The 61064-nt window shown below is 44.3% G+C and overlaps 2 protein-coding genes and 1 long non-coding RNA gene across 5 annotated transcripts in view; 2 read left to right on the top strand and 1 right to left on the bottom strand.

Annotated features, from left to right (window-relative positions):
• Nucleotides 1–1146: 1146 nt before the first annotated feature.
• CBLL1 (Cbl proto-oncogene like 1) lies at nt 1147–9156 on the top strand. 3 transcript variants are annotated; one of them, XM_064142490.1, is made up of 6 exons: nt 1147–1388; nt 4127–4294; nt 4588–4685; nt 4910–4993; nt 5805–5878; nt 6367–9156. In XM_064142490.1, exons 1-6 carry the CDS (start codon nt 1376–1378, stop codon nt 7406–7408), a joined length of 1479 nt encoding a protein of 492 aa, XP_063998560.1. In that variant the 5' UTR covers nt 1147–1375; the 3' UTR covers nt 7409–9156. The 3 variants fall into 3 exon arrangements, with proteins under 3 accessions (XP_063998560.1, XP_063998559.1, XP_063998561.1); XM_064142489.1 differs by having other exon boundaries at nt 4585–4685; XM_064142491.1 differs by lacking the exon at nt 1147–1388 and adding an exon at nt 1405–1553 and having other exon boundaries at nt 4585–4685.
• Nucleotides 9157–15567: 6411 nt separating this feature from the next.
• SLC26A3 (solute carrier family 26 member 3) lies at nt 15568–32713 on the bottom strand. The gene is made up of 20 exons (XM_064142488.1): nt 32583–32713; nt 31129–31268; nt 30923–31033; nt 30675–30832; nt 29444–29608; nt 27828–27980; nt 26990–27072; nt 25520–25667; nt 25286–25399; nt 25094–25171; nt 24211–24306; nt 23145–23251; nt 22156–22225; nt 21978–22070; nt 20554–20649; nt 19680–19913; nt 17887–17941; nt 17249–17394; nt 16419–16484; nt 15568–15778 (listed from the first exon to the last, which is right to left on the bottom strand). The coding sequence occupies exons 1-20, from the start codon at nt 32711–32713 to the stop codon at nt 15755–15757; spliced, it is 2268 nt and encodes a 755-aa protein (XP_063998558.1). The 3' UTR covers nt 15568–15754.
• An 18643-nt stretch (nt 32714–51356) lies between these two features.
• LOC135175132 (uncharacterized) overlaps nt 51357–61064 on the top strand; it is a 13480-nt gene continuing 3772 nt past the window's right edge. Inside the window, exons 1-4 of the long non-coding RNA XR_010302259.1 lie at nt 51357–51435; nt 52188–52286; nt 54173–54346; nt 55504–55619. This is a non-coding gene — a long non-coding RNA (uncharacterized LOC135175132). The remainder of the gene's footprint in view (nt 51436–52187; nt 52287–54172; nt 54347–55503; nt 55620–61064) is intronic.

Raw genomic sequence — 61064 nt, 5'->3', positions numbered from 1 at the left:
AAGTATTATTATAATGATAGTATCCCTCTGAATTACATAGAATTTAGAAAATACTAAGTTTATGGAAACTAAGAAAAGTAGCTTGGGGTTCTATTGCTTCAGCTTCTGTTGCTGTGAAGATTCAGGGTGCACTGGCGTTTCACTCCACGGTTCCATGCAAGCACTGGCAGTTTCATAGCCCAAATCGTCAGCAGTGTGCCGCTGCTCTTCCCTGAAGCACTTCCAAGGCCTTCCGAATCCCAGCACTGCCCCAGCCACCCAGGCGACAACGCCTGTAAATCCCGCATACAGGCGCTGGAAGCGGTTCCCAATGGGGAGAAGTTCCCGGAGTCCGGGACGGGCCCCAGGAGGAACGCACAAACCAGCTGCCGGCGCCGGCGAGAGCTGCAGGGCCTGAATGGAGCGCACGGCGGCTCCGCACCGCCTTGGGCCGCCGGGCAGTGCTCAGGAAGACCCGGACACGCCGGAGCTCCCCGCACGACAGTACCCATACCGCCCCCGCCATCTCCGCAGGCGGCGTGGTGCGCAGCGACAGTACCGCTACCGCCCCCGCCATCTCCGCAGGCGACAGCACCCATACCGCCCTCGCCATCTCCGCAGGCGGTCCGGTGCGCAGGCGACAGCACCCATACCGCCCCGCCATCGCTGCAGGCGGTCCGGTACGCAGGCGACAGTACCCCTACCACCCCCGCCACCTCCGCAGGCGGCCCGGTGCGCAGGCGACAGCACCCACACCGCTCCGCCATCGCTGCAGGCGGCCCCGTGCGCAGGCGACAGCACCCATACCGCCCCGCCATCTCCGCAGGTGGCCAGGTGCGCAGGCGACAGCACCCATACCGCCCCGCCATCTCCGCAGGCGGTCCGGTGCGCAGGCGACAGCACCCATACCGCCCCGCCATCTCCGCAGGCGGTCCGGTGCGCAGGCGACAGCACCCATACCGCCCCGCCATCTCCGCAGGCGGTCCGGTGCGCAGGCGACAGCACCCATACGCCATACCGCCCCCGCCCTCGCTGCAGGCGGCCCCGTGCGCAGGCGCGGGGCATGTGGCACTACAGCCCCCAGGGGGCACCGCTCGCCAGCCGCCATCCCGGCAGGCACTGCGGAGCGGCCACGCCTTCCGCCCCCACCTCGCCGCAGAGCCTGTCGGGAGTGGGGTCCTGTTGCGGAGCAGAGCCGCACAGCTCTTCCGAGCTCCCCCGCGGGCTCTGCCATGCCCTCGCTGTGCTGCGGCGGAGTGGCCGCTCCACAGGGCACGGCAAGCGCAGCACCGCAATCACTTCCCCGCTGCGCAGTTTTTTAGCCCCCCCGCCCGTCTCCCTTCGGTTTCCGCTTTCGGCCGCACCCTTCCGCTCCCGCCGTGCCCCGCGCCAAATCATGGACCACAATGGTGAGGAGGGGAGCGGCAGGGAGACCCATTTGTACCCTTCTGCACCCGGGCCCGCGCCGCGCTACCGAGCGCGGAGGGCCCACGCCAGGGGCTGCTGAGTGAGGGGCGGCGCCAGGGCAGCAGCGGGATGCGGCCCGACGCCCGGTAGCGTCAGCGGGGACCCAGGTTCGCCGCGGTTTACCCAGGCCCTCGCGGTGGGGCCTTGTCTCCCCCCGCAGCGCCGGGCTCGCGGTCCGCTGTTCCCCACCCCCGGCCGCTGTCCGCTCTCCAACGGCCGCGCCTGGCGGCCCTGCCTCCCCTCCCCGGAACGTCTGCGCTTGGCCCCTGCCTCCCACCCGAGCAGGGCCGAGCCGCTGGCGCAGGGGCTGTTCCGGCACTGGAATCCCTTCTCCGTCCCGAAGCTGCGGAGCGGGAAGGAGAGCTGACGCAGCGCCAGGCGCGGCCGCTGCCGGCTCTGGTTGCGCGCTCCTGGGGTGGACGGGCGGCCTGCTATAAGCAGTCCGGTGTGCGCCCGTTGGCCTGCAGCAGGTGGAGGCAGCCTGTCACATTTCAGAGGTGGTAGCGAGGCGAATGTTTGCCCGCTGCGTTTCCCTTGATCGGTATCGATGATGTCTTTGCTTCGGTAGTTGTTTTGCAGAGGAAACTTCATCACGTACTTAATTTTGCCTTTGTAGCTTTGCTGGTTAGCTTGCTGGTGCAGTCTGAAAAATAGCTGAATTGACGTGTATTTGGTTTGGTTGGTGTGGGTTTGTTGTTTGTTTGGGCTTTTTTTTCTCCCCTGGGATTTTTTGGTGTTCTTTGCCTGTTAGTAAAGATTACGGGTTTATATATATATAAAAATAAATAGTATGGCATTTGAGCTATAGTTATGAATTTAAAAGTCCCAACATGCAAAATAAAACTGAAGTTGTTGAAAGTGATAGTTCAGGATCATGTAGAACCTTTAGTTAGAGCTTTCTAAATACTCTTAACAGTTTTAGTATGTTTTTCATATTTCTTTCTGGACTTCATCCTGCTAGTTCTGACTACAGACTAGAATTCATTATCCTTCCATGATGCATGAAGGACTAATAAAGTTGCTATTTTGGATTACTTGAGCAGCTGATTCCTAGCTTGCAAAACTGTGGAAGAAAAGTTGTAGTTATGTGTTTGTTTCCTATGGGGAGGTCCGTCGGCTAAATAATACCCAAGTTGAGATTTTTTAATTTGCTATCCCTGTTTTCAAATAGACTTTTTTCTGGTCTCTATTGTGAAGTTGTTGTATGTTCTGGTAGAAAACAGATTTTCCCAAGAAATAGAAAATAGACATCTTTAGTGTTACTACCTCCAGTGTTCTGATCCAGTAGTCTCTGGGAAGCCCTGGTGTGATGTTTGTGTGTTTGCTGGGTTATCTCTTTGGACAAAAGGACAGCCTACCAAAAGCAACAAATGAATGACAGTAAAACCAGGCTTTATTGATAACTATCTTCTAGAGTGAAACATGTCAAGTGCAATGCTATGTGAATTAAATATGTTTGGTCTGTCAGAGGAATTTTAGGGCTTTTGTTTTTGAGTACAGTAACTGTCAAGGCATGGGCACAGTCACAATTTGAAACTTGGTCGCAGTCCCTAGTTTTGTTAGTAGCTGTTGAATAAATTAGAGCAATCTCTTTTTCCCTTTTCTTCTTTGTTTTTCTTCCTGCTTGTGTTGTGTGAGGTTTTTGTAGACTGGATGTCAGGCGTTTTTTTGAGGCATTGTACAGAATTGCACTAATGGAGCCCTAATTTTAGTGTCCAGATACTGTAATACCCTGCGGCTGCAGCGATTGTTCCAGGGCAGTACCTTGTCAGGTGGAATGGTAGAACTTGCACTGTAACAACTTGTGGCAGGCACATCTTTTTGAGGCTGAGCTTGTCCCGTTTGAAATGACTGTCAAAGGTGGTTTAATTTTCAGGGACAGTGAGCTGGGTAGATCTGTGTTGGACGTAACTGTAATTTTCTATGAGATGCTATGCAGTGGTATAAGGTAGACTCCTGGAAGTTTAGGGAGCTATACTGCCTTCATTGGTGTTGCTTGTTGCACTGCCCCCTCTAGAATATCTCCTGGAGCCTGAATCTACTGATGCATGTGTTTGGCTATTTCTTGCTTTCTTAATCCTGGTACTCAGATTTAAGAGTTAAATTCTGTATATAGTGAGGAACAACAGTTTTCAGTTTAGCAAGGATCTTACTATGTGCTCTTAAGTACTGATATTTTTGTGATACTTCATACTAAATTTCCAAGTGATTTGTCTAGATACTGAGTTAACATAGAAACTAATATCCATCTAAGTTTACTAATCAACTTACATAAATTGCAATGATCTTGTCCTGTAAGAAATGCTGTGTTTTCAAAGTTGTATGAAGACTGAACTCTTTGATACTATCCACAATGTCAGTGGAGCTAGACAAATTTTTAACCTGTTTTGGAGAAATGACAGACTAGCTAACTTTTTAATATGACCCTTTCTATTGCTATTTTTTCCCAGAAGTAGAGTTCCTAAAATCATAGTTGTTCCAAATACAGTTTCGTGACTTGACTTCTAGAAGAAATTGATTGTGAAAATATTTTATGTTCTAGTGATTGAACTTTGGTACATTGCATGAGTCTTAAATAAGATTTAAAAGGCATTTTTCTTAAAACACTTCTGTTAGTATTTTGCCTCTTTAGAAGCTATTAGATAACTGAAAAATGTGTAAACCTATTTTTCTTTCATAGACAATGATTTGCAAGGAACAAATAGTTCAGGATCTTTGGGTGGTCTTGATGTTCGTAGAAGAATCCCTATAAAACTTATCTCAAAACAGACCAATAAAACCAAACCTGCACCTCGAACTCCAAGAAATATGAACAGGATGCCCTCAAAGTCACAAGCCGGTGATGAAGGTAAGTTTAATCTAAATACTAGCCCTGTAGTGGGGAAGTAAGTTATTCTGTTCCAGATCCCAAATTTCTGGGTGCTGCTGTGAAGATTAAATGGTGCACATTCTAAAATCAGACCTGTTTTACTATTTTGACTGTACCTTTCTGAACAGTGGGCCCAGCAGTTTGGAAACGCTGTGGCATCTCTTGACAATTTCATTACAAAATGGCACATACTCTCAATAGCAGCTGGTGTTGGTAAGGGAGGCTGTTGTGGCTGGCTTGTGTCTTTCTTCTCTTTCTTTTTTCCGCAGAAGAATTTGATTATAACAAAGAGGAGCGATATGAATGCAAAGGAGGTGAAATATTTGGCAATCAGAGGAGATTCCCCGGACCCATTTTTTGGGATTATAAGGTAAAGTCACAGATGGGAAGTTGTGAACTGTAGGTAGTCCTGGTAGATACCATCTTAAATGAAAGTGTTTCCATTATTTTTGTCTGACTGAAGATAACATTCTGTGCTTTTTCACATTTGTGGTACTCTTCCTTCTCAACTAACTCAGTATTGATGACAATTAAAATGAGAAGCTTTTAGTGGTGTTTGGTTTTGTTCTCCCACCCTCTTCTCTATCCTATCAGATAAACTTGCTGGGGGAAAAGGATGACACACCGGTTCATTTCTGTGATAAGTGTGGATTGCCCATCAAAATGTATGGACGCATGGTGAGTAAAATTGTTAGTGAAAAATGCTACCATGGTCTCTCTCTAGGTAAAATTAGGCTTTACTATGTCTCTATGAGGCCTTTGGATGTTACTGTTTTCAGCAGGCTTCTGAGTAAACAGCAGAAGAATTTCAAGATGGAACTAGAGGCCTTCAATGCTAAAGTGTTTGTTTCATCTGTCTTACTCATTTCAGTTTACCTCCTTGTTTAATAAAGCTTGAAAATCTTAAGCAAAAGATAACACTTGTCATCAGCAAAAAATCATTCAGATTCAGTAGGTTTTGACCTTATTCCTCTTTAACTTTAAAAATAAGCCCTTTATTTCAATTGAAGACCTGACATTAGAAAATACTAACTTTAATATCCTTCTAAAATTAGTGTAACAAAATCTCTGAGATTTGTTTAATTTTCTAAGTGTGATGTAGCAGGCTTCAGTATCTAACTTAATGACAGTTAATGCTTTTCTTCCTTGCCAGCAAGACAAGTCTAATTAGAATGTGTGTGCAGCTTCTGTAAATATCCAGTGTTGGTGTTACTGCAATGACTTAAACTTTTGCCTACACATTTTTGCCAACACTTAAAATAACCCAAACAAACCTACCTCAGAGAACCCCAAATTCAACACAAACTATTTAGAAAGCTATGCAAGGCTGCTGTAAACTGCTAACTACCAGTATGCCTGTTAACCTCCTAGGTAACTTAGTACTTTTATTGTCATGAAACTATGTGCTGGAGGGAAAAACTGTGTTGTACAGCATGACAAAGATACTTACATGTGATGTCTTAACAGAGCAATTTTTTTTGGTCTTTAGATACCTTGCAAGCATGTTTTCTGCTATGACTGTGCTATACTGCATGAGAAAAAGGGAGACAAGATGTGTCCAGGGTAAGTTATCTCAAGGACATGTAGGAAAATAATTTAAATAACTTAAATATCCTATTTCAGTTATTATATTAACATGAGTCTTATTTAAATACATTTAGCAGAGGTAGTACGGTACTATACTGCACCATTTGATTATAGTTTCATAGCCCTGGAAGAGATCAGTGTTCACTTTGATATTTAATTATTTGGGTAGATAAACATGTTCTTCCTATATTTTGAAAGGGAGTAAATGGCAGTTTAATTTACTTAGTGAGAGTGACTCTTGGTAAGTCTTACTATACAGAGACAGTGATGCTATTTGTATATCTCCACCTCATGAAATTTGTAAGTTCTTGGAGACTTACAAACCAGCAAAACTTAAAAGCCAATAAAATGTTTTTTTTTCCTGTTATGGTGAAGAAAAAAATGTCAGTTCTAGTTTCACTAAATACAGTAAACTGTTTGACTTCTAACAACAGCAAGTAAACAAATATTCTCTTTTGATTTAGCTGTAATGAACCTGTGCAGCGAATCGAGCAGTGTGTACGAGGGTCTCTCTTCATGTGTAGCATTGTTCAGGGGTGTAAGAGAACTTACCTGTCCCAGAGGGACTTACAAGCTCACATCAACCATCGTCATATGAGAGCTGGAAAGCCTGTTACTCGTCCTCCAATTGAACCTGTACATCCTCCCATTGCACCACCACCTGCTGAAATTCCTGAGCGTTTCATAATGCCACCTGAGAAACATCATATGAGCCACATTCCACCAAAGCAGCATATCCTGATGCCACCACCTCCTTTACAGCATGTGCCACATGAGCACTACAACCAGCCACACGAAGATATTCGTGCACCTCCTGCAGAGATGTCTATGGCACCACCACCACCTCGCCCAGTCAGTCAGGACACCTTCCGCATTTCAACAAGAAAACACAGCAACTTAATAACGGTCCCTATTCAGGATGATTCAAATTCAGGTGCTCGAGAACCACCTCCACCAGCCCCTGCACCTGCTCATCATCATCCCGAATACCAGGGTCAACCAGTGGTATCACACCCTCATCATATTATGCCTCCACAGCAACATTATGCACCACCACCCCCACCACCTCCACCAATAAGTCATCCTCTGCAGCATCCTCCCCAGGCAGCAGGTACTCCTCACATGGTATATAGCCAAGCTCCTCCACCACCAATGACCTCTGCTCCTCCTCCAATAACCCCACCACCTGGACATATTATTGCCCAGATGCCACCATATATGAATCATCCTCCTCCAGGACCTCCTCCTCCTCAGCATGGAGGCCCTCCTGTAAATGTAAATGCACCCCCTCCCCATCACTATAACCCTAACTCGTTGCCACAGTTCAGTGAGGATCAAGGAACTCTTAGCCCCCCTTTCACACAGCCTGGGGGAATGAGTCCAGGGATATGGCCAGCTCCAAGGGGGCCACCTCCACCTCCAAGGATGCAAGGGCCTCCTGCTCAGGCCCCACTTCCTGGACCACACCACCCTGATCAAGCCAGATACAGACCCTATTACCAATGATATGTGCAGTTGTGTGAATAGAGAGTGCTATGAAGAGGATAGAACTATGTACAACATCCTTTTAATTGAATGGGGCTTCTTTTGTTGTGCTTTTTAAAAAAATACTGTCATTTTGACTGTAAGACCATTGGGGGTTTGAATCTTTTAAGCCTTGGTCATAAGACTCTGTCTTCAAATATTCAGTAGTGCTAAAATGAGTGGTGTAGTATACCACAGTTGCATTTTAACAGAGCTGTCTCTAGTGTGGCTAAATTGTCCTAAGATGAACACTTGTAATATTATTTCCTGGAAAAAATGAACATGTGTTGTACCATTCTGAATATTGTTTTTGTTAAATCCAGTGTTTAGTTTCACTTGTGCTATGTTTTTGTTAACCTGTGTACAATAATTAAATTGAAATATGGTTGTAAAAGTGATGGGTTTTTATACGAAGTTAACACAGACATGATTCTGAGACTATTTCAACGCTAATAATTTCTGGAGGGGCAGTGTAATGAAAATTTAAAGGAAATCTAATATTTCTCCTACTAATAGTTGCTGTTGCTTATAACAAATTCAGGCTGTGGTGAACTCATGCCACTAAAAATCAGATATGCAGAATACTGCATTTCAGTTTAGTTTTTTTTTTTTTTAATTTATGCAGCAGGATAAAGTTTCAGAAAATAAAACCCATGTAATAACGTATTGCGGGATCTGGTGAGGCATTTTTGTTTGAGTTTTGGGGATTGTGGGTTTGTTATATAAACCTGGTTTTAATTCAGAAAGTTCTGCTTACATGTACAGTGCTCACTGAAGTTGAGTTCATACTGTTTACCTCTGGCTGTGTTTGTGTGGAAATGGCTGTGAACTGGTTTTGCCAAGCCTGAGAAGCCGCTGATACTAGGTAGGAAAGTGGTGTTTGCCTCTGTCACTATATATAGTATGTACAGTCGGAAAGCTTCCCATCTGGACAACCTGAAAGAGGTGATCTGAAATCCCATATCTAGGTACAAAGAAATAAAAAGCTACACATCCTTTATCTGTTTTGATTTTGTGATACAGATTTAGATGAGCAGTCAATAGTTAGGTGGTTTGCTTTGTTTTTCAAAAAGGTGGGTCCTCAAGTCTCTTCTGGCCTGGAGTTTATGTTTTATAAGCATACTTTTAAAATACAACTATAAAACGTTTTTTAGTGCAGCTGCCGGCAGAACCAGACAATAATAGTAATGGAGTGATTATCTTTCCATTTCTAAGCAATGTTATTGCTGAACTTCTGGGTTTTTGTTCAAAATGCCACTTTCCTTGCAGTGGTACATTTAGATGGAGAAATCCTGTGTTTTTTTTTCCTAAGGTTTGTAATTTCCTACTGTTCTTGAGTGATCTGAAGCATCTTAAAGCCTCTGTGTTACGATTTATTTTGTAAAGCTTTCTTCCTGGCTCTTAGGTGTTGAATTTGTGGAAGAGCTTTGGCAGTGCATCATTCCAAAATTTATAAACTGTATCCTTTAAATTACTGCAGCAAGGGCTCTTCAGACTTAGTCTCTGTCCTTGACTGCCATTGATGCCTTCATGGCCACAAGCGAATGTAGACTACTTTTCAAACAAATAGTGACATACAGATGAATTCTGAGTCAAATTCTAGGCTGTACAAATGGCCAGTGTCAAGTAGTTAAAAGTCTGCTTAGCTGTAATATGATTCTTTCTAAGAGATCTTTGTTTTGGTTTATCTGAAAAGTAATTTAAAATAAAACACTGGTGCAGAAAAAGGAGGCTGGTTGTGATAGTGTGCTGTGATATGGGGTTGGATGAAAATTTCTTGTTTCATTATGTATGAAGGTGAAAATGGTTGCCAGCATTACTGTTTCAGGAACTTGAGTTAAACACATGATGAAATTTAAGGAACGTTTTCTGTTGCTTAAGTTGCTTGATAGGAAGTAGACTTAGGCACAGTTGTATTGCAGCATAACACTTCATCGGGAGGCAGTCTGCATATGTGGTGGAAGTTCTTTCAGTTCTGCAAAGCTGGACTTATGTGGGATGTACCTCATCTAAACAGCCTTAGGTTTCTAGTACTAGTTTCGTTTTGTTTAGGCTGAGAAAGTGACATACAGATTTACAAGGACTTTTGTGCAGGGACATGCATCAACCTCATCAGTACACTGTTTTGGAAAAATACACATTCTAAAGTCAGCTGCCTGTCAATTAGAGGTGATAAAGAAACATGACAACTCTTCATAATGATAGTTTTTAGAAATCAGCAAAGTTGCATACTTGTGTTACCAAGTCTCTTGTGAAGCAGATAAAAGGTTCTAACTTAATTCTGGGTTCACAGCTGAAGTTACTGACAAAAGTGCTTTTCTGAGGATGCTGAGGCAGTTGAACTGAAAGGGGAAACAGCATCTCTGCTCTATGGGAAAGCACAAAAGATAGATGCCATCATTGAGAATGGTGTGGTTTTTTTTTTTAATGTTTGGGGCAATGGTAGTGTCCTATGAGCAATGACATACTGCCTCAAAAGAATCAGTGGGACACCTTGAATTGTTCAGTGATGATGGATCAAAAATCTTGGTGAAAAGTTACCTTACATAGGCAGTACTTGGGTCAAAATTCTGTGTCTTGCTTGTATAGGAACACCTAAACCCTAATTTATATATTAGGTCTTAAGCATACCTGTGCAACTACAGGTAGTGTTGATGTTTTTGTATTTACAAAGTTAAAAAACATCTACATTGCTTCAAACCTTATGGTAACACTTTGCTGAATTTGTTTAGGGAGGTTTGGGGTGTATTTGTGTTGTTTTGAGTTTTTTTCAGCCACAGTTAGTTTACAAAATACTTGCTTCAGTGTGAAGTTGAGATGTACTTGAAAATTCTTTGAACTCCTACTTATGTCTGTAAAGAGATTTGAATTTGCTTAATGATGTTTAATTCAAATAAATATCCCTTTCTGTGGCAGTGATCTTGAGGCATTGCTGAGCAGATCCAAGGTTTAAAGAACTCTGATGACGTTTTGTCAGCCATTGTAGGTTCATCTAGTAATGCCACATAAAAGAATGGAGAAGTATTTGATGGTAGCTTGTATCCACAATAGAATGAATGAAAGGACACTAGCAGATGGGCTCAAAACATCCATGTTTTAGATTCTCGTCTCCTAACAACATCTTAGATTTCATCTAAAACTTTGCTTAGAAGACTACCTGTAACCACATGTACTTTACAACAAGCAAGCTAGTTGGGACGGACATGTACTTTGTTTTTGGTGGAGTTTTTAAGAGAGAAGTAACATAGAGATTTGTTATCTACCTGTGTTATGTGGTACTTTTCATGCCTTTTAAAAAAGAAAAATGTAAACAGTTTTTAAAAAATCTGATCAAGTGAATTAGAAAACCTTCCTGGATGAAGTTTCTACTTTTTTTTGTCCCACTTACTGCTGTCAATGGAAAGTGAAATTCTGTTTGTTAAAAAGTGAAGTGGAAGTAAGTTGCATTCGTTTCGTGTTACAGAGCTACACATACAGGAAGGGAGAAAAACTGTGTTATGCAGTCACAGTTTTCTCAAAAGCATATCTGTGGATACTTTGTGGATCAAGTCTGAATACATCTTTCTGTTCTTAAGGTGTAAAGCTCTGATTTGTGTCACATTGCTGCCAAAACCATGCACAGCTTTACATCAGAAGGTACTGTCAAGCCTTGGAAACTGGAGAAGCACAGAGGAGTGCAGTTGCAATGTAAAATTGAATACATGGATAATACATTTGAATTTTTCCTACTTCTATGGTACTACAGCAACCAATGCCTCAGTGAAATGTGCAAGATTTGTATTAGTTTTCATCCTGACTCAATCTCTAAAAGCAAATGTCAAAGTTAAGCAAGTTGTATTTGCCCTGTTTTTTATTTTGTGATGTTAAAAACAATTTGAAGCAAATGTTAAATGATCTTTGTATAGTAGTGGTGCCTTCACAACTGAGATTCTGGGCTCTGTTCAGGTATGTTACATTCATGCTAACAATTCTTACTGAACAGTTTGTAAACTGAACTAGCTGCATTTGTTTAGGTAGTATGAGCGAGAATAATGAAATTTAAATTTCCTTTTAGTCTTAACTGTAAGACAGAGGGGAATTTAAAAACTTGCAACTCTAAATTGTTTCTCGTTCTCTAAATATGGAGCATTAATTTATTGTGTTTTGTTTTTCAGTTTTGACTCAGTTTATGAGTTCAAGATAATAAAATACTAAAAAATCCAACATAGGAACATAGATCTGGAAAGATGTCAGTGAAATAGCAGCAGGAAGCTGGTAAATTAGCTCAGTCTCCTTTAAACTTCACCTAGAAAATTGCAAGTGGTTTTTGAGTGCCAGAAGGACTGATTGTAATACATTTCCATTAATGGAAAGAGTGATAACGTATGCAAGTGGTCAGGAATGATTCAGTTTTTATGTCATAACATTTTGCCAGAGAATTGCAGGTTAACTGCTTCAAAAAATGAAAATAAGTAATCTTAAAGAGATGTGAATGTGTTGGTCAACAAGTGTTTCCTACAGTTTTATATGTGAAAACCAGTGTTTGAACACAGCTTCAAGGAAGTTGATGGTGAATTATCTCCTACACCAAATGCAGTTGTGTAAGTACCAATGAAGAGTTCCAGCGCTTGTTATCTGCCATTTCTGGGTCAGGTAAACTTTCAGACATTTTCTTAGGAAGCAGAATGGAGCAGATACATGAAGAAGAGTGAGAAAAGAAAGGTGTCCACACTCAGCACAGGCAAGAAGAATAGAGAACTGAGTGGCATTTCTTTTTGTTCAAGTGCTTGAAGATTATTTTCCGTAATAGAAATTTAGATTGAAATAGGTAAGAACAAAGATTTGCATGCTAAAATGCTTCATGGAGCCCAAGACCTTGAGTAACTGAGTAACTTGGAATTTTTTGTCTCTACATTTCACACAGGCAATCTCTTCTTCTCTGCAAAGTGAAAACCAAGGTTCAGAGTAGGCTTGAGCATTGCAGGCTCCATGGCTTCTGTGTTTTCCACCCATCTGGCTGGCTTAAAAATGCTTTAGTTCCAAAGTATCTGCAGTGTGCTATGCTCAGAATATGTGATGATGAGTTAATGTGTGAAATGTCAGCTCTCTGAAAAGACACAGGTATGAAATTTGCCTTTTAGCTTACTCTTGAGTAAGATGCTAACGAGTGGTGTGTGATAATGTTCTCACTCAGCAGTAACAGTATCCGGTGTAGGAGCAATAAATGTCTAGGTTTCCAAAGGTTCCTGCTTCAAGAATGAGTCAGTAAATCCACATCACCACCACACTCCACAACATAGCAAGATGTGCTACGATCTGCATGAGGGTAAACTGTCCAGAGAAAACAGGATTAGAGTAACAGATTGTTGAATCCAGAAACAGCCAGTACCTGGAGGGGGGAATCACAAAGAGCATCAGAAAAACAGTGCTGCTGTTGTCAACATTAAAAAATAAGGTGTAGGGTGATTTAAGGGGAAGTAGCTAGTAAGGACATGTGACATGGGAGTGCAAGGCTTTCTGGTTAAGGTTGCCTAGGTTATCATGTCCATTTAAGAAATGATGAACAGTTTTGGAAGGAGGATGTGTATTCTGGGGCACTGCTATGTCAAAAGAGTCATTAGCATTGAAATCAATTGTTCAGAGTAGTGCAGTTTAGAAAAGAATATTGTTTTCTTAATCCAATGTCTGTCAGCAAATCCAGTATGATTTTGAATTGCAATATGTGGTATTCCACCAGACTGACTTGCTTTTGCTAGGGATGCTTGCATGGGTCTATGTTATAAGTGCACCTGAGCAAAGGACTGGAAAGAACAGTCTGAGTCTGATTTTCCTAAGTATATTAAACATCATCTTGAAAGTAGTTTAGGTTTGTTGCTCCACTTATTCTAACTGGAAAGAATGTTCCAGATTCTTAATGCTGTAAAAATCAGAAAAAGTCTGCTAGTATTTAGCTTGTGTTTATGTCTGGCCAGTTTGTTGTGTTTGGTTTGGTTGGTTGCAGTTTTGTTTGTTGGTTTAGGTTTGGGTTGTAGGTTGGTTGGTTTTTTTTTCACTCATAGAGCATTATAGAGGTTTTACTCACCATTATAGAGATTATTCTTTATTTTCCACAGCTTTTCTTCTCTTGGGTTCAATCCTGCATTAGATGTATCTACATCTCCTTTTGCAACTCCTCAGATACATGCTCTCCATTCCACAAAGATCCTTACAGCAATTTTCCTCATTAATTGCAGTTTTACTTCATGTTTCTTGACACAGAGGGTTCTGAAGATTATTTAAAGTGAAATCTCCCCTGTGCACTGCACAGTAGCACTGATGTCTTCATTCTGCCAGAGAAATCTATTTTAATGTAATCTATACCTTTTTTTGGAAGGCTGTGTTAGAAAGGCTTGGAGTATGTCTTGATTGTACTTGCTTTCAGGTATAGTCATGGTGGTTGTCTGACACATGAACTGTACTTGACTTAGTTAATGAATCTGCTGTGGCATGCTAAGAAGAGCAGTGGGCTAGTGCACCTTTCCTCCAACGTCTGTAGAAAGCAGCCTGTAACATCATGCTGTGATCTCAACCAAAGGTCATGCCTTGCATACCATCCAGGGAGGTCACCCACCACAGAACCACAGCTTGTTACTCACCTGCACACACATGAATGTGTTTTCTGAATGCTGAAATTCTCTTCCCTAAGTCTTGAAACTCAAATTATTCTTTCTGTATTCAAAGCCTCCTCACTTTAATACAGTCTTCCATCTTGACCTCGTCAGATTTTATCACATAACTCCATTTGAAAAAAGAAAATATTTAACAGATCAGTGCTCCTTCCATCCTGGTATTTCCCCTTCAAACCTCCAAGTTGTCATTTCTTCTTTAGTATAATCCATCTTCCCCTTTCACTACCTTTTGTCATCACATCTCCAATGGCATTAACAATTGCCCACGTGGCACAGAACGGAAGACTTTGTGCCGGTCCAGAGAGATGACATCTGACCTTTCCTCTTGGAAGTTCCATCTTCTGAATGAAGGTACCAGCTGAACATGGCATACGTCCGAGTGTCTTCTATAAAACAAAGTGGCATTTTCTCCCAATTCTGTCTGGTTGGTTTTCCTTCACAGTTTGTTTTGAAGTCTTGCATGCTACAGAGATAAAGATCGTGGTTCTTTTTTATCCAGAATACTTTGTCCTTCCATTCAGGCCTTCTTTGCTAGAAGTTCACATGGACAATTCTGGTCACCCCAGCTTGGTCAAAAGTCAAAACCAGGCTTGAAAACTAAAAGCTCTTGTGATTTCAGACTATTCTTTCTTTCACGTGGTTTCATTGTCCTTTAGGCTGAAGATATTTATACCTATGTTAAATTAAAAGTTCTGTCACTTTGGAGTTTGTTTCTTTTTTTTTCCCCTTCCTGAAAGATGTGAAGCAGTTAATCTTCAAACTTTAGACTTCCGTCAGGAGTTAATCGATGGCAGACCTGGTTGTGTATTGGAGTGAACTCTTTAAAGTACCCTGGGCATCTGTCCAAGAGACTTGGGTAATTCAGCTTGCCCACCTGGCAGCTCCACACCTGTAATTCCTCCTGAGCCAAGTTCTGGAGCCAGCATATCTGTCTGCTCACTGGGGAACACATGCTGGGTTTAACTGATTATGAGCTACCTTGATGGTGCATTGACAGAAGCAGCAAGCAATGAAAAGCTACCAAAATCATTATTTATTAGTCTCTATAAATATATCCTCTCTAGTACACTTTATACCAGCCCAAACCAAAAAGTGATGTTTGGATCTGAAAATCCTATGTCTTTCCTGAATGAGTTTCATGTTGTACTGTAGATACCTTATTCACTATGTACACTATGCTCATGGTAGTGAGCTGAAAACAAGTTCAATAAGTCAGTCTACTAGGTATCTTACAAACCATCATGGAAACTTCATACAAGTTATATACAAGCTGAAGATAAATTACTACTCCTGACTATTAGTCTGTTATAAATCACAAGATTTTGAATACTTATGTGTTCTCTAGTAACTGTACATGTTGTCTACAGATTGTCAAAGCAATAAAAGTATATGTACAAGTATATGCAAATGGAGTTAACATCACCTGCTTCTTCAGCTCTGGTATGAAATAAGGAAATCGGTGTGATTTTAGCCTTCATATATATATATATATATATATATAAAGATGTTTCTACATATAAAGACTTAACAAGGTCATCCCAAAACGTGGAACATAAGTACATGTAGTAAATCCTTCTTACGGTATTTAAAAACATCCTTCTGTCTTTGTGCTCATTGCTGTATCTGTATTTGTCTTCTGTAAGTGACATTGTTGCTGGAAGATATATTTAGCAAATTAAATCTAAAATCTTGTTTCTGATGGAATCTGTAGGAAATAAGAGGAAATAAATGTCACTCTATGTAAGGAGTAGTTAGCATAGGTGCTCTCTGGAGAGTGGTGTGTAACAATTTGCTCCTTTAAAGCATATGTGTGGGAAGACAGTGATTGGACATTTTCTCCTTATGGGTTTGGCATGTGCTGGATACTCCCCTTCTCTTTAAGTCCCTGACAAAAGGCTCTGTGTGTCCCTTTTTCATCCCTGTCTCCAGACTCCCCTTCTGGTTGATTCTATGATTCTGCCTGAGACATTTAGATAAGTGGGACTAATGATGAAGTCTCTTCCACATGAAAATTCTATTTGTGAGCTGATCATGGGGGAACTGTGGTGGACAGGTGTGATCAGGTGACAGCCTGATGTGATGGCCTTTGCCTGCCTTTCCTTGCAGACTCTCCATGCTCAAAGCAAGGCTTCTGAGCAGACCCCTAAGCCTTGCAGTCCTGTGAGACTTTTCCTTAAGCCAAATCACATCACTAAGCTGTCTGTATGCTTCTGCCTTAAGCTGACACAAGTGCTTAGGGACAAAAATGCTTTTGCTTTCGTTATCTGACCCAGCAGTTCTTGCGATCAGCTTTTGGGACTGTTTCCTGTGGTTGGAAGTGCTCCTACTGGAAACATGAGTCTTACCATGCTCTCATGGCTGTGCAGTCCCTTGCTGGGGATGATGGTGTGGTTGTTGCTGCTACTCTTCTCCTGCAGTGAGCACAAGAAGTTGTGGGTTAGGAAATTAATTGCTTCTTTTTTTTTTCACAGTAAAAAAAAAAACTTGCTTTTTAAATCTCTGGAACATGCCTGGGAAGTTGACCTGGATGAAAGAAAGCTCTCACTTGTCAGCTCGTTATGCCCCTGGCCAGGTCTTTGGGTTAGTACAGAATTGCTGGGCCAGTTTAGCTAAGCAAGATTAAACAGTTTCTATGTGAGTAGTGTTCTAAGTTTGGTAAACAGACTCAACACACATGGGATCCTTTCTTATTCTTGATTTAAGAACACTCTCTGAAACACTAACATGAAATTTGGTTATATTAATTTATTTGTACTACTTTAGCACTCCTTTTGAAAGTATACAGTCCTCAGAAGCCTACATGCAAGCAGCATCAAGTCTGCATCAAGGTCACTGCAGCCTATGCAGCAGTCTGTGCCAGATGGGTGATGGCAGAGGACTGGAGTTTTGCCCCACGTTGTGCTCTTCCCAAGGAAGTGGCTTCATGTTAAGTCCAAGGCCAAGCTTGTCTCCAGTGTAAATTATTCACTCCCTTCACTAGTGGTTTGCCAGACACGTGGACCAGGGTCCACTCTCACTCTTAAGTTTATTGGAGACAAGCTGAGTTAATTATTCATTAATTTTTGAGAATATAGAGATTGTGTAGGGCACATGGCTAGCTATGCAGGGCACTCTTGGGTGCCTGAGAGTAATGTGAAAGCAATAAAGTAGTGAAAAATGAAAACTGTAGTGTTACCTCAGTGACCTTTAGTTTGGGGGAGCTGGCTGTGTCCTTCTTCAGCAAAATGTGTAAAATTGCATCATGAATGGTGAGGAAAAACATGGATGGCTTAATCTCCTCACCAAAAAATTCACATCTCTCCAGTTTGTCCAGGAAGCCCTCTGTGGGAGAACAAAATCAAGCACAAATTGACCTGTAGGCCTTGAAAATGAAGAAATAGTATAACATGAGTATGTCCACTGAGCACATGGTATACAGCACTGTTTTATTTATTAGAGTGAATGGCTTCTTCTTTACTGATGCAGACAGGTTGGGATTTAAATGCCCATCAGTCCCGCTCTGCTTGTTGCCAGGCAGAAGGGAATTTGAGACTCGTTCCTTATTTGTTGCCTAACCCAGGCTTGTGTTAGCCATCTTGCAGCCCAGAGATGTACAACACAGCAGTGGCCATAAGTAAAACAAGCTGCTCTGTGTGGTCCCAGCCTGCTGAGGACAGCATAGAAGGGATGATACCTCTGTTCAGCTGAATCTGTTCACTGTCCAAAACTGGAAGGTCAGATGAGGGTGGCCCTCTGGGGCCACACTCAGTGGTGGACAAGGCAGGCAGTGGCTTGAGGCATTTGTGGTGATGTGATGGACAGACAAGTACTCACCGTGTGCCCCTGCGATGTAAATGTCGATGTCGAGCCGGATAAATTCTTTCAAAGTCTGTTGAACCAGAAGGAGAGACCATTGAAGTACTGCTAAGTTTTGCTGATAAACTGCCATTAGGGCTGCTAGCCACAGCCAATAGACACAGAGCTTTGAGATATTTAAGATGGCAAGCAGCTCTGAAGTCAAACTCTGCTGTACCTAGAGGCAGAATAGTATTCTCAAGTGGCTGCAGACAGGGATGACTGATCCCTTTGAAAAGGGGCAGCAATAAAAAGGTGACTCTTTCAAAAATTGTATGGCTTTATTGTGCCTACTTTACACATGATGGAACAAAACCTCCAAAATCTTCAGGGGAGATTTTTATATCTGTGAATTTGAACAGAACTACAGTTCCCATTGATGTGCCAGAGGTTTGGTTTCTCTGCAAATAGATTTACATATTAATGTGGGTGTAGATAGTTCACCTACTAGAGTTTGAAAATGCTATTGCTTTGTTCAAAGTCATCTTGGGAAGTGAGAGAAGGAGCAAAAGTGAAACTTCACTGGTCCAACTTTCAGCTTGGTGTTTAAAGCTGTATATGATATGTACATTTCTCTAAAGCTTCTCAGAATGTTACTGGGTAAAGGAAAGATGCCACAGCCAACACACTAATTTCAAGACATTTAGACTCAGAAATGGATTATTTAATCAATTTCATAAACACTTTTAATGAAAAATGTACACTAAACTCAAAGGATGCCACTGACAACAGGACAGAATCAGAATTATTTCAATTGGAAAAGATCTCTAAGAGCATCAAATCCAGTTGTCAACATAAGACCACCATTGCCCTTACATCATGTCTCATGTTCATATAGGAATGCCTGTAAGAGGTCAGCTAGAAGCACAGAATAATTTAAGTTTGAAGGGCTCTTTAATGATCTTCTAGTCCAACTCGTTTGCTGTGGGTGGGAACACCTTTCACTAGACCAGATTTCTCAAAGCCCCATCCAGCCTAACTTTGAACTCTTTCAATAGAAGGGCATCCACAGCTTCTCTGGACATCATATTCCGGTGTCTCACCTTCCTCATCATAAAGAATGTATTCCTTATATCCAACCTAAATCTATATTTTTAAAGTTTCATTGTGTTGCTCTATGTCCTGACACTACAGGCCTGGGTAAAAACTCTCTCTCCATCTTTCTTATAAGCCCCCTTTAAGTATGGAAAGGCCATTATAATGTGTCTCCAGGGCTTTCTCTTCTCCAGAGTAAACAACTACACCTATCTCAAGCCTTTGTGAAAGGAGAGGTGCTCCAGCCCTCTGACAATTTCTGTGGCCCTACACTGGACCCCTTCAAACTGTTCCATGTCTTTCCTGTACTTAGGGCTCCAGGGGTGAATCCAGTCCTCCCGGTGGGCTCTCTCCAGAGCAGAGAGGCAGAATTACCTCCCTCAACCTACTGTCCACTCTTCTTTTGAGTCAGCCCAGCGTACAGCTGGCTTCCTGGGCTGCAAGTGCACATTTCTGGATTGTGTCCAATTCTTCTTCCACTGGTAACCCCATATCCTTTTCTTCAGGGCTGCTTATAATGCATTCATCCCCCAGCCTCTACTGATACTGGGAATGGCTCCAACACAGCTACAGAACCTAGTGTTTGGGTTTAACTTCATGAGGTTCACATTGTCTCACTCCTGAAGCCTGTCAAGGTCCTTCTGGATGCCATCCCTTTGCTTAAGTGCATCCCTTGAGTGTAATTGCATTCATTTGTTTTTCTTTAATGTGATGACTGTCTTGTGAATTATAATTACCTTTTGGAGGATTCTCATGGCAGAAAAATCAAGGAAAGATACTGAAGAGAAATCCAGGACAATGCTGTGGATGTTGATCTGGGGCACAGTGATGCCAGGGGGGAGGCCAGCACTCCAGTTGATCTGAATAGGCAAGTCTGTCATGTCGGTGGGCTGGTCCAGCTCCTCTATCCTGTTATTGTCTAGTTCTTCATCTGACTCGTGTGTATGATTAGCCATGCAAATCAAGCCTTTCTGTGTAGACAGAGAAAAGTGTCACAGTTAGTACTACTTATCAAGACCCAGACAGTGTAGTAGTACATCTTAGGCAAGGACAGGAGTGTTGACAATACAAAGCTGACGTACCCATGAGATGAAGCAGAACAGACCTGCACTTTACACTAGAAGGAGTTCTGTCTCTCCCTTGTCTAAAAGAGTCTGGAAATGTTATCTTTCCTTTCATCAATCATTTAATCATCAGGATAGTCAGCTAATGATGGATTTTTATTGTTCCCTGACATCAGCTGTCATATATACTTTGATTCAGTAATTTTGGAACAAGTGAACAAAAAGCTCATAGGATTTTGGCAGGGAGAAAACGAGCTTTATCCTATCATCAATGCAGCATGAACATTGCCTCTGTGGGATCTGATCTTGCCATTTGATGCTAAACAACGCTCCAGAGGACAGATACAAACTGCCCATGGCAAAGCTGTAGGTCTCTAAGCATGAGAGCCATTTAAAATGTTTTTATATGTGCTTTTATATAATGAAGTAGCAACTTGGAGAATAATGTATCTAATTAGGACAGGAGGCTATGAGTCATTTCTTTGCCATGTCAAGCCAGAGAGCTAGTTTTTTAATTCCCCACCCCAGGTGGTGTTGCTTTACATACGGGTGTCACTTGGAGCTCTCCTTTCTTCAGCATCTTTCTGATCTTCCTCAGAGCTTTATTGCGTTTCCTCAGTACTCTCAGTGGATTGAAGCCAACCTGCAGAAAAAGCACTTTGAAACCAACAGTGACACCAGGGGAAGGACAGAGCACCTCATGTGGCTTTTCTTTTGTTGTGATGAACACAGGCTGGACTTGATGTGGCCTACCACTTTTCATCAGTTCAAACAAGGTCTCTGTTTCTTGTTTGGAAATATGTCTGCATGTATTACTACAAACCAGAAATTTTAAGACACCATTATTGACAGCATCATAACAGTGACAATGCTGTAGCACAAGCCAGTAACTCAAGCAGGCTGGTACCATCCTAGGCACCCCAAAGCACATCTTACTCATCTTCATTGTTAGATGGCCACCAAGTGAATGAGTTTAGAGAGCTCAAATATTGTAACTGCTCTGTGTCACCTGACTGCAGTGTGGGTCATATACACATGGCTTTGACTCTTGAAGAAGAAGACAGAAATTGATCATGCTGGCTGTGTGCGTTCCTTGAACCTTAGCTGCTTTTAACAAAATTAGGTGACAGCTGTATTTGGCTAAAAACGGTTGCAAATCCATTAAATTCCTACAAGTCTTCTGCATCATCTATCTAGTGGGTGCAGGAGAAAGGGGTTAGAATTACCCATATTTGTCAAGAAAGAGAGTGGAGTGAGCACCAGCATTCACTGAAAAAGCCCTTCAGGCTCTTCTGGAGTGAAAGTCAAACACACAGAGACGCAAAATGCAAGACTTCCTAGTTTCTCTGCCAGTTTCAGTCCCTCATGTGAAGAATGAACCAATTACCAATGCTTAGAGTAGCCACCACTTATCCCCTCTAAGAGCAGCAGGAAGCAGAGGTTGTGGGTGCAAGTTTGATTCAGCCTGGGGACGGTGGGCCTCTGGCACAGTGAGGGTTCAGGGGCCCTGATGCTCTGTACTGATGATGGAAAGACCAGCTGCCTTCATTCCATTTGTTGCAGAAGATATTAAGATCTCTTTGATAGTGCAATTCCATTTGGCTTCTCTTCTGACAGTTGTGATTATGGTTTTTGGGGCAAGATGAGTAAACTGGCATTTACTGGGTGTAAATAATATCAGCTGTAGTAAAACACAATGAGGTACATTCTCTGTGCTCCTTTCTTCTAAAGGAATTAAAATCTCTATGTACATTGTTATGGTTTAAGTTCGGCATGAGTTAGGCTGTTCTCTTTCTCAGAGCTGTGTATGTACACGTGGGATTACAGTAGTGACAACAATATTTGAACAGTTCCTGAAAAATTAAACTTTGAAACATGGGCTGGTTGCCCATGTAGTAATTACTGGAAATTGTATTCACCTCAACGTGTCTTGCAATTCACATGCACAGAGCAACAGCCCCAGACACTTACAGCAGTAATGAGTTTCTCTCTGAAGAATTCAACATTGGCAAAGAAGATAGGAGATGAGCATTTGAAAATCTTCACTCCCTCAGGCTCATAAATCTGTACAATGAAGCAAAAGTGTCACTAACAACATCTGTCACAGAAACAGAAACGCAGCAGATAAAAGAATCACAACAATTCTTACATCAGAGTAGTCTTTCTTGTTTCTGTAGATGTTACTTCTCCCAACATTAGCCAAAACCGTGCAACTTGGACTGTGAACAAACACACACACTTATTTGTACCCAATACTGAAGTCTGGTGGAAGGGAAGGATCAGAGAAAGCAACCTCAGCTGTAGTGGTAGACTGAAATGGGACCCTACATCCAAGGATCTAACTCTGTAATACAATTATTTTTCTCTACATGGTTGCTGGTCAGACTGAGGCGTGAAGCTGTTGGAAGTTAGTTTATAACGGGAAGCCCTGAGATACATGATCATCATGGAGCAGCCCCCTGCAGAGGGACCTGGGAGGTAACAAATTACCCAGGGGACAGCAATGTGCCCTTGTGGCCAAGAGGGCCAGTGGCATTCTGAGGTGTATTAAGAAGGGTGTGTCCAGCAGATCGAGGGAAGTTCTCTCCCTCTGCCCTGGTAAGAACCCACCGTAAGTACTGCCTTCAGTTTTGGGCTCCACAGCTTAAGAGGGACAGGAATCTACTGAAGTCGGTCCAGTGGAGGGCTACAGGGATGATTAGGGGACTGGAGGACATGCCTTATGAGGAGGGGCTGAGGGACCTGGGGCTTTAGTCTGGAAAAGAGAAGGCTGAAAGGGTATTTAACAAATGTTTACAAAATCTGAGGGCTGGGTGTCAGGAGCAGGGGACAGGCTCTTCTCACTTGCTCCCTGTGATACGACAAGGAGCAATGGATGGAAGCTGCAGCACAGGAGGTTCTACCTCAACACAAGGGAGAACTTTACTGTAAGGGTCACAGAGCACTGGAACAAGCTCCCCTGAGAGGTTATGGAGTCTCTTTCTCTGGAAACGCTCAAGGCCCATCTGGATGCATTCATTCCTCTGTGACCTGGGCTAGAGTATGGGCCTGCTCTGGCGGGGGTGGGGTGGACTTGATGATCTCTTTGGGTCCCCTCCAGCCCCTGACATCCTGTGATCACGTCCAACAAATACTCACACCTGGGAGCGGATCACCACAGTCAGCAGCTGGAATGCCACAGCGGTTGCTAACCCAATATCCAGGCCAAGAAGAAGAGCAGCTAAGAAAGTCATCACCCATATAACCTGTGACAAGCAGGTGGACGGCAGAAGTTACAGTCATGTCAAGGACCTGGGGCAGGAGCCCAGAGCAGAAGCAGCTGCAGATCTCAGGTCTGCTCCAGGCTGTCCATCTGCCTTCACTGAGGGGTTTCATGTTTCCTACCTTTCTTTTTCTTGTAAAATAGGGCCTGATTCACTGACTAGCACCAGGAAGTGTTTGTAAGGATGACAATAAAAGAAAGGTTTAGAATAATAAAGGTGTGGATCACTAATGGGTGGTTCACTAAATTCTTACTAGAAGTCCAGCAGGTTACAGGTAAATCGGGGTCATGGTAAAGCTAAGAGTTGTAAATGTGCCCATGTGGGTGCTGTGAATGTATGCTCCAGATAAGTAGAAATGGCTGCATAATTCTGACCATTTTTAAACCATAGCTCTCAAAGCATTTTCACATGGTAAATGACTGATCAGTTGCGGGGAAAACTGAAGCCCGGAACTGCTTGGGAAGACAAAGAATCGATTGCTGAGAAAATCAAGAGCCTAAATTTTCTGGGTGTCAGAGGTAAGTAACCCTGTCCTCCATCCACCAACTTTACCATTTAGGAGTAAACTCTCTGAGGAATCGTCATCACTTGTTTTTTGCTAAGTTACATCTAACATGCTGCGTGAGTGTGAGAAAGTGTCCCTGAATACATAGCCAATGCAGTAGCTATTTAGATATCCTCTGTAATTGCCTTCTGTAAAACTGCATTTTAACAGATTTTGATGAAATGGATTAAAATGAAGTTAGGAGAGAGAACTGACTCAAAATGCCTGCAACAAAAGGGAAAACATGAGCAAAGGGTACACAAGTGGAAAAAAAAAGGCATGCCACTGTTGTATTTTCCACTTAGTGAATAAGGGAGGTGTAAAAGAGGAAAGGTAACTTGTGAGTGAATTTACGTAATAGATGCCTTTTCCAGAATGCTTGTGATGCTCATCTTACACAGTCATACTTATCCTTTCTCCATAGGATGCCTACTTCCTTGAACTGCATGAGCATTCCTTTCAGGTTGCCAAGAGCCAGAGATGCAAGCACCGACTGTTAGAAAGACCCAAATACACGGTGAATTTTAAAGCAGTCAAAGCAAATCTTGAACATTAAGATTTAGATAGTTATACAAATAGGGCCAAAGCACAGCTGAATGGCCAGGGAGCACCTCCCGTTGTATCACTGAGGGAGCTGGGATTGTTTAGCCTGGAGAAGAGGAGGCTCAGGGGTGACCTTATTGCTGTCTACAACTACCTGAAGGGTGGTTGTGGCCAGGGGGAGGTTGCTCTCTTCTCTCAGGTGGCCAGCACCAGAACAAGAGGACACAGCCTCAGGCTGTGCCAGGGGAAATTTAGGCTGGAGGTGAGGAGAAAGTTCTGCACTGAGAGAGTCATTGGACACTGGAATGGGCTGCCCGGGGAGGTGGTGGAGTCGCCGTCCCTGGAGCTGTTCAAGGCAGGATTGGACGTGGCACTTGGTGCCATGGTGTAGTCTTGAGCTCTGTGGTAAAGGGTTGGACTTGATGATCTGTGAGGTCTCTTCTGACCTTGGTAATACTGCTGCTGGAATATCCCTAGCTATGGTGTTTGATGTGAAGCTTCAAATTCCATTTATTTTTGGCACTTAAAAGCTTGTGCTGTGATGCTTAGTATTTGGGGGCTTGTATTCCTTTTGAAGGGCCACCTGCGCTGGCCCTCTCTTTGTGACCTGGGAAGAAGAACCAGCCTTACAAAACCCTGTTTGGCTCCCACTGAAGCCCATAAACGCTCCCAGTGACTCCTAGATCATCCTTGCCCTCGGCAAACATAAAAAAGTACTACGTGAAACCAGTGAATACCTTCTGTAATGGTGCCAGGAGAAACCCAATGGCCAAGATCACAATCAAGACGATCGAAGCTGAGATAATACCAGCAATCTGCATGAGAAAGCAATTCCAACATGAACAACCTCCCGCAGGCATTATGGCCAGCTAGGGTAAAAAGAAAGCTTTCTTGCTTTAAATGCCATCACAATATGTTGGCTTCCATACCTGCGTTTTGCCCCCTGTGCTCTCCTGCACGGCTGACCTGGACAGAGCAGTGCTGGAGGCGAATCCTTTGAATGATCCACCAACTATATTACCCAGTCCAAAAGCAATGAGTTCCTGAAATAAAAACAGAAGAAGCGGTTCTTAAAAGCCACTTTATGACAGTTATTCCAAAGGCTAAATGTTTTATTCCACATTAACAAATGCACTGTTGTGATTTCTGTGTTATTTGCCTACCTGGTTGCCATCTATTGTGTAGTCATGCTTGATGGAATACACTTTAGCCACGGAGAAGGCTACTGCAAACCCAACGATTGCAATGGAAATGCTGTCACCAATTACCTTTTGGAGTATATTTACATCAGGGGCAGCTGGTGCTTGAAATCTGAAAGACAAAAAACTCTAGCCATTAAGGATATGCCTAAGGAGACAAGTTATCCAGCAAGCCAGCAGAGCCATTGTTCACTCATACTGAGCACTTCAGAAACACATAACAGAAATGCAGATCTGAAGCCTACAAAACTTTGAAGGGTTTTTAACTGAGACCAGGACTCTTAATCCACGCTCATCTCAATCTGTGTCTCAGCAAGTCCTCGTTTACTTGGCCAGGGCCAGCCAGAGCTTATTGCATGTGGAGCACATGCACAGTTCTGCATAGGTGTAATATCTGACATGGCATTTGCACGGGGAATTTGCACACAGAAGGCTTTTGCTTAATGTGATTTCACTGAAGCCCTTTAGGCAGCTAAACAAATATTTACTAAATCAGGTAACACTGATAGTTTCTCAGGATATCTATCTGCTAGATGCTTTAGCTTTATCATTTCCTGTCCCTTCCCCTCCCTTTTGTCTTTTCCAAAATCTAGAGATATTTCCTCTCTCTGGACTGTTGGTTTGGGTTTGTTTGTTGGTTTGTTGTTTTTTTTTTTTTTTTTTCATTTATCATTTGTTTGTTAGTTTTTTTTTCCCTTTCTCTTTGTATATTCAGTGAACTGAAATATGAAGAATGGAGACTTTTGAGCAAAAATAGCTGCTCTTCTGCAAACTTCATCCGCTAACACCCTGGGGCTATCTACCAGAGGCAGTTGAGAGCACCCTGGTGAGTAAATGGCTGCAGGATGCTGTCCTAGTAAATGTCTTCTTCTCTCTTCCTTAATTTACTATGTGCCTATTAATTCTGGAATAGCTGGATGTACTCTATATATGGATGTATTCTCTGTGTGTGGATATACACTTTCTATACGGATATGCTCCTGGAGGAGCAGACGCTGAGTCTTCTAGGAGATGATGGTGCCTGGGATGATGCTGGCAGCTGGTCATTGGACCAGGCAGAACTGTGCAGTGTCCTGGTCACTTCATGGGGCTGATAGTGGCTGCTGAACCCTGCACGTACTTCAAGTAAAATGGAGGGGTTCAGGAACTAGTAGCTCAGGAAAAAGGACAAACATCTGCTCAAGAGATGTCTTAGAAAATGGAGCATGCAATTATTTCATGTCACAGTGTATTCTTTGTCACGTCAGAGACGTTATCTAGTGAGGAAACTTTACCAACTGAAAGTGTGTTCTCATATTGTTGAGAGTAAAATGTTTATTTATCTACTGAAAGAAGATGAAGCAGATTAATCAGAAACATAGCTGAACTGATTAAACACTGACAAACTAGGGAGAACATTTTGCTTCACCGGTGAATTTTAAGTAAACCACTTACCCTTCCTCTAGTTTTCCAACAACAGCTACATTGTACTTTTCTTCAAAGTTGAGGAAATAGGACATCAGTGCTGCTAAGACTGTCTGAAATACAACAAACCCGATATCCTTTAGGTACATTCAAGCAAGAATATGAAGAAATTATTAAAGAACATAACCTTCCCTCTCCCACACACCCTCCAGTCTCATCACTAGCAGCAGCATTAAGCCTGAAGTCTGCACATCCCTTCTCTGTTCAGATGTTATTCCTGAATTGCCTTATAGGTGTGGGTTTATGTTAATAAATCACACAATATATATATGGATATCTCAGTAACAGAGAACATCCTACCCCATAAACGGTGTGGTTTATAACAAAGTGCTCTAATAACTCCTGGGAAAAACCACCACTACTTACACCTAGAGCAGCAGCCTCCAGAACATTAGGAAATTGCTGCCTGTGTGAGGTTTCCCTCACACCAAGGCTGCTCAGGGAGGTAGAGGAGGCAAAACCCTCTGCTGCTGGAGGGTAAAGCTTTTTCGTTCTTGGCCGCAGATGGACAGGCCTTTAGTAGCATCTTGCAGGTATAATACAGAGGGGCTCCAGATGCAGGATTACAGCCAGCTGCTTTCAAAGCCAAAATTAATAGTTTCTAACATTTTATTCATGACAGATGTATTCAGTTTAAGAACAGCAAAGCAGAGGTAAAACAACTCACAACAGCTCATGAAAGCTGCCAGTTTTTCTTTATAGGTAAAATGATAACCCATCATTTAATGCAGAACAGAAGAAATAGTTACAACTCTGCACTCTTTGTCATTATAGTGATACAGCAATTGCAAAGAGAAGTGACCATTACCACAAGGAGTTCGATTGGGATGGGAGCTGGTAACTTTTCTTTGTATCGATCATTCATTTCTTTCACCACAAACACAATAAGCAAAACGACAAGGGACGTGATAAGGTCAGCGATGTTTGCTTGTCTGATCTGGCTGAAAACGCTCTCCAGAGTCTGCAAAATCAGAAGAAAAACGTGGTGCTTTAGAAGGAGCAGTGTCCTGGCACAGTAGCACTCTCTTTCCAGCAGGGCCTGTATTGGAATTGCTCTAAGGATAATGGAAGTTGAATTTTTTTCCTTTCCGTGTGATGCAGATTGCAAGCCCCACTATGCATGTGCATCAGACAACCAACAAAAGCAGATGTGAAGGACTCCTTCCACTGGCTTCTTGAACCTCCTTATCCTGGCCTCTCCCTCAGAGAGGGTTGAAAAACATGCAATAGGAATAGGATAGGAAATGTGAGATAGGAAGTGAGAGCAATGAGCAGGTGCCTCTCTCTGCTCCTTCCTATCTTCTCCTTTCTCTTTTCACGTTCAACAGACCTCATATATTCATACCCAAATTAAATACATACAATATCAGTCCAATAAAGATGAACAATTAAATGCTTGAGGCAAAGCTGAGCACTTAAAGGAAATATGCCACCCAATAGGAATAATTAAAAATATCAACTAGTTGGCCTGATGGGGTGTAACTTGGTGTTTGGTAATCACAGAATCATTAAGGCTGGAAAAGCCCTTTAAGATCATTGAGTCCAACTGCAACCCAACTACCATGACCACTTAGCTATATCCTGAAACACCACATCTACATGCTTCTTGAGCACCTCCAGGGATGCCGAATCCACCACCTCCCTGGGCAGCCTGTTCCAATGCCTCAGCGCTCTCTCATTAAAGAAGTTTTACCTAATATCCAATCTAAATCCCCCCTGGCACAACTTAAACCCATTTCCTCTTGTGTTATCACTAGTTACTTGGCAGAAGGGACCAGCATCAACCTCATTCCAACCTCCTTTCAGGTACTTGTAGAGAGCAGTAAGATCTCCTCTTAGCCTTCTCTTCTCCAGACTAAACAACCCTGGCTCCCTCAGCCACTTCTTGTATGATATGCCCTCCAGATCCCTCAAAAGCCTTGTTGCTCTTCTATGGACACACTTCAGGTCTTTCCTTTACTGTGATGCCCGGAACTGAACACTACTCAAGCTGTGGTCTCAGCAGGGATGAGTACAGGGGCACAATCACTACCCTACTCCTGCTGGACACAGTTTTTGATACAGGCCAGGATGCCATTGACCATCTTGGCCACACTGCTGGCTCATGTTCAGCCGGCCATCCACCAGCACTCCCGATCCTCTTCCACTGGGCTGCTTCCCAGCCACTCATCCCCGAATCTGTAATATCGCTTGGGGTTGTTGTGACCAAAGTGCAGGACCTGGCACCTGTTGACCTCAGCCCATCGATTTAACCTGTTCAGATTGGTTATATACTAATAACCCACCTACTGTATTTTCCTTTCGTGTTTCCTCCTGCCTGGCTGTTTTTATGCTGAGTTCTGTTATTACTGCCTTGTGATCCGCAGTCAGATAAACATCACAGGTTCCAATAGCATTATCAAATAACGAACACTTAGCACTTACATAGATTATGCCAAGAGGTGTATTCAATCCAGGCACAGGTAGCTGAAGCATGAATTTCAGCTGAGACACCAGAACGTGGACAGCCGCAGCAGTGGTGAAACCACTGATTAATGATTGTGATAAATAAATAACAATGAATCCAAACTGGAGAAGTCCCAGAAGCAACTGAAATTCAAAATGGCTGTACATCAGTGGGATTCATTTGTGATTTTAAGCAATCTCTGCAACAAAGAGAACCACATTTAATGGAAACAGATTTTTACCTAATTCTATACAGGAATTGTAGAATACTGTCTCCAGACTTGCAAGAAAAGTTGAGCCTTAACAACAGGGGGCATAAGACTGACAAGACTAATTGCTGCAGTAGTTAAAAGGTATTGTTTTCCTTTTCTAGCTGAAACAAACCTTCTTAGTCTTGTGGTTTTCAGTACCCCTGTTTTCACATGGCACCAGTGTTTTCATGAGGCACAAACACATAAATACGCTAGGAAGGAATGAACTGCAAGAATTCTTTCTTAGGAATGAAGGAGAAGTTGTTGTTTGTTTGTTTGTTTTCATAGAATCGTAGAATCATAGAATCAACCAGGTTGGAAGAGACCTCCAAGATCATCCAGTCCAACCTATCACCCTGCCCTAGCCACTCAACTAGACCATGGCACTAAGTGCCTCATCCAGTCTTTTCTTGAAGACCCCCAGGGACGGTGCCTCCACCACCTCCCTGGGCAGCCCATTCCAATGGGAAATCACTCTCTCTGTGAAGAACTTCTTCCTAACATCCAGCCTATACCTACCCTGGCACAACTTGAGACTGTGTCCCCTTGTTCTATTGCTGGTTACCTGGGAGAAGAGGCCACCCCCCACAAATCCAATAGTTCACTATTGTGAGACAGAGCTTTTATTCCCCTTGGTGTGTCTGCAGGACTGACATTATTCCCTCAGCTTTTTCCCTATTCAACAGATGAGTTTTGGGTTTTTTTCTCTGTAGATTGGGTGCACCTAACTATATGGGCTGTGGGCTCAGGTTTGGGCAAAACCAGGAACTTCACAGTATGGATCAGTGTCTGGTCGCTGGAGAAGGGTGGATGTCTCCTAATCAGTGAGCCAAAGTCAGTTGCATGGGATGGTGAAGAGAATTGCTTTGGTGACTTCACTAGCAAAACAAAGGGGAAGGGCAGTCTGCCATCCATCTACGCATACCCAGACACGTGCAGGCACACACATGTTTACTAACCTGAACAACGCCAGAAAGGAAGGTTAGAGAAGCAGCCACCGTTACCCTCATTTCATTTATTGCTGACGTGTTCATGGGAATGCCATTTTCAGTCATGTCATCAGGGACCAGCCTAACAACCACCACTCCCACCATCACGCTCAGCACTGGGAAGGGACCTGAACGGCACAAGGCGTCTGTCAAATGTCTGAAGGAACAGCAAGTACTTCTTCACCAGTGGGGATAGCAGTCAGTGTGCCTGAACTTACCCGGTGAGATATGTTTAGATGTTCCAAAGATAAAATAGACCAGAGCAGGGAAAAATGCTGCGTAGAGTCCATAACCAGGTGGGACATTAACCAGCAAAGCAAAGGCAAGCCCTGCGAGGACAGAGACCCACAGAAGGCAATGAGCCAGCAGCCCCTCTGCACCTGGCCTAGCAGGCTGAGTCAGAGCACATGTGCTGTGGAAGTACCTTGCAGGACAGCCACCAGCCCCGTGTTGATGCCAGAGACGATGTCACTCAGGATCCACTCCCTGAAGTGGTATGCTGGCAGCCAGGAGGTAATGGGAAACAAACGCAAGGCAACTTTTTTAACCCTTTGTGGGGAGCAGCTGTAAAGACACAACACAGAGCTCTGTCAGTGAACAGCTTAGCTGATTTGTAGCCTGTCTTCAGAGAGAAAATGACAGGGAGAAGGACTCAGGTTCAGAGTGGCAGAGGTCGAAATCTTAGCCAATCCAATCAACCTGCTCTGGCAGCTGTGCAGAGGTCTTTTCCAACCACAATTTTTCAGAATCATAAAATCATAGAATGGTTTGGATTGGAAAGGACATCTACAGTTCATCTACTCCAACTCCCCTGCAGCCAGAAGGGACACCTTCAACTAGAAGAAATGGCTGAGAACCCCATCCAACTTGACTGACTCTCTTCAGAGATGGGGCTTCTAGCACCTTTCTTGGCAACTGTTCCCAAGCGCTTCACCATCATCAGCAGTGTGCCCAGGTGGCCAAGAGAGCCAGTGGCATCCTGGCCTGCATCAGGAATGGTGTGGTCAGCAGGAGCAGGGAGGTCATTCTGCCCCTGTACTCTGCACTGGTTAGACCACACCTTGAGTACTGTGTTCAGTTCTGGGCCCCCCAGTTTAGGAGGGACATTGAGATGCTTGAGCGTGTCCAGAGAAGGGCGACGAGGCTGGTGAGAGGCCTTGAGCACAGCCCTACGAGGAGAGGCTGAGGGAGCTGGGATTGGTTAGCCTGGAGAAGAGGAGGCTCAGGGGTGACCTTATTGCTGTCTACAACTACCTGAGGGGTGGTTGTGGCCAGGAGGAGGTTGCTCTCTTCTCTCAGGTGGCCAGCACCAGAACGAGAGGACACAGCCTCAGGCTGCACCAGGGGAGATTTAGGCTGGAGGTGAGGAGAAAGTTCTTCACTGAGAGAGTCATTGGGCACTGGAATGGGCTGCCCGGGGAGGTGGTGGAGTCGCCGTCCCTGGGGCTGTTCAAGGCAGGATTGGACGTGGCACTTGGTGCCATGGTGTAGCCTTGAGCTCTGTGGTAAAGGGTTGGACTTGATGATCTGTGAGGTCTCTTCCAACCTTGGTGACACTGTGATACTGTGATCAGTGTAAAAAATTTCTCCCTTAACCAGTCCATATCTACCCTTTCTTAGTTTATACCCATTACTGCTTGTCCTGTCACTGCCAGTGTCCCCAGGAAAAGAGGAACTGCCTGGAATACAACTGTAGAAAGACTTTGAAGTGTAACAGCAGCTTGAAAAATATGACAGTGCATTTGGTTAACAAGTTTCCATTTGCTCTGTTGAAATCACATCTCTCTGGGATGGAAGTTGTCAGGATGGAGTGCTGAGATCAGCAGTTTCAGGTATTTATTAAATATATATTTTTTTAATAAACCAAAGTCTCCTTACCGAAAATATAGTTTCAGGTGATCCCAAAAGGTTTTGTGGTATCTCTGCAATTTCTCATGCTCTTCATTGAACAACTTCTCTGAGTACACAGGTCTGGCTACAACGTAGTGGTTGCCCACAGGTTCAACCATGTCTCACGAAGTATCAGGTGAGAACGGTCACTCGTGTGTGCTTCTCTCTGGTCTTAGTCACTTAAAGGCCTAAAATGAACAACAGGGTTAGCTCCTTACATACTCTGGGGCAAATAGCCATGATGGGTAGTGCAGTTGAGTGAGCTTCAAACTGAAGACCAAAAGAGAGATGGCTGAAACACATTCTTCCCTTTGCCAGCATGTTCTCCTGCCCTGCTCCTCCTCCCACTGAAGGGCGGTGGTTTGATGGAGCATGAAGTATTTGTTTCCAAAGATGCAGCCAAAAAGTGGGCTGGATAGGTTTTGAGTTAAATTGTCTCCAAGTCAGCCATCTACAACTTAAAACTGCCTCCCTCAAGGGAGACTAAAGAACAAACAAATGCATCCCAAATGGCTTCTACAAATACATCCCAAGTGGCTTCTCTGTGGCACTGCTAGGACAGCTGAGAGACTGCTGGAACCTATCAACACATGATGGGAAAGGCAGAGATAAGGCAGGGCTCCACCATCTTCTCTTGGGCTTGGAGACAGGGCTGAATCTTTCACCTCAGGTCTGTTCGTTAGGCTTGGTAGTGAAAATGCATGATAAGCATGCTTGAAAAGGTAAGATTTATTTCCACAGGTTGTCTGAACTGCTTCTCTTCTGTTTCATGCTCACAGTTATTGCAATGTCTGATCTAAATACTGTTTTCTGCCTTGTCCCAAACCACATTTGTATGTGTGTGCTGAATAGAAACTATCCTTAGTCACTTCAGAAGCAAGCCCTGAAGCCCAAATTACAGGTGTAAAGATTCAAGATTTGTTTCACTCAATCCCAGTGGGTATTTTGCAGCACTAAGTTCATGCCATCACCCTGCTGCCCACTGTGCTGTTAAATTTCTCTCTATGCCTCACATTCTTCCCACATTAAAGTCACCTAAATAATTCTTTGTCTGTGCTGCAACCACCATTAAATATTTAATAGAGTCCTAGTACTAATCCTAGATAGGATTAGTGGAACTTGATCTGGGTAACTGCAGTTGGGCTTCTAACTCTAATCAATCTTTTGTATCCAAGTCTGTCATCTTCTGACTCAGATTTAAAGATTAATTGTAGGAAGCAAAAAGTCTTTAGTGACAACTTTTCTTTGTTTTCCCTCCCCTAGTGCAAAGGATCCTTGGCACCTTGGTGCTTGCTGGTGGCTGGAGAGCAGCCAGACAGAGAGGGATCTGGGGGTGCTGATTGATACCCACCTGAACATGAGCCAGCAGTGTGCCCAGGTGGCCAAGAGAGCCAGTGGCATCCTGGCCTGCATCAGGAATGGTGTGGTCAGCAGGAGCAGGGAGGTCATTCTGCCCCTGTACTCTGCACTGGTTAGACCACACCTTGAGTACTGTGTTCAGTTCTGGGCCCCCCAGTTTAGGAGGGACATTGAGATGCTTGAGCGTGTCCAGAGAAGGGCAATGAGGCTGGGGAGAGGCCTCGAGCACAGCCCTACGAGGAGAGGCTGAGGGAGCTGGGATTGGTTAGCCTGGAGAAGAGGAGGCTCAGGGGTGACCTTATTGCTGTCTACAACTACCTGAGGGGTGGTTGTGGCCAGGAGGAGGTTGCTCTCTTCTCTCAGGTGGCCAGCACTAGAACAAGAGGACACAGCCTCAGGCTGCGCCAGGGGAGATTTAGGCTGGAGGTGAGGAGAAAGTTCTTCACTGAGAGAGTCATTGGACACTGGAATGGGCTGCCCGGGGAGGTGGTGGAGTCGCCGTCCCTGGAGCTGTTCAAGGCAGGATTGGACGTGGCACTTGGTGCCATGGTCTAGCCTTGAGCTCTGTGGTAAAGGGTTGGACTTGATGATCTGTGAGGTCTCTTCCAACCCTGATGATACTGTGATGCTGTGATCTTGTGACAGATGGACAACCCACACCAGCTCCTTGCTCAGGTCTACCACCTCACTGGTGCAGAAATAGCCTACATACATTTGTGATTTGGGCTTGTGTGCACACAAGATTTGGAGATATCACAGAACAGGTTTTAAAATGGCACTAATCAGTTTGCATAGTTATGAACTGATGAAAAGCTTTCTATCTAGATAGGATAACTGCAGTACTAAAATGTGAGTCCCATCCTGAAACTTGGCTACAGCTCAGGGCCTATTACCAACCTATTTCAAGTGATTTCATTTTACTTTCCTTCCAGTTCATTCTGGGGAAATTCATGGATGTGTAGAAGTTCAAGTAATGGCAGATGAACCTCTTAGGCATGTTGCTTTGGCTGATACACTATTTTTCCATGAACGATTCACCGTTTGGGCAGTGGGTTAAACATTTTTTCTCTCTGTTTCAACACACAAACTTAGATCTGTGATATTTTCCAAAATCTGGCAGGTAACTATTCTAACAGACTAATACTCAAAATCTAAGCTCATTTAAGGCTATTATCCAAAGTCAATTAAAATTAAAATCATACTCCAGACCTGTCTCTCCCTCTATTGAGAGAAGAGTTCAAAAATCTGGGTCAGATGAAAGTCCAGTGGAAAAAAATGGTTAATTTATTATTTCTCTGATAAATCTTGACATACTTAGATCTGCAGGAAGATGATTATTCTGTTAAAGATTTTAGAGTTTATCTGTTTCCTAGTCTGCATATCAGGTTTTTAGTCCTCATGTTGCAGGAGGAATACTACTGAAAGTGCTGTTGAGTAATCTTGTTCTTTACGTTGTAGGGCACAAAATGTGCTACCAGTGCATGTGAAATATTCATGAGCCATAAAAATAAGTGTGGGGGTTATTCTTGCATTTCAGGTTTTCTCCCAGTGCTGCAGCTGTCATGTAGCTTTTGTCAATACTTAAGCTGTCACTCCAGCCCCGTGCCCAGCCTTTATCTTTCCTCAAGCCAAATTTAATTCCCCCATCTCAGGCAACATACAATTTCCATCTCTCTGAATCTGCTTTGGTTTATTATTGCTAGTCTTGCTGAAAGTGTAAATATTTGGCATGTGTCTTTTCCATCCCGACAGAACCTCGATTTACTGACTCTTCTCTTGGTTAGCTATGGGTTGAAGGCTGAAGGAGACCTGGAGCTTCATCCCAAGGCGGAACAACATGATCATGAGTCTGCTTTAGGGGCTGTGATGCCACACAGCATTACTCAAGTCAAGCTTAGCCAAGGCAGTCTGAGCACCTGAAGGACAGTGTTAGTGTGCCTTCAGTCTATTTCCTGGCAGGTTAATGGAACTAGCAGTTTCATTTACCAGTGCAGCACCTTACTGTAGCTAGATGCTAGTCACCCCCTGCTTGAGCTTTACTTGTCTAGTTCCCTCTTCTACAGGCTCTGTTGGCAGCTATCAGCTCCCGTGACTTCACCCACTATTGTCTTCCTCTTGCTCACTCTCATTTTCTTCCCATATATGTTTAGAAAAATAGGATGTGCTCTGCACAGGAAGGTGGTTTTTTTTCAGCTGCTGGCACCATTACTTATTGTAGATGTTTTAAGGAAAGTGGAGGCACAGTGGAGGGCAACAACCTCTGCAAATCCCCTGAGAGAAAGATCCATACTCCGGTAACACAGCCTACATGATTCCCTTCCAAAGTGCTCCCATGAAGTCGAATTAACATGACCAATTAGCACAAGTTTTCTGATGACTTCTACAATGTCCTCACCTGCACTTGGGTAACATGAGCACAGACAAAGCTAATTGATTGGAAACAAGTTTTACTCACTCTTGCCCAACACTGGGTCAGAACTGAAACCCCAGAGGTAACATTTTGGTTCAGCTTCATTCCATGTAGCTTCTGATCCTGTTCTCATGGCCAGCAATTAACAGCATTACTGTCTCTCATGTGTCAAAAACTCCAACTCTGCTACTAATGCCCCACATCTGCGAACATTTGGTAAAGTCTATTTTGATACATGTCACTTTGCTGAGGCAATTACCAAAGGGATATTTTTATTGCTTTATTAATTTATCCTAAATGAAAGAAGTACACAAAAATCTGGTATCTTTAACTGAATAATTAAACATTAGCCCACATCATCCCGCTTTGCAGTCTAGGTGTATGCACTCACAGGCTCTAACTCTCTGCAATAGAAACGTTTGAAAAATGCAAACTTCACAAAAGAAAGTTTTACCATTTGAGGGGCAATACAAGACATGGCTGGAAGCATTCAATTTATTAGCATTACTTCACATATCCCCTATCCAGATTGGTAAGTCAAAATTGTACCTGATACGCCTTCCAGGAAGCCTTTCAGAAGAAACCACACCAAGATTTTGTTGAAAAAGACACCTGTGAATTCTTCAGAGGCAGTGCAGGTACCTTGTGCTGTTCTTCATTTCAGCACCTCCCTAAATACTGGGAGCACTTTAATAACTAACTTCGGTTAACTTTTACAAGAAAAGGAAGATTTCGCTGTGGCCTTGACCACTGAGCCTATCTTCAGGAGGGATGATAAGAGTAATTTCTTAAAGTTCTTTGTGATATTGCTTAACTTTGTTTGGTGAACTGTGTCTGATTGGTCAGAGACCAGTATGTGAATATAGAGACGAATAAGATGGATCTGTTGCAATGCTGTGCAGTGCATCTGCCAGGTGGCTGCTGAGCATGGCAAGGAGTGGTGATCAGAATTCAGCTATCGTAGCTGTCATTTCTGACAGGTAAGGGAGATAGGGCTGCTGGGCATGCCAGCTCGAAGGTGTGGCTCAGTGAACCTAATAGATTTCTCTCTTTCTAAAAACAATTCCCAAATGTGTAGATTGTTGCCAAAAAATGGCCTTTACAGGGATTTCCAGAGGCCAGCTGTGACCTGATGGACCTAACAGCTGTGGCACCCCACGACAAACAGAGAGAAGGTGCAGACTGTGTGTGGCCAAATGTTAGGGCATAAACATGGCACAGGAAAATTGGAGTATCCTGCTCCCTCCACTCACCTTGGATTAGAGGTCTCATCCTCTCTAGGCCAAAGCGAGATTATCTAAACACTTCCTTGAGATAGCTAAAACTAGCTCAGAAGTATTTTGATGTCTCAGGCCATCAGGTGGCCTGCGTTCAGCTGCCCTGTGTGCAGGAAAGTGCCCTTCAGTGCTGACAATGCCCTGATGGAAATCATCCTTATAACCTTTCCATGAGCACTGGCATGCAGAAATGTTTCAGCTGTTGATAGCCATGATAGCAGGAAGGCTGTGGGATGCCAGTACTCCTCCATGCTGGGGGTCATCATAGTTTGCCTTAACCTTTGGGGGTTTGAAATCATAGACCCTGCTCCTGAACAAAGAATTTTTTTCATCTGATGAGAGGGAATGCCACAAGGGAGGGCACACTGTGTGCTTCAGAGGGACAGACAAATGCATGGGTCTAGGAGAAGTGGCAGGAGGAGCCTGGGGTTCTGCTTGCTCATATTTCAGTCAATGATTAGACCAAGAAATAATGAAGTAAGCAGGATCCCAATACCCATCTCCACAAGGTGAGAGATATATACACTACCCAATCCAGGTTTCTTTCCTGTGCTTTAGCCCATGGCGACAAGTTCTCTGAAAGTCTTTATGGACCTCAGGTCAGTAAAGACCTCAGGTAATGTCCTAAACTTTCAAGAGTACCTTCTGTATAATAGCAAACCCTTGGTTTTCATAATTGCTGTTAGGATTAAGGGATTTGCTGCAATTTGTAAAGCTGACAGAGATATTACTTTTACCATTAAAATAACAAACATTAAAAACCATGTAGAGCAGCTCAAATCATAAACCAAATGGCTTTCGGTCTGCCTTTTCAAAGTGCAGACATGCTGAAGTCATAGAAGTGTTGACTGTATTCTAAATTCTTTGTATTGACAATATGTTAGTAGAAGCTGCAATGTAAAACAGTTTTAAGACTAGGTTTAAAAGCAGGAGGGACCCTTGGTTCTAATTAAGCCAGTAGAGTCTTGTCTTTGGCTTTATCATGTCTACCTATAAGTGCTTTGCTCTTGGATTATTCCCACTGCAGCAATAAGGTGCTACCTGGAGTGACAAAGGGAATAACCACTTTGGCCTTTCTATTTGCAGCAGTAATGCTAACATCATGATTTCCTCCTGGTGGTGCAGAAGAGGCTTTGTGCACAAGGGTCATACAGGGGGCAGGCTGACTCAGTCCCACACTGCAGAAGTTCACCTGTGCAAATGCCTGATGTCTTAAACACCAGCTAAACTCCATAACCAGGTGGCAAAGTGTGGCATTCCTGCCAAGGCAGAGAAGAGGAGGAGGAAATGAAAATTCCTTATTGCTCTGTCTCTCAGACAGCGCCAGAAATACAGAGTGTTCAGGGCTGTAAATCAGTCACAGCCTGAGCCTTTGCCAAGTCTCAAGTACCCTTAGCTTCCTCTTGTTTTCATGGGAACTGCAAACGGCCCACAACTCTTGAAAGCCATTTGGTAAGCTAAGCTCTGAAGGGTTTTATGTGTGCTGCCTCCCGCCTCGGCCAGGATGGAGAGGGAAGGCAAGTGACTGCGGGAAGATAAAACATTAACACATTGTCTGAGCAACTTAGAAGTGCAGAAAGAAGCTATTTTTCACAGAGAAAGAAGAAAACAGTTCTGCCAGAGAGGCATTTTACTTGTCTTGTGAGGAGCTCCATGTCTTTTTTTAGTGTTAAACAAACACCAGTCTAGATCCTGGGAGATTAGCTGGCTGAGCCCGTGGATAACCGCACCAGCTAATGTGGGTTTTCTAGTGTTTCCCAATGTTTTCTTTCACCATATGCTGTACACAGCTTCTGTTCTCATGTTTACCTTTCTGGCCACATCCTGTCTTCTGCTACCCATCTGGTCAGCCTACTGCCAGGTTCTGCCCCAAACCTTCAAGCTCACAAAATATTGCTCACAATGCCATCTGCTGTGATGCTTCCTAGCACCAAACATCTCAAACTCAAGGTCTTCTAATCCTGTCAAATACAACACTCTGCTTTACTTGGCCAGCTCAGTGGGTACAATAAATATATTTTTCTCAGCAGTAAGTGTTATGATCAGTTTGGGCATGCATCACTGGTGGGTGCCAGCTCCTCACTCCTATTTTGGAGGAAGGACAGAGACAATAGCCTGTAAATGGCATCCACAAGATGGAGATGCCAAGAAAGAAAAGAACTTCATTTCCTGGGGACCTCCAAGAAAGGAGAGGCCCTGAGAGGTCTGTATGGAAATCAGAAGTGTTGCTTTGTCCTGGTTTTACTGGAATGGAATCCTAGGCCAGCCATGACTGCAGACCAGTAGCAGTTCTGTGTCAGGCAAGACAGCTGACCTGAGTTGGCTCACAGCTGTATGCCATAAGCATCACACTCAGTATAAACAAGGAAGTTTAGTGATGAGAAAGGAGACTTTTGCTGGAGTTTTCAGCTTGAGCTTTTCACTCTGCTCTTCTTTGACCTCCTGCTCTTGAGGATTTCCCTCCTGTTCAGTATGACTGCTGCACTTTTGCAGGGCTGAGTATAAATTTTTATCTCCTGTATTGACATTGGTATTGTCTGTTTTGTTAAATCTGTTTTCACTTCAATCTGTGTGTCTTATCTCCTTTTCCTGATTCACCTTCTCTACTGGGCAGAGATCACTGGATGATAGAATAACTGTCCTAGTTTAGCCCCAGATATAGGTTAAATGTAGACACACTAGTATTTAACAGACTCAGGACACTGATGTCAGAAGGACTAACAGCGTTTCACTTCCAGCTTCTTATACTCTCTAGCACCTCATGTTTTTCAAAGCAAGTTTTTTCTTCTAGTACCTGGTATGAACTGTGCTACTGTGTCACACTTGGTGATGATGCACAAAATGGGAGTGAGGATGAATAATTTTAATTAACAAGTGCCTGGTAGTCAGTGTAAGATTGAAAAGGGTAGTGAAGCTGGGCAGGAAGGGAAAGTCAGTTTCATTAACAATAGTATTTCTGGATTGCTCAGACAAATTGAGACCTGCAGAAAAAAATGGATCTGAATTTTGCTTAGTGACTCAAGAAGTGATAACACCCTGCTAGGGTATGTGTCATTGAAGGCTGTCACTCCTTTGTATAGGGCACACCATAAGCAGGGGCACCCAGTGTTGTTGTGGCAATGTCTTGTGTAGAGGAGCTGGAAATTTCCAAGGGTTAGTGACATATACACATCCTTCTCTTTATTTATTAATCACATATTCCTTTTATTACATGTAGGTGTTTTAATTCTCTTTTATTATGGATTTAAGAGTTACTGTGTCCTGGAAGCCAGCAATCCTGACTTGAGTGACAGGTGTTTATAGGATAACATTATACCACAAAGAAAACAAAGGCAATCTTGCACGTTGCCTTTCAGAGTTGGGGGAGTTTTGTCATCCTCACTGATGACATTCAAATGTCAGTCTTTGTTCTTCAAGACAAAAGTTATCATTTTAATCCAGTACTAATGTTATTTTCTCTTACAAACGTTCCATACTTTGCTTAAACTGCATGTACTTAACTTGGTTTTATTCAGAGCCATCTGTCTCTTGATTGCATGAAGCAAATCACTTTCTTCTGTAATTATTGAATCAGCTTTAAACTATTTTTAGACTGTGGCCAAACATGACAACACGTTATTTGAAAGCTGACCTGTCTGGGAACCACAGCGATGGGCGGGTGCACAATCACAGCGCCCTGTGGCGCTTCTCCTTCCAGTGATAGGCAAGTCAGAGTCTGCAGTGTCACAGCACAGGTATGGGTGCTGCTACATGTGTGCACCAGGTTGCATTTAGCACAGAGCATGTTGGGTGTCCAGATACCTGAAAATAAAGCACAGGCGTAGGTGGTCTCGCTTGTGCTGTGCTGGAGCAGGAGGGTCTGCCTTGCCTCTCCACAATCAGCATTTTCCTGCTGGTTCCAGGGACATCTTCTCAAAGAGACGCTGCAGAACACACATTTGCAAAGGGTTTTCAACCATGTGAGAGCGTGAAAACGTCTGACATTTCCCCAAACTGAAGGAGAAGCATTGCAAGGCATCCTGTCCCACTTAGACTTGCATTCAGAGACCATATACATCCTTCCACCAGGTATATTCTAGCTTCAGAAATCCATGGTGCTGGCTGCCTGTTGCTTTATGTTGCAGCCATTTCCTGGTGAGGTTGTCCAGGTCTGTTGTGTGAATACCATGGTAATGTGTTGATGGTATTTGGGAAAGCTCTGGTATTCCCACTGGATTTCCTTTCCCTCCTGGCAAATGGGAACAGGTGGCAGAGGGAGGAATAGTTTATTCTCCTCTGGGGTCTGACAGTCGTGTCCATATCCAGCATGGCTGAACCAGAAAAGGTCCATTTTCCTGCCCCTTCACTCTGCTAGACCACTTGCATGTGACTCCATCCCCAAGCCACTACTTCAGTTTGGTTTGTGCCTTCCCATAGATCAGTCTAGATATGACCCTTGAAGCACACAGTAATGGTCACTTGATTTTCAGTTACTAAGCTCAAACTGTTTCTGTTAAATAGGAGCAAAGTCAAACCAAACAGTAATTGTAAATGACCAAAATACTGCTTTACAGGATACAATGAGCAGCTTCTATGAATAGGTGCTGGCCAGTGTTACAAATTTCCTCTTTAAAGTCCAGCTGAACACACTTTTAGTAGTTTATCCTTTTGGAAATGCCCTTAAAGGTACTGTTAAAAGTAACCTAAATAATTATGCAGCAGATAGTTCTATGTAGCTGGTGGAACATTTGAATATATTCAAACACTGTCAGAGTCAGCTTCTTGTCATAATTTCTGTTTGTGCTCTAGGTGTCTCTTTGTGATGTACCTTTGCAGATAGCAGTGCAATAAAAGCTCCATTATCTCCAGATACTTTAGACTATGCCATTCCTTGAATTATGCCTGATGTTTCCTTTGGGTAACAGTTAAATAGAAAAAATATGTATTTCCCAATATTTCACCCGGCCTCTTATCAGTTCTCGTGTTCCTATCAGTTTCAGCTTGTTTTGCAAGAAGGCACAGAATGGAATGAGCTGGGGTTTCGCTCGTGGAGCAACATCACTCTGCTTATATAGCAGAGGGGTTGGCCCAGCTGCAGGCTTCAAGGCTTGACAGGTTTGAGACCTAAAACTCCCCAGGTGTTTGTTCCAGAGCTTTTCAGGTGTGTACAGTCTCACTCCTTACAACCCTTTGAAATCACAACTGAATCTGAGAATTTCATCCGGAACTCATCTTCATTACCATCTTCGTGCTCCCTCCCTCCCTCAAACTGGGTGGTTACAGCAATACGGAGTATTTTGCCCTTTGAACATGTATGTCAGGATAGTTTCAGGTTATTTAAGGAGCCAAATTATCCTACATACTTAGGTACTTAAGAAAAGGACTTCTAGTTCCTGCATAGTAATAAATTGTCACTGAAATGATTTCTTTTTCAATTCACTGTTAGCATATTTTTTGCATGTAGGCTCAAACATTTTCATACAAGGCTCTGAAGTACACACTGCAACCTAAAAAAAAGTTTTTTAAAGCCTGCTTTTATTACTTGTGTGAGAGAGATCCTTAGGAGCAAAGCAGTAAGTTCAAAGATGACATGTTGAAAATCGACTTTTAGATTAGTACTTGCAAACTTTCATAGAATCAACCAGGTTGGAAGAGACCTCCAAGATCATCCAGTCCAACCTATCCCCCAGCCCTGTCCAGTCAACTAGACCATGGCACCGAGTGCCTCATCCAGGCTTTTCTTGAACACCTCGAGGGACAGTGACTCCACCACCTCCCTGGGCAGCCCATTCCAATGGCAAATCACTCACTTCTCCAAAGTGTGCTTCTCTGCACTGTGCAGAGAATAGAGACCACATACTTTGGAAAATATCATAATATCTTGAAATAAGTGTAATATTTTATTTAATGTTTAGGATTACTGTTATCATAAATACAAGTATGGCAATTTGAAGGTAAAAATGAAGACCTTAGTTCAGTTGTAAACAAATTATCAAGCATAATTTTGTTTATCCCTCTCATTCACAATCTACAAATGAGATCTTTCTCATGTTGTTAAAAAGCCCCACACTACCCTCTGTGGGGTTCACATCACCAAATATCCTTGCTATCTACTATCCTATCTACCTGCGTTGGTCTGCAAACAGGCAGGGAATCAACCTGGTATGCTGTCTGCTCAGGAGAAGGTGGAAGTGGAGAAGTGGTAACTGAGGACTGGGATAATCCCAGAGGTAGCAGTTCTTACTAGCATTGCTTATCTGAGGAGATTTACAAGAATGGCAGCCAAGTGATCCAGAAAACAACCAATTTATGTGAATTCTTCTTTATCTCTTGCTGAAGCAAAGTGCAAATAGCAACGTCTGTATTTCTGTGCTCATAGTTTCAGACCCACCAGCTCTGGGATTCCTGAGCTCATCTACAACATCACTGTGGATTTTTTTCTTCCCTCATCATCTGCAAGCCTCATGTACTTTGGTCTCTGCTTGTACAATCGAAATCCTCATGGCTCACGTGGCTCAGGTGTGACTTGCATGAAGCCTATGCTTTCAGCCTTTTCCTGGTTTGGGTGTGTGTTGGGTGTTTTTGTTGTTTGTGTGTGTTTGGTTTTCTTGTTTTTAAGATGTGTTGGGGTTGCTTGTTTGTTTGTGGGGTTTGGTTTGGGTTTTTAAAAAGTTTATTTCCTCCCTGTGGCAAACTTGAAGGAAAACTTGGCCCATTGATGTCTTTGGATTCCAGAGTGGCCACTATTGCAGTTCCAATCTGAAGCATCATTGGTGAAAAGAGTTGCACTTCCATCAGCTGGAATAAAAATATGCAAAGCCACAAATCTCAAGCCACGTGTACAAGCCATTTTGCAATCAGCAGGCAGTAAGAGTAATGGGAAAAGTCTCCATTCCAGGGGTGGCACCTTCTTTTGCATTAACTTCTGGGGGAGAGACCCTGGCTACAGCACCTGCTGCTGGAGCTGGTGCTCCCCTTCTCTCCTCGATAGAATGCTTCTGCTTGTACTCATGCCAAACAAACTCAAAATATGGTGTCTAATCAGTTTAGGATAAAGGCCATCTTGGGAAAGATAGCTGTTCCAGGAAATGAGCTTCTTTCTCAATAGCTGGCATCATTCCCACTGAGTCACTCATGGGGCTTGGGACGCTGGGCTGCAAGATCAAAACAAAGGAATATTTTAGGTGAAACAAAAAAGGAAATATCTTCCAGACTTTGCTTCATGCAAAAAACACCTGCAGAGAAAACAGTAAAAGACACTGTTGTTCTGACTGAAGTGCAGCATTGGGACTGGGAAAACCAACTGTACTTCCAGGCACAAGTCCCTTAAGAATAAGCATCTGAGGCATTGGTGAACAGTAAGGAAAAGGGAAGCTGCCCATACTTACTGTCCAGTTATCCCAGTCTGTGAAGAAGGGAATTTAGAACAAACAGAAGGATGATAAAATAAGGGCAGTATTTCCAGCAGGGCTCTCCTCTGCAGGGTGAGGTCAGTGCACCTTAGGATGGAACCAGGAGCAACAGGAAGACTCCACAAGCACAATCAGGTTGCTGGCTGGGCTGGGCAAAGGGAAATCAGGAAAAAGGAGCCAGCTGTCTAGAAATCTAAAGCTGGAGGTGTGAGGAAGTAACAGACTGAAGAAAGGTCAGAAAATCAATCAGCTTTTATCAGATCCTGCTGTGTATCACCGAAGTGTCTTCCCTCTCATTTCCCAAGCCATTTGTTTGGAAAAAAATGGCTATGCAGATGAAATGCTTGAAGTCAGCGTGGGCCATCCGACCTGGCTGTCAGTGGAAATTAACTGCTTAATCTGTGAAACACAATATATATGTGTTCAGTTCTGGGGATTAAAACTCAGTTCTGAAATAGTACCACAACTTGCCATGGAGTTTGAGAAAATTCCTCATTCATGTCATGTCCCTCTATCACTTTCAGCCATATCCTTTCAAAGGCATTAATCATAACTAACTCTTTAAGACCGATCATTATAAATATACAAAGTACCTTTTATATGATAGTAGCTTTTGTAAAAAAAGTGTCCAAACTCTCTGTATTCTTTTTATGAGCTGCCTTTATGATGAGAAGTTAATCACCTAGAATCTACTAGCTGCACTTGCATGATGTAATATTTTCCAAGGTCTACTGTAAAGTCTTTTATATTTATGACGCAGGATGGATCAGATGGGCAGAGTCCAATGGGATGGCATTCAATAGCTCCAAGTGCCAGGTGCTCCACTTTGGCCACAACAACCCCATGCAGAGATGCAGCCTGGGGACAAAGTGATTGGAGAGCAGCCAAACAGAAAGGGATCTGGGGGTGGTGATTGATACCCACCTGAACATGAGCCAGCAGTGTGCCCAGGTGGCCAAGAGAGCCAGTGGCATCCTGGCCTGCATCAGGAATGGTGTGGTCAGCAGGAGCAGGGAGGTCATTCTGCCCCTGTACTCTGCACTGGTTAGACCACAACTTGAGTACTGTGTTCAGTTCTGGGCCCCCCAGTTTAGGAGGGACATTGAGATGCTTGAGCGTGTCCAGAGAAGGGCGATGAGGCTGGTGAGAGACCTCGAGCACAGCCCTACGAGGAGAGGCTGAGGGAGCTGTGATTGGTTAGCCTGGAGAAGAGGAGGCTCAGGGGTGACCTTATTGCTGTCTACAACTACCTGAGGGGTGGTTGTGGCCAGGAGGAGGTTGCTCTCTTCTCTCAGGTGGCCAGCACCAGAACGAGAGGACACAGCCTCAGGCTGCACCAGGGGAGATTTAGGCTGGAGGTGAGGAGAAAGTTCTTCACTGAGAGAGTCATTGGACACTGGAATGGGCTGCCCGGGGAGGTGGTGGAGTCGCCGTCCCTGGGGCTGTTCAAGGCAGGATTGGATGTGGCACTTGGTGCCATGGTCTAGCCTTGAGCTCTGTGGTAAAGGGTTGGACTTGATGATCTGTGAGGTCTCTTCCAACCTTGGTGATACTGTGATACTGTGATCTAACATAAAGCCTGTATCTAAGCACATCTTATATATGTGGGTTGGTTGCAGTCTAATGTTACTATCAGTACAAGCTCTGACTAATGATCTTCTGTATTATCATGTGCCTGTGGGGGAGAAAAAAACAACCTACCTAAACATGTACTGATTCCTTCACTTCGTTAAATCATTCAGCTTTTCTAGCCACTCCAGCCCTCTATTTACTGACCTATGTACTCGGAGCCTGATTCAAATAGCACTGAGCCAGACTGCAACTTGTTTTGGATGGGCAGGATTCACTGTCAGAACAACGTGAGCTCTGGAACGCAGTCTAGGGTGTGGTGCTGTTTTTCTCTTTGGTGCCACCAACTAACAAATCACAATAAACACATGATAGACACGAAACTTTGCAAGTGACCTGTGATGTTCTAAAGAGTGCTGAGTTGCTGCAGGTCATCCTGGAAAGGCTGCATCACCCAGACTAGCCTGGATCCTGACAGGCTCCAGGCCAGCCTGGTATAGAAAGAGAGACCTTCTGCTGTCAGCAGTGGCAAGTCTGGAAAGCTTTCTGCTTCATCTCTTTTGTGTACAGCGAGGCTTTGCTAAAAGGGTATCTCCACAACAACCCTTCTGCCTTTCTCATGCACTCTAAGATGGTCCTGAAGTTTCTGGGAAAAATTTCTTCCACCTGAAGCTAAGTCTCACTTACTCTTACTAGGGTAAGTAGGTTTTGGTTGCCCTTTTGATGACTTAAACCACAACACTTTACAGGGATACATACCAAAGTTTGATGGAAATTATCGGGGTGAAGCAAAGGAGAAAAGGTCCCTTTTAAGAGAGTGCAGCTGAGAGGTGAGATAGCAGAAGTAAGCAGGAAAAACAGCTTGTTGGGAGGCTAATACGAAGCGTGGAAATAAAGACCAACCTATGAAAGGACTTGAGCCGTGTGCTCATGCAGGGCGTTGTGTGCCTGCAGCTTGGCATGTGCGTGGGAAGTGGATACAGGGCACCGCACGGTATCACAGTATCACAGTATCACCAAGGTTGGAAGAGACCTCACAGATCATCAAGTCCAACCCTTTACCACAGTGCCCAAGGCTAGACCATGGCACCAAGTGCCACATCCAACCTTGCCTTGAACTGCCCCAGGGATGACGACTCCACCACCTCCCCAGGCAGCCCATTCCAGTGTCCAATGACTCTCTCAGTGAAGAACTTTCTCCTCACCTCGAGCCGAAATTTCCCCTGGCGCAGCCTGAGGCTGTGTCCTCTCGTTCTGGAGCTGGCCACCTGAGAGAAGAGAGCAACCTCCTCCTGGCCACAACCTCCCCTCAGGTAGTTGTAGACAGCAATAAGGTCACCCCTGAGCCTCCTCTTCTCCAGGCTAAACAATCCCAGCTCCCTCAGCCTCTCCTCATAGGGCTTGTGCTCGAGGCCTCTCCCCAGCCTCGTCGCCCTTCTCTGGACACGCTCAAGCATCTCAGTGTCCCTCCTAAACTGGGGGGCCCAGAACTGAACACAGTACTCAAGGTGTGGTCTAACCAGTGCAGAGTACAGGGGCAGAATGACCTCCCTGCTCCTGCTGACCACACCATTCCTGATGCAGGCCAGGATGCCACTGGCTCTCTTGGCCACCTGGGCACACTGCTGGCTCATGTTCAGGTGGGTATCAATCAGCACCCCCAGATCCCTCTCTGTCTGGCTGCTCTCCAGCCACTCCGACCCCAGCCTGTATCTCTGCATGGGGTTGTTGTGGCCAAAGTGCAGCCTCTGCCAGCTCTTGTGATACCTTTGTGTGCAAGAAAGGCACGGGGGGCCAGAGAGGGTGGTCTGACCACTTTCTCTGCAACCTCAGGTGAAGCCCTGTCCGTGCACAGAGCGCTGCCAGCACGCTTTCGTGGAAGGGTAACCCTCCCGCAACGCCGCTGCGGAGGGGCCTCACTGAGGAGGAGCAGCAGAGAAGACCTCACCCCCGCGCTCCCAGCCGCTGCCCTCTGCCTGTCCTGCCATAGGCTAACAGAAACAGCTGAGCTCTCAGTCTGAGCTGAAAAGAGACAATTCCAGGCTTGAATTGGCCACGTGAAGTAAAAATAGACTTTGCAAAGGACTGCCTGCATGACGGAAAATGGAACTCTGTGTGTACACAAAGCAACTGAACGCTAAGGATTTCCCAAACTGATGCAACCCAGCTGCAGAACACTGTGCTCAGCCTCGACTGCTTTGTGCGCTGCCAAGCGCTTCATTAATGGTTAATGTCCTTTGACTCCTCTCCCCAGAGGTCAGAAGACTGTGATTTAAGCAGGGTTCTGTAAGCAAGACAGCCCAGGTGGGTCTTAGCTGCTAACTGGTCGAGTGACCATCTCTGGAGGTGTTTGAAAGGAGACTGGATGAGGCACTTAGTGCCATGGTTTCGTTAATTAGAAGGTGTTAGGTGATACGCTGGACGCGATCTCGAAGGTCTTTTCCAACCTGGTTGATTCTGTGAATGGCAGAGCTTGCACAGTCTCCTGCAGACAGGGAGCTTGTAAGATTCATGGGCTGGAAGTTACAGTGGATGAATCAGGATTATTCTGGAAAGATAGTAGTATTTCTTTTGAAGCTACCACACATAAGAGCTGGCCTGTATGGTATTCCAGGAGGGTGAAAAGAGTCGTGCTAGGAAGGAGTCCTAGTGTGTGAGCAAGAAGCCAGCATAAGCCATACCATGACTGAAACCTATTTACCATCATCCCCTTAACTGGGGAGCAGTGGGAGATGCATAGGGAACTGGAGACACAGCTGGAGGTACAGAAGAGAGCAATTTTGTTGGAGGACTAAGATTATAAATGGTTGTGGGAGATCATCTGTCCTATGACCTCACTTGACTTGTGCTCACAGAAGGCAAGAAAAACTTAGCCAGTTTTAGTACTCTGGAGGCAGGACAGAGAGGATGAAATAGTATGAAGTCCGTGGCAGAGGAATGAGATGCCAGCAAAACGTGTAGAAAGAATAGCCAACATAGGCAGAATAGTTGGTGTTTCCTTAAGGCACTGACAAATTAGCATCTGAATTTTCATCAGAAAAGACAAATCCCAGGCACCCTGCAGCTGTGAAAACCTGTTTTTCTTAAGAATCAATATGTAAAGCTCCCTCCTTATTTCCTAGACAACTAGCTGTGCCTGGCTGTGCCAGATTCCTTAGGTACATTTATGAAAACACAAATGAATACTAACAACCATCCCAACACGTCCATTAACCAGCATTAGTGACAGCGCAAATGCAACCATTAGACTGGACTGATTACTCATTTGAGTTTGGGTCCTTGCAAGCACAACAAATATTTTTTAATACATATTGGTATTTTATTACATTGCTATTAATATGGATAATATTCTGCCTTCACAGTAAAAATACATCACATGAAACATCACTGTGCTCTTGTGTTCCCAGCTAGCATGTGAAAATCGATCCAAAGTAATGATTTGTACTCAAGCGTAATTTGGTAACGTGGATAATCTTTACACTCTGTCTGAAGATAAAGTGTTTGTAAATATGCCTCTTACTTAATCATCCCAACTTTATGGAAGATAAAAGTTCAATTAGAGGAACAGTAGCTTGATTAGAGGAACAATTAATGCTCATCTAAGTGTAATTTTTATTACTAATGTCTCATTTTACAGTTAAACATTACCTGAGGTATCCCACTATTAATGTATTAATAGGTGTATTAGAACTTGTCAGTTTTTAGGGCCTTCCACTTGAGATACTTGAATTGCTTTATGACTGTTAGTGCACCTTTATCACAGCCTTCCATAGTAGATAAACATACAGTACTTGCTTTATTTAAAATAAACTGAGGCAAGTAAAAATTTTTCATTGTTATATCATAGGATGGTTTACTGATAGGTATTCTGGAAACTTCCTTTGCAAGGACATCTTCTCTCATGACAGCTCATATAGGCAGCTCTTGTTAGAGGCAGACATTACATCCCATTGATCAATAATATTTATTGTTCTGGAATGAAAATAACTTTCACTGGGAAAAGCCTTCTGAGAGTCCAATCAAGCTTTGAATTGTTTCAAAGGGGAAAATACACTCCTTATGTTCTCTCTTACTCGTGCTTTGAGCCAGTGGCACGATCTTGAGACCTTGATATCTTCGAATCCCTGGACTGAAATGCTCTTCCCTAGAAATCTGTTCCTCATTTCTGTTCCTTCAGAAGGGAAGCAGGCTGTGAAAAGCAGCATGGGGATTTTGCTGGCAGAGCTAATGCTCTTGTATCATTGGAGTGGATCTGGATTACTGACACAGTTTTCCATCTCCGTCGCTATCAACCGTCTCAAAATCACCATTGTGTCCCTCCAGAGTCAGCACTGATTTGCCCAATGGCAGACCAGCTTGTACAGAGCAGGTAGTCATGGACTTGCACGGAAGCTGAGGCATAAGAAGTTCCAAGTAAATATGAGGAGAAGTCTTTTTGCAGTGAGGGTGATGGAACACAGGAACAGGCTGCCTGGGGTGTGTGGAGTCTCTCTCTACAGAGATATTCAAAACCTGTCTGGACGTGTTCCTGTGTGATCTGGTATAGGTGATGCTGCTCTGGCAGGGGGGTTGGATTGAATGATCTTTCGAGGTCCCTTCCAGCCTCTAACATTCTGTAATTCTGTGGTGGTTGTGCCTCACCTATCTGACCTGTGCGTTCAGGTCCCATTGTTTGTGTGCTGCCATCCATGAGGATGTCTTGTCAGTTGCCTTAGTTATTTCCCAATGGTGTCTCTTTAATCCATTGTAGTTATTGTTAAAGCCACCAGCAAGAATTCCAGAATTGCAGTAACTGTGGTTGAGATCATCTGGAAGGTCTGCAAGGGACACTGCAGGTATTTGATACTACTCTGTTCGGTATTAATATGACTGTGCTCTACAAGTATATTGAGAATGAGATTATGCAAAGGCACATCTACCCCTGTGCAATGGATGCTCTGGGTTCTCCATCTCCCTACTCCTCTATTCTGGCAAAAAAAAAAAAAAAGTGTAAACAAAACTAGGAAGAACCAAATTTTAAATCCACAAAGGAAATCCTTTTTCTCTAAATGTCCAAATCAAAGTGAAATTCCTGCCATACAGTGTTATTGAGGCCAACAGTCCAGTTAGCAAGCAAATATTGACTGCCCCACATTGGCACTTAAGTGCTCCATGCAGAGCTGCAGGTCTTTGCAGTAAGCTCCTGTATATTAACTGCAGACTTTCATGGCTGTGTCCCACAGGGCCCTTCCCTTGCCTCTTTCATACCCAAAGAACTCTTCTAGAGAAGGGTTAGGTGGCTCATGGAAGACAGTTGATGTGGATGCTCATAGCTCTCTTTATGGCAAGATGAGCATTTCCAGGGTGTGATTAGCCCATCTTCCCATGGTGGTTGTCTACAGGAGGTCATCTGAATTGTGCCTTGTGTTTGTCACCCCAACTGACTGCAGAGGCTCTCCACAGGAGTCCTCCAGATGCAAGTGTTGACTGCAAATGTTTACAGTGATCATACACCTGGTATATAATGGCAGGTGCTACTAGAGGGAGGTTTGAAGAAGTTAAAGAGCTTCAGGAACAGAATATGAATTTCCAGCATTTGTCTAGTCAGGGTCATGGCAGAGCAGTGCCAATTCTGACCCAACATGATCAGCCAACTCCTGTGTCTGTTCATTGAGCTGACAGTGGCCTCCTGGATCAGCTCAGTCAGGTGAGCTGGGCAGATATAAGGTGCTGTGGGTGCTAATGGTAAGGTCCTGCTCCCCTCCCCAGGACCCTGGCACCTCTGCTTTGCATTGCTGATGTATCTTTTGCCTCAAGGCAAATCATAGAATCATAGAATCAACCAGGTTGGAAGAGACCTCCAAGATCAGCCAGTCCAACCTATCACCCAGCCCTACCCAATCAACTAGACCATAGCACCATGTGCTTCATCCAGTCTTTTTTTGAACACTTCCATGGACAGCCACTCCACCACCTCCCTGGGCAGCCCATTCCAATGCCAATCACTCTCTCTGTGAAGAACTTCCTTCTAACATCCAGCCTATACCTTCCCCAGCACAACTTGAGACTGTGTCCCCTTGTTCTGCTGCTGGTAACGTGTGGCTTGACTGAGGAACAGATAGAAAAGGAAGAGTAAGGAGAAAAGGGGAAGGGTGAGTGGAAACTTGACAGCTGACAGTGAAGACACTGTGAGTCTGCTCTGCAGTTTTTAACCTGCTATGTCTCCACTTGCCATAGTCAGATGGCAGTTTTACAGCAGAAATCAAGTTGGAGGAGCAACAGCAGAGTAAAAGTTTTGAAATTAATCTCTACTACTAGGCTTTCCCCAGCAGCACTGTAAGTGGGCTTTGTGGTGGCAACACAAAGCACAGTCTATAGCTGCAGTTCTTATCCAGCCCTGGTGCCTTTTGCAGTTTTAAAGTTCCCTTGACTCCCTCTGCAGGGAGAGGATTATTTTAGAGTGAGGCAGAATAAATATGTTTGAACCACGGGCAAGGGGAATCTGGAGTTAAACCATGGCACAGGTAGTTTAAATTTAGTTCTAAATGCTCAGAGAGGTAAGTCACCTCGGATAGTTGTTGCTGCAAGAGAAGTGAATGTAGCAACATCTCCAGTGAAAACAGCAATTGAAATATCCCTCGGTAACAGCTGAAAGAGAAAATAAATTCATTTTAACTTGATGGATATTAGCACCTGAATCGTGGAATGTAAGCCCAGTTAATAAGGTCATTAAAGGAACTGAAAATCTCAGAATCTTCTGCAGAACAAGCAGTTCTGAGTCCTCACAGGTGCTGGCAATGCAATTCAGGCTACTGCTTGATGACTTTGGGACGCTGGAGCATCCAAGGACCCAGCAGGGCAATGGGGACAAATCTGCCCGACAATTGGCACAGGAACATTACCTCTCTGAGTGTTTATTTTTTTCCTCTGCCTGAAACCAGCCTTGCAGATCCAAAGAAGTTGAGCCTTGCTGAGCTTATTCAGACACTCCTGTCACCCTAAGGCTGTGTTCAGGTGTATGGCTGCACTTCACTACCACTCATACAAACATATCTGAACTGGCTAAAATGGGTTAATTTAGATTCTGATGACAAAAAAACTCTGGTCTGACTTACTTGTAGTTGCATTTAAACTGGTCCATGTCCTCTTCTGTGTTCTGCAGCTGCTGGGTTCTTGTATCCAGTATTTTTTGCACTTCATTTCATCGTACTGGCTCCCTGGGGCACTTTTGACTATGCTTTAGTCTTCTTCCAGCGCTGAAAGGTTGCCTGTGAGCCTGTGAACCTGGATGCAAGGAGTCTTCTCTACTGAAGAAGTCTCAGGGCTGGCACAGGAGGTCCATTCAGGCTTCCACATATCTGGCTCATCAGTAAAAACATATTTGTGCTGGTCTCCAGTTCTGGATTAGGAAAAATGACTGAACTGAAGCATGTGAAGTGCTTTCTAGGGCACAGTTTAGGGTGTGACCTGGAAAGCACACATTTTAGGGACAGCTTAGGGCAAAAGACATGATGTATAATACACTGGGATGTCTGAAGGAAGCACAGCCCTGCTGCAGGCAAGTGTTTGTGGTGCCTCAAACTGTATTTGCAGGACCTTCTCCTGTTGCTGGGATCTGCCTCCCCTCACTCGTGCCACTCCAGCACTGGCTGCTCTCATGCACTAAAAGCCAAGGACCCTGAAAGGAAGAGGAAAATATACTTTCTAGCCCATCCAACATGTCAATGACAATGAGATCTTTCATTATGATGTAGAACAGAAGACAAGGTGCAGTTCACATTTTTGGGTTCAATGTTTATTAAGGCTGGCAGGGGAGGAGTAGTGATTAACATAAGTTCTCCACTAAATATCTAAAGGTAACTCTGTTGTCAGTTTAGAAGAAATATCTGATCTGATCTTTTCTTTTGTGGCATCAGTATGAGTAATATATCAGGATCAACTTCTCTGCCATGTGTGCACGTTTCAAAAGCAGAGATTTTTAGATAGTACATGATTTTGAGTTTCTCTCTAGATTACCTCTTCTTTTTCAGTACCATTTCCAAACTTTCTGCCATAGGTTTATTTTATTTGAGCAACAGCAGCCTTCTCCTGTAGTCTTATTGGGAACATCTACATCAGTGTGTTGATTCAGAACACAAGCCCACTTCTGTAGCAAATCTCTTGTTCATCTTCTATTTCTCTGATTTGGGTTGCACAGTGGAGCAGCCTCAGCCAGTGTGAACTACATTCCTGGGGATGGAAATGAATGGGCAGATGTGATCCAGGGGTACATTCAGGAGGAGCTACAATAGGAAGTTCAATAGAGCCAGGCTACAGCTCATACAAAATAAAGAAAACTGCTGAAACAAGGATTTCAGGTGTTGTCAGCAGCAGCTGATTTGCTGTGAAAATCCACTCTTATTTGCTTGTGTGCTGTGGTTTAGATCCAGTCAGCAGCTAAGCCTCTCTCAGCTGCTTGCTCTCTCCTCCATCCAGTGGGATGGGGAAGAGAGGGTAGAAGTGTGAAAACCTGTGGGTTGAGATGTGCAATCACTGCTCAGCAATAACAAAAACCAATCCAAAACACTGCACCATGCTGGCATTCCACATTAAAGTAGAGGCAGCTCTTGCCTCTGTGCTTGTTCACTTCACAGTGCAACCCATGCTGGTTTTGTTTGGTTTAAATCCCATTTTCTCTATATATTCCTTTTTCCCTCCTTCCTTTTCTTATACTTAGGTACAAGTAGTTTCAGGCAACATTTGGCTTGGTGTTGTTTTACTACCTGGAAAATTGCATTTCTTTCTTGCTGAAACACCAGCCCTTAGTGTGAAAACCAGTTGTATAACATTCTAGATTGTCTGAATGTTATTTAACCTCTTTTTTTCTATATCTGGTGTATACTAACAATAAACACTAAATGTACATATAAAGCTTTTCCTTATAGACTGCAGGTAAAGGTCCTCGAGGTTGCAGGACTTGATGGAATTCATCCTGGACTGCTTAAGGAGGCAGATAAACAATCTCTGACTGTCTTCAGAGACCTGGGAAGCTGGAGTGTTGGTGAGTGGAAAAGGATTTACTTTATTTTTAATTGAAGAAGAAAGAATGAATCTGAGACAACTTCAACACTTATCTTCAAGGTCCTAAAAGTTACAGAAAATAAAAAGATAAGCAACAACGAGCAGACATTTTTCAAGAACAAATTGTATCAAACTGATAAGCTGTTCTATTTGATAGAGTAGATGTAAAGTCAGTGTGAAACCTGAAAGGGAATGTAAAAGAGAGCACCATGCTCTGCAGTCCCCCTTGCCAGAGGGAGACGAACGGAGCAACCAAGGAGAATGGATGCAGGTGCCTGCCAGCAGAGGCAAGGGAAAACCCTTCCAGCCATCTTCACATCCCCAGCTGCCCTTACACAACAGATATAGGGCACTAGAGGTTGAGGATGAGGTGATCCTGGAGCAGGCAGAAGCATCACCGGCTGGGAGGGCAACCGAGACAAATCAGTTGCCCCCTCGCATCAGAACAAGTACCCAGAAGAAAAAGAGGAGGGTAATTGTTATTGGTGATTCCCTTCTGCAGGGAACAGAGGGCCCCATATGCCGGCCAGACCCCTTCCACAGGGAGCTCTGCTGCCTCCCTGGAGCCCGGGTCAGGGATGTTACCAGGAGGCTGCCTACTGTAGTGCAGCCCTCTGATTACTATCCCTTATTAGTTATACAGGCAGGGAATGATGAGATTAATAACAGAGGGCTAAAAGCTATCAAAAGGAACTTTAAGACACTGGGGAAAGCAGTTGAGGGAGCAGGGGCACAAGTAGTCTTCTCATCTATACCCTTAGTCACAGGCTGGAATACAGAGAGGAACAGGAAAGTGTATTTGATGAACAAGTGGCTCAGAGGTTGGTGCCTCCAACATAACTTTGGATTCTTTGATCTTGGGGAACTTCATCTTGCCACAGGTCTGCAAGCAACAGATGGGACACAACTGTCACAGAAGGGGAGAAGGACCCTGGCACATAAGCTGGCTGGGCTTGTTGAGAGGGCTTTAAACTAGAATGGAAGGGGGAGGGGGTTAAACATGACAGCACCAGAGATAAATCAAAGGGAATTGAGGATGGTAGGCTAGAGCTAGGGGTAAAAGCAGCAGCCCAGCTGAAGTGCATGTACACTAATGCACGCAGTATGGGTAACAAACAAGAGGAACTGGAAGCTTTGGTGCTGGAGGAAAACTATGATATTGTTGCCATCACTGAAACGTGGTGGGATGGCTCACATGATTGGTGTGCTGTAATCAATGGCTACAGACTCTTCAGGAGAGACAGGCAAGGGAGAAAGGGTGGGGGAGTGGCTCTGTATATTAGGGATGCTCTGGATGTCGTGGAGGTAGAAATCAAAGATGATCAAGTTGAGTCATTATGGGTGAGACTTAAGGCGAAGGCCAACAAGGCTGATATCCTGGTTGGAGTCTGTTACAGACCACCCAACCAGGAAGAAGAGGTTGATTTATTACTCTTTAAGCAACTGGAGGCTGCCTCAAGATCACCTGCCCTTGTTCTGGTGGGCGACTTTAACCTACCAGACATCTGCTGGGACTTAAACACTGCAGAGAAGAAGCAGTCTAGAAGGTTTCTGCAATGTGTGGAAGACAACTTCCTATCCCAGCTGTTACGTGAGCCTACCAGGGGGGCAGCCCTGCTTGACCTGCTGCTCACAAATAGAGAGGAGCTGGTAGGGGATGTGGTGGTTGGAGGCTGCCTGGGGTCCAGTGACCATGAAATTATAGAGTTTTCAATCCATGGAGAAACCAGGAGGGGCATCAACAGAACCTCCACACTGGACTTCCGAAGGGCAGACTTCAGCCTATTTAAGGAACTAATTCAGAAAGTTCCTTGGGAAATAGCCCTTAGAAACAAAGGGGTCCAGGAAGGTTGGACCTACTTCAAGAAAGAACTCCTGAAGGCACAGGAGCAGGCAGTGCCACTGAGCCGGAAGATGAGCCGACGAGGGAGGCAGCCAGGCTGGATGGGCAGGGAGCTGCTGAAGGAATTAAAGATTAAAAAGAGAGTGTATCACCTTTGGAAAAGAGGGGAGGTGTCCCAGGAGAAGTTCAAGGAGGTTGCTAGGTCTTGTAGAGGAAAAATTAGAGAGGCAAAAGCCCACTTGGAGCTCAGGCTGGCCACGGCTGCCAAGGAAAATAAAAAGTGTTTCTTTAAATATATGAATGGCAAGAGAAGGGCCAAGGACAACCTCCAGTCCTTACTAGATAGAGATGGGAACATAGTGACAAAGGATGAGGAAAAGGCAGAGGTGCTTAACACCTTCTTTGCCTCAATCTTCACTAGTGGGACAGGTTGTCTCCAGGACAGCTGGACTCCTGAAGTGGTGGATGGAGTCAGGGACCAGTACAGTCCCCCTCTAATCCATGAGGAAGCAGTAAGGGACCTGCTGCGTCATTTGGATCCTCACAAGTCCATGGGACCAGATGGGATCCACCCTAGGGTGCTGAGAGAGCTGGCAGCTGAGCTGGCCAGGCCACTCTCCATCATTTATCAGCAGTCCTGGCTCACTGGAGAGGTCCCCAAAGACTGGAAGCTGGCCAATGTGATACCCATTCACAAGAGGGGTCGTAAGGAGGAGCCAGAAAACTACAGACCTGTGAGCCTGACCTCAGTGCCAGGCAAGGTCATGGAACAGGTCATCTTGGGTGCCATCACAAAGCACCTACAGGATGGCCAAGGGATCAGGCCCAGCCAGCATGGGTTTAGGAAGGGCAGGTCCTGCCTCACCAACCTGATCTCCTTTTATGATCAGGTTACCTGCCTGGTGAATGTGGGGAAGGCTGTGGATGTAGTCTACCTGGACTTCAGCAAAGCCTTTGACACTGTCTGCCACAAGAAGCTCCTAGCCAAGCTGGCAGATCATGGTTTGGACAGATTCACTCTGTGCTGGATCAAGAACTGGCTGGATGGCAGAGCTCAGAGAGTGGTGGTGAATGGTGCCACATCCAGTTGGCAGCCAGTCACTAGTGGTGTTCCCCAAGGATCAGTGCTGGGCCCAGTCCTGTTCATTATCTTTATTGATGATCTGGACGAGGGGATTGAGTCCAGCATCAGTAAGATTGCAGATGACACCAAGCTGGGAGCAGGTGTTGATCTGTTGGAAGGTAGGAGAGCCCTGCAGAGGGACCTGGACAGGCTGGATGGGTGGGCAGAGGCCAATGGGATGAGATTGAACAAGGCCAAGTGCAGGGTTCTGCACTTTGGCCACAACAACCCCATGCAGAGATACAGCCTGGGGATGGAGTGGCTGGAGAGCAGCCAAACAGAAAGGGATCTGGGGGTACTGACAGATAGTAGCTGAAGCTGAGCCAGCAGTGTGCCCAGGTGGCCAAGAGAGCCAATGGCATCCTGGCCTGCATCAGGAACAGTGTGGCCAGTAGGACAAGGGAGGTTATTCTTCCCCTGTACTCAGCACTGGTCAGGCCACACCTTGAGTACTGTGTCCAGTTCTGGGCCCCTCAATTCAAGAGAGATGTTGAGGTGCTGGAACATGTCCAGAGAAGGGCAACAAAGCTGGTGAGGGGCCTGGAGCACAAATCCTATGAGGAGAGGCTGAGGGAGCTGGGGGTGTTTAGCCTGGAGAAGAGGAGGCTCAGGGGTGACCTCATTGCTATCTACAACTACCTGAAGGGAGGTTGTAGCCAGGTGGGGGGTGGCCTCTTCTCCCAGGCAACCAGCAATAGAACAAGGGGACACAGTCTCAAGTTGTGCCAGGATAGGTATAGGCTGAATGTTAGGATGAAGTTCTTGCCAGAGAGAGTGATTTGCCATTGGAATGGGCTGCCCAGGGAGGTGGTGGAGTCACTGTCCCTGGAGGTGTTCAAGAAAAGCCTGGATGAGGCACTTAGTGCCATGTTCTAGTTGACTGGCTAGGGCTGGGTGCTAGGTTGGACTGGATGATCTTGGAGGTCTCTTCCAACCTGGTTGATTCTATGATTCTATGATTCTATGATAATTATGTAAGACCTGAGGAAAAGGTAGCATTGTGAAATCTCTTTGAAGCACCTTAGATAGCCTCAGGGATGACTGGGCAGGTGCTGAGAACAAGGACACAGCACATGTGTTCCAACTTGTGCCTCCTGCCTCTGTCATTATGTTTATCACACTGGGGAGCCAAAACTGGATGCAGAACTTTAGATGTGGTCCTACAATCACTGAATAGAGGGAAATAATTCCCTTTCTCAACTTGCTGTCTACTTCCTTGCTTATGCAGCTCAGGAGGCACATTCATAGAATCATAGAATCCACCAGGTTGGAAGAGACCTCCAAGATCATCGAGTCCAACCTATCACCCAGCCCTAGCCAGTCAACTAGACCATGGCACTAAGTGCCTCATCCAGGCTTTTCTTGAAGACCCCCAGGGACGGTGCCTCCACCACCTCCCTGGGCAGCCCATTCCAATGCCAATCACTCTCTCTGGGAAGAACTTCCTCCTAACATCCAGCCTATACTTTCCCTGGCACAACTTGAGACTGTGTCCCCTTGTTTTATTGCTGGTTACCTGGGAGAAGAGGCCAACCCCCACCTGGCTACAATGCCCCTTCAGGTAGTTGTAGACAGTAATAAGATCACCCCTGAGCCTCCTGAGCAGTTCATGGTCAGTTCATTGCTAGTTCATGGTCAGTTTGGAGCCCGCCAGGACCTTTTCTGCAGAGCTGCTTTCTTACCAGCTGGAACTCAGCCTACACTGCAGCACAGTTACTGCCATCCAGGTGCATGACTTTGTTATAAGGTACTACATTAACAGAGTAGCACACAGTATCAAAAGCAAACAGTAATGTTAGTGTAACTAATCTATATCAATTATGGTTCTTAGAGGGCAAACTACAGACTAGCATGGTATGTGCACTTTGATTTTCTTGGTGATATTTGATTTGTTGTGCTTAGATCAGGACTTCTCCCGCCCCAGTACCGTGCAGTGCTCACAACAGTAACACCACAGTTACCTTAGAAGCAGGAAAGGCATTCTGTTTATCACCTTGTTATCACTGAGAAAGCTCCACGCTACACAGTAACATTGTGCGTCAGGGAGAACTTTGACTTTCATAAAGCCAAGATGATCTAACAATGTGAATCGTCTGTATAAACACAAAAGGTGTCCCTGACTCCTGGAGCAACATTTCCTGTTAGCTACCTTGCTCAGGAAATATGAAGGCTGCATAGTGACTATATCTGTGTGGTCTTCTGCAAAGCCTTTGATACAGTTCCTCACAACACCCTTCTCTCTAAACTGGAGAGATATGGGTTTGATGGGTGAACTCTTCAGTGGATAAAGAATTGGTTGGATGATCAAATACGAAGGGTAGTGGGCAATGGCTTGATGTCCAGATAAACATGGGTGGCAAGTGGTGTCCCTCAGGGGTCTGCACTGGGACCAGTGCTGTTCAGTCTCTTCATCAGTGAAACAGACAGTGAGATGGAGTGCACCCTCAGTAGGTCTGGGA

The sequence above is a fragment of the Pogoniulus pusillus genome, chromosome 4, assembly GCF_015220805.1.
Source record: "Pogoniulus pusillus isolate bPogPus1 chromosome 4, bPogPus1.pri, whole genome shotgun sequence".
Taxonomy (NCBI): domain Eukaryota; kingdom Metazoa; phylum Chordata; class Aves; order Piciformes; family Lybiidae; genus Pogoniulus; species Pogoniulus pusillus.
This window is presented reverse-complemented; position numbering and strand designations above follow the sequence as displayed.

Excerpts from the sequence above, each read along its gene's own strand:
- SLC26A3 (XM_064142488.1), bottom strand. The coding sequence starts at position 32,713 with ATGGTTGAACCTGTGGGCAACCACTACGTTGTAGCCAGACCTGTGTAC. Across the intron at positions 31,269-32,582 it reads CACCTGAAACTATATTTTCG|CTGCTCCCCACAAAGGGTTA; the intron begins GTAAGGAGACTT and ends GTGTCTTTACAG. Across the intron at positions 22,071-22,155 it reads ACAAGAAAGACTACTCTGAT|ATTTATGAGCCTGAGGGAGT; the intron begins GTAAGAATTGTT and ends TTCATTGTACAG.
- CBLL1 (XM_064142489.1), top strand. Across the intron at positions 4,295-4,584 it reads GTCACAAGCCGGTGATGAAG|AAGAATTTGATTATAACAAA; the intron begins GTAAGTTTAATC and ends TTTTTTCCGCAG. Across the intron at positions 5,879-6,366 it reads GGAGACAAGATGTGTCCAGG|CTGTAATGAACCTGTGCAGC; the intron begins GTAAGTTATCTC and ends CTTTTGATTTAG.